At 43.8% G+C, this 57,608-nt stretch overlaps 2 protein-coding genes across 2 annotated transcripts; one reads left to right on the top strand and one right to left on the bottom strand.

The window, feature by feature from the left end:
- The first annotated feature begins 317 nt into the window (after positions 1-317).
- On the top strand, positions 318-11,502 carry NT5DC4 (5'-nucleotidase domain containing 4). Its single transcript, XM_064268306.1, has 16 exons — positions 318-400; positions 1,305-1,378; positions 1,486-1,603; positions 1,680-1,775; positions 1,943-2,049; positions 2,167-2,224; positions 2,527-2,620; positions 2,803-2,856; positions 3,122-3,205; positions 3,595-3,627; positions 4,461-4,561; positions 4,764-4,855; positions 4,968-5,138; positions 5,747-5,798; positions 6,187-6,247; positions 11,329-11,502. The coding sequence occupies exons 1-16, from the start codon at positions 318-320 to the stop codon at positions 11,500-11,502; spliced, it is 1,452 nt and encodes a 483-aa protein (XP_064124376.1).
- Positions 11,503-18,958: 7,456 nt separating this feature from the next.
- Positions 18,959-51,483, bottom strand: CKAP2L (cytoskeleton associated protein 2 like). Its single transcript, XM_003417452.4, has 9 exons — positions 51,109-51,483; positions 49,320-49,386; positions 47,516-47,567; positions 38,095-39,344; positions 31,498-31,705; positions 26,445-26,600; positions 22,166-22,229; positions 20,673-20,841; positions 18,959-20,061 (listed from the first exon to the last, which is right to left on the bottom strand). The coding sequence occupies exons 1-9, from the start codon at positions 51,143-51,145 to the stop codon at positions 19,836-19,838; spliced, it is 2,229 nt and encodes a 742-aa protein (XP_003417500.2). The 5' UTR covers positions 51,146-51,483; the 3' UTR covers positions 18,959-19,835.
- Positions 51,484-57,608: the final 6,125 nt, after the last annotated feature.

Below are 57,608 nucleotides of genomic sequence, written 5' to 3'. Positions count from 1 at the left end.
GCTTCATTCTGGGTTCTCTGCTACATTCCAGTTGATTGAGGTCCTTGGCTATGTAAGCCCTAGACATGGAGGTGGCATAGTGTAGATGAATTCCTCTCTCTCAATTGTTACTGCTTCCTCTCTTAAAGAAGGGAGGGGATATCAGAAAATGTCCTGGTTGACTCCTCCCTCAAAGTGGTGGGCAATGGGGGCTTAGGGTGGGGTCAGCTGGGTCAGTGCTGTCCGAAGTTTCTGAGGAAAGGCGTGGCTGGGCCCCACTGATAGTGTGTTGGTGGCTGGAGGAGAGACCATTGCCTCCAGCCTCACTCCTGGTGATGATGGCCAGTGTGGATGAGGGAGAGCCAAGGAAGTCTGAGGGCCTGGTCTTCTCCCACGGCCTGGAGCAGGACTGGCACCAGTGGTGAGATGGGCACTTGAGGTGGGGGCGGGAGGACCTCAGCCTGTACATACACTGTTTCATGACATGCACTACAGGACACAGCAGCACTGAGAGTGACTTCTTTAAATACACAGTGACACCCCCAGACACAGACAAACGCCTGCACTCACAGGAGACACTCGTCTATAGGTGGGCAGTGACCCGTCAGCTGGAACCACTGGCTCTGACAGGGAGACCCCCCCGCCGTAAGACCTCTCCCCTCACTCACCTACTGACACCGTGGTGTGTGCTGTCTGATTGTGACAAATGCATCACTTCTGAACTTGCACACAGTGACCCCACTTTGGAAGGTGACACCCTCCCACACCGACACGCACACATCTTTGCACACAGAGAGATGCCCATGGCATACTCCCAAGTGGCGGGACAGCAAGCTGCTGGCTCATGGCAACTCTTCACACACGCTCACATGAATGCTCACATGCACTCACACACTCATAAATGTTCACACACATGCACACACAATGCTCACACGCTCATATACTCACAAAACCCTTACACACATGGAAACAGGAAACTCACACACTCTGCATCCTTTCACATGCTCACACACTCATACACCCTCACACGTATGCACACAGGATGCTCACACACTCACACACCCTCACGTGTATGCACACGGGATGCTCACGCACACACTCACGCATACTCACACATGCTCACCCATGAACACATGCACACACGGACATATGCTGCACACACGGACACACACACACAAGCATTTAGACACACTCAGACTCAGAAATGATGGGCAGAGGTGTGCTCTGCCTGCTTTCCTGACTTTCTACCCCATCCCCTGCCCTTGGGTCTTAGATTTCGGGGGAGGGGGGGCGGAATAATTCCAACATCCCCCTCCCATTCCCAGGATTTTTGTGAACAGCAGCCTGGCGCTGGGGAAGATTCGCTGCTTCGGCTTCGACATGGACTACACTCTGGCTGGTAGAGAGAGCTGGAACCCAGGGCGTTTAGGGGCTGGGGGGGTGGGGTGGGGTGGGGTGGGAAGCCAGGCCCCAGCTGGGCCTCCATCTGCCTGGGCTTCCCCGCAGCCTACAGGTCTCCAGACTATGAGGCATTAGCCTTCCAGCTGCTCCTGGAGCGCCTGGTGTCCATCGGGTACCCACACGAGATCCTGCGCTACACCTACGACCCTACCTTCCCTACCAGGTGCAGTGCTGGGCTGGGGGCATGGGGGCTGTCACTGACCCTGAGCACACACCTACAGCCTCTGCTCCCTCCCCAGGGGGCTGGTGTTTGACGCGCTCTATGGGAACCTGCTGAAGGTGGACGCCCACGGGAACGTGCTACTGGGCACCCAGGGCTTCACCCTCCTCTCTGAGTAAGGGACACGGGTGTGGTGGAGGGAAGCAAGGAAGAGGGGCTAGGACGGACAGAGGGAGTGAGGAAGCTGGATAAAGGAGGGAAAAGGGATGGCTGGAGGCGGCAAGGAACGGCCAGGGCCTGGAGGGCCTCGGGAGGTGCTGGCGGGGGCATTGCTACACCCGGCCCACCCCTCCCCAGGGCCGAGATCTGGAGCTTCTACCCCAGCGAGTTCATTCAGAGGGATGATGTGCAGCGATTTCACATCCTCAATACGCTCTTCAACCTGCCTGGTGAGGCGCAGATGGGGCAGGGGCAGGGGAGCCTCAGGACCCCACCTCTGGCCGGGGGGTCGGGGGGGCTGCTTCCTTGCCCCCAGGGCCGGCAACTGACCGACATCTCCGCCTCAGAAACTTACCTCTATGCCTGCCTGGTGGACTTCTTTTCCAGCTGCTCCCGCTACACCAAGTACGTCCCCACTCCCGGCCAGCCCTGGGTGACCAGTAGGGGGCAGCTGTCCAGGGGCCAAACCCGGAAGTGAGGGCCCCACTCAGGGGCAGAGTTTCCTCCTGTAGGGTTGGAAGGGGCTCTGGAGTGCAGGGAAGAGTCCCCTTGACCCAGAAACCAGTGCTGCCCCCAAGGGGTGACCCTCAGCACAGTGCGGCACCCTTCCCAGTGTGGCTGGAGGGGTCACTCTGGTATAAGCCCCAGGGTTGCTGGTCACCCTGGTCCCCTCGTTGCTCTTCCTGTGCCCCCTCGGTGGGGCCCAGCTGTGACACTGGCTATCAGCACGGGAACCTCTTCATGTCCTTCCGAAACCTCTTCCAGGATGTGACCGATGCCATGAATAATGTCCATGAGTCGGTGAGTGGTCCAGGGCCCCAGGACCCTTGGCTCTCCTGGGCCATGCCACCAGCCACTTTAGCATGTTCCCTTCTCCTGAGGACTTTGATGGTCTGGGCTCCCCAGTGCCACTCCCACCATCCTGGACACAGGCATGGGGCACGGGGTCACACATACACGCACCCCTCTGCCCCCTCCTGCAGGGCTGTCTCAAGGAGAAGACCCTGGAGGACTTGGAGAAATACGTGGAGAAGGATGTGAGTGACTGTAGACCCAGGGCCATGACAGGCCCTGCCCTGCTGCTCCCTAGGGCAGTAGGGCCCTCTGCAGGCCTCTTCTCTCAAGGCTTAGACGGAGCTGTATACCCTGGCGCTGCTCCGGGCTTTCCTGGCTGGCCTGGGGCCCACCTGCTCTGAAAGACTGAGGCCTGGTTGGGCTTTTAGGAAGCTGAGAGCAGAGGATGGGTCCCCAGGGCAGCTCAGGGAGGTCCACCCTTGGATGTCACTCTGTCCTCTGTCCCAGGTGCGAATACCCATCCTGCTGGGTAAGATGAAGGAGGTTGGGAAAGTGTTTCTGGCCACCAACAGCAGCTACAGCTACACTGATGTAAGTATGTGTGGAAGGTGGGGGCCCTCAGCCTCTGAGCCCAGAGAACTCCTCCTTCCTGGCCCTAGGGGAAAGCGAAGCACTGTGGAAGGGGTGGGAAGGAGCCAAGACCCTGTACCCCTCGCCACCTGGCTGGCATCTTGGGTTCCATTTCCTGGCCTTTTTGGGTCTCAACGCATTGAGCAACTTCTCTGCCATTGTGCACCTGTTGTCCCCAGTGTGCCCTAGGGGCAATGGGGTGGGGGGGCGGAGATAGCAATATGCTCTGGGGGTAATGGGGTGAAGGGGGTGATGGGGTGAAGGGGGTGATGGGATGAGGGGCAGAGGCCTGCAGTGGTCCCTGGCCCAGCCCAAGCCTGGTGCCCTGACCCCTGCCCTGTCTTTGCCAGGCCATCATGACCCACCTGTTTGACGTTGGCGAGGTGAGTTGGGAGCCATGTGCCCGCTGGGGGTGGGGGCAGCACAGCGGCCCCAAAGGCTGTGCAAAGGGCAGGGAGGGCCAGGGCCACACCATGGTACTAAGAGTCGCAGCAGGTCAGGGGGTGGGAGTATAGAATGCCTTTCTGTTCTGGCCTCTCCCATGCCTAGCCCTCCCCTTGAGGAAGAACAAGTGGGTGAGAAGGGTCATTTCACATGTGTGGGCCTGACTGGAATCTCCCCAGATGGGTGGGGGGTCAGTGCCCTGAATGAGAGGCTTAAAGTGGCCACTCCCTCAGCCAGGGCACGGGAGGAGCCTTGAGGGACAAATGACCACTTATGGCCTCATATAAAGTCATAAAGTGGCAAGCCGGCATTTGGGGAGGAACTGGGAGAAGGTGGGAAGGGGTTGTGAAGAGGACAGAGAATGGGCAGCTGAGGCCAGGGAAGCAGAGGTTACCAGGTGTCACTGGGCATATGGCAGCCATGTTCCTGTGCATCCGGGTCCCTCTGACTATGTGCCTGTGAGTGGCCCTGGAGGCTGACAGGTACACATGGCACCCAACACAACCTCCCCAAGCAGCTTTCCAGAACCATCACGTACCTGGCTTAGCTGGGGATGCTGGGGCAGTGAGACTCCTGGTTCCTGGGCCTGGGATGGCTCAGCCGGCTGGGCTGCAGGACCTGGGCACAGGAGCTGGCAGGCTTTCACTGGGCTGCATGGAGCTTGGGCTGGTGGCTTGGCCAGGGGAGGCAGGGGGAGGCAGCTGGCTCAGATTTTTCAGGCCAAGTGTGTGTGCCCTGAGTCAGCACAAGTTCCCACAGCCCTGTCCCACAGGCGGAGGCTTCAGCCAGACCCTGGAGGTCCTACTTTGACCTTATTGTGGTAGACACACAGAAGCCCCGATTCTTTGCAGAGGGAACGGTGCTGAGGCGGGTGCTGACCCTGGGTAGCAGGGAGGGGAGCCTGCTCTGGGAGGTTGCCTGCTCTGCTGGTCTGCCTGTCCCTGGTGGCAGGGGATGAGGGGGACTTCTTCAGGGCCTCTGCCACCTCCTTCCTCCTGCCCTCCCACGGTTACCCCTGCTGCATCCAGCCCCAGCCCTCTACCAGGGATAGAAGACAAGGTTCTCCTGACTTCAGGACGCCCCTCTGCCCCCCTCCCCAGGACTTGGGGAAGCTCCGCGTGGGTACCTATACTGGGCCTCACCAACACTGTGCTGTCTACTCTGGAGGTACCCAGTCCACCCCACGCCCTGTCCCTCCATGGCGCCCCCTCCGGGTCCCTAACCTGCCCAGCCAGGACAGGGAGGGGCTGCGAGTGTCTCTCTTCCCTTGGTGAGGCAGGCTCATCTGACGTGGTGTGCGAGCTGCTCGAGGTGCGGGGGAAGGACATTCTGTACATTGGGGACCACATCTTTGGGGACATCCTCAAGTCCAAGAAGCGGCAGGGCTGGCGGACTTGCCTGGTGGTTCCTGAGCTGTCCCGGGAGCTGGGCATCTGGGTCCAGGAGAAGGGTGAGCTGTGGGGGTCAGGACAGGAGGAGGGGCACGGCCACCAGTGCAGAGTTCTGCCCCATCGTCACCGCCTCCCTTTCCTTTTGGGGTTAATAGTGGCCATGATAATCCCGCCCACTCTGGCTTATGAAGCACTGTCACCTCATGAGGGAAGATCTGTTTTATAGTTTCAGGGACTTGCCCAAAGTCACAGTGCCAGTAGGGACACAGCTGGGACTCAAATCCCAGTCTCCTGACTTCAGGGCCCTGGGGCATGCCATGCACTGGAAGATTCCAGAGGAGTCTCCTTCCTCACCCTACCCATCCCACCCACTCCGAGGTACAAAATCCCTGATCCAGCAATGACTTGAAGCAATCTTCAGGATTAGCGGTTGCTGTGAGCCCAGCCAATTCAGGGTTTGTTCTAACAGCTGGATTCGAATCATGGCTGAATGACCTTGGAAAGGTGACCTGACTCCCTGAATGGCTTCCTCCCCTGACCCACAGGGTCTAGACTGTCCCTGCTTTGCGTGGGCGCAGCTGGGTCTAGGGCTGACTAAGGAGGAGGAGGGCAGGCTATGGGTGAACCAGCAGTCCCTCACTCCTGCTGTGCCCTGTGCGTTTTCCAGAGCAGTTGGAGTTGCTGCAGAGGCTGGACATGTGCTTGGCCGACCTGCACCAGTGAGAGCCCTGGCCTGCAGCCGCTGCCTGGGGAGGGTCAGAGGGATGGAGGGGTGGGGGCCCATGTCCAGGCTTGGCATCGAGGGCCTGGCGAAGGTCATCAGGAAATCACCAGGGTCTGTTTTGGGGTGGGCTCCCCTAGTAAACTGGACTTGGGGCCCCACTGCCCCCCCGGGGACTGCTCACACTCTGTGACCTGTGGCCCCTCCTAGCCTAGCACACATGTTTTCAGGACCCTACCATCTCACACATGTGCACACACCCAGCCCGTGCAGGATCAGACCAGCACTCCCACTGGAAGCCATGAAATGCCCCCTTGCCACAAGATCCCTGGCTCTTGGAGACCTGGATCCTCTCTTCCTGGGTCCTGTGGCCCTTTTTGTACCAGGCACATGGATGGGAGTGGTTGTGGACTGCAAGTCATCAACTCCACCAAGAGGGAGAGTCGGGTAAGAGCAGACAATGAGGTGTGAGAAGGGGAAAAGATCAGGGGCGGTGGGGGTAGGGGGTGCTGCCCAGACTTGCCTTGCCCTAAGTCCTTTAACTGAGTCTCCCCAACCTGGCCTTGTCAGCCAGCGCCCCCTTCTGGCCGGAGTTCCACATGAGAGCAGTGTATTTGCGAGGAGGCTCAGCCGTGGGGTGATATGTAGGACCTGGCTCTTGCCCTGCCATCCCCACCATTAAGCCCTCTTGAGAAGTGACTGCCTGCCCAGCTGGGTCCTCACGTGACTGACGAGTCAGCCCTCTGGCTGGAGGGCGAGCCCCAGACTCTAAGAGTCCTGACAAGATGGGATTTAGAGCCAGAGGGTTCTGGAAAGAGAGGAGAAAGAAAAAAATTCCCTTGGGTGTTACTGACCAGCCACTAAATCTGGGAGATTCCTATGGAGGGGCATATTATTCAATAAGCAAGGAAAGCACAGTGGTTACCTTGCTTACCAGATCATCTGTAGTGAACAATTTCACATGGGTTTCACCACATCAAAGATGTGAAATTGTTCACTACAGATTAGTAAGCACAAGTAAGCCCATGCTTACCTCTGCTTATTGGGTCTTCTGCCACTGTCAGGGATTATAAATTTTTTTTTTTTAACTTTTATTGTGCTTTAAGTGGAAGTTTAAAAATCAAGTCAGTCTCTCATACAAAAATTTATATACACCTTGCTATATACTCCTAGTTGCTCTCCCCCTAATAAGACCGCACACTCCTTCCCTCCATTCTCTATTTTTGTGTCCATTCAGTCAGCTTCTCACCCCCTGTGCCCTCTCATCTCCCCTCCAGACAGGAGCTGCCCACATAGCCTCATGTGTCTACTTGATCCAAGAAGCTCACTCTGCACCAATATAATTTTCTATTCCATAGTGCAGTTCAATCCTTGCCTGAAGAATTGGCTTTGGGAATGGTTCTTGTCTTGGACTAACAGAAGGTCTGGGGTCCACGACCTCTGGGGTCCTTCTAGTCTCAGTCACACCATTAAGTCTGGTCTTTTAACGAGAATCTGAGGTCTGCATCCCACTGCTCTCCTGCTCCCTCAGGGATTCTCTGTTGCATTCCCTGTTAGGACAGTCATCAGTTGTAGCCAGGCACCATCTAGTTCTTCTGGTCTCAGGCTGATGTAGTCTCTGGTTTGTGTGGCCTTTTCTGTCTCTCGGGGTCATAATTACCTTGTGTCTTTGGTGTTCTTCCTTCTCCTTTGCTCCAGGTGGGTTGAGACAAATTGATGCATCTTAGATGGCTGCTTGCTAGTGTTTAAGACCCCAGATGCCACTCTCCAAAGTGGGATGTAGAATGTTTTCTTAATAGATTTTTTTTTTATGCCAATTGACCTAGATGTCCCCTGAAACCATGGTCCCCAAACCTCTGCCTCTGCTACGCTGGCTTTTGAAGAATTTGGTTTATTCAGAAAACTTCTTTACTTTTGGTTTAGTCCAGTTGTGTGGACCTCGCCTGTATTGTGTGTTGTCTTTCCTGTCACCTAAAGTAGTTCTTATCTAATATCTAATTAGTAAATACCACTCTCCCACCTCTCCTCCCTCCCCCCCTTGTAATCATCAAAGAATATTTTCTTCTCTGTTTAAACTATTTCTCGACTTCTTATAATAGTGGTCTTATACAATATTTGTCCCTTTGCAACTGACTAATTTCACTCAGCATAATGCCTTCCAGATTCCTCCATATTCTGAAATGTTTCACAGATTCATCACTGTTCTTTATCGATGTGTAGTATTCCATTGTGTGAATATACCATAATTTATTTATCCATTCATCTGTTGATGGGCACCTTGGTTGCTTCCATCTTTTTGCTATTGTAAACAGTGCTGCAATGAACATGGGTTCGTGTAAAGGCTCTTATTTCTCTAGGATATATGTGGTTTTTTTTTCTTTTTTTATATTTCAAGGAGTGGGATTGCTGGGTCGTATGGTAGTTCTATTTCTAGCTTTTTAAGGAAGCACCAAATTGATTCCCAGAGTGGTTGTACCATTTTACATTCCCACCAGCAGTGTATAAGTGTCCAGTCTCTCTATAACCTCTCCAACATTTATTATTTTGTGTTTGTTGGATTAGGGATTGTAAATTTAAAAGGAGGGTTTGCTTCTGTAGGAAGGTGCTGTGGGGCTGGGAGAGAGAGGTGCCAGCCATACCCAGTAGCAGAATCTTTGATGTGGTAAAAAACATGTGAAATTGTTCACCACAGATGATCTGGTACGCAAGGTAAGCACTGTGCTTACCTTGCCTATTGAATAATCTGCCCCTGTTCCTGCTCGGGAGTCACAGGCCCAGCTGGGGCCCGTAGTGAAGGATCTTGGCAGAGCCCTTTGCAGATTACAAGCCCCTGCGCAGCCATTTAATCCTCCTCATAGACCTGTGAGCTGGGCAGGCAGAGGTTGTTCCCTAGTATAACAGATGAGAAAACTGAGGCTCAGAGAAGGGACAGCATGCTCTCGATGACCCTGGAGTAAACGTCCTGATCAATTATCCAGGTTCTTGAAGCTGGGCCTGGTGTTGGGGTGGAGACTGCTAGACGGGAGGAGTAGGGATGGGTGTGGGCCTTTCAAACTGTCTGGGGGAGAATCAGAAGGTAAGTGCTCCCTCTCCAGGGCCTGGCAGGTAACTGGGCAGGAAGCTGGGGAGGGTCTCACGGCAAACCGAGAGCCATCCCACATCCAAAAGCACGTGTGTGCAGCAGCCTCTGTGTTTAAAGAAAACATCTCCTTCCCTACAGTCAGCGGTTGGGCAAAGGCCTCATTGTCCCCAGGTGAGAGATCCAGGGAGGGTCATTCAGGGATGGAGCAGGTGAGGGCAGAGCTGGGTGCGGTCCCAGCAGGATAAGCTGGTCCTCACGGTGGGTGGTCAGTGCTGTTAGGGGTGCAGGTCCAGGGGTGGGGTGCGGTCTCCATTCAGCATGTTCCCACCCGGCCAGAAGGTCACCCGGGAGCTGGACCTGTGCTACAGTGCCATGGGGAGCCTGTTCCGCTGTGGCTTCCGCCAGACACTCTTTGCCAGCCAGCTGATGCGCTACGCTGACCTGTACACCAGCACCTGCCTCAGCTTCCTGCATTACCCACTGAGCTCACTGTTCCGGGCGGCCCCGGAGCTGGTGCGTCCCACAGGACATCCCTCACGTCCCTATCCCCCGCCCCAGAAGGGCCCGCTGGTTCCCAGCCCTGCCAGCAGCTTTCCAGGTCACCAGACCCAATCTCCTAGACACAAGTGGGTCAAAACCTTGTAGATAGCTATCTGCACCTTAAAAAATGCATGATGTGAGCTAAGGAAGTGTGGATAAGACACCCGTGCTGGGGAAGTGCTTCCCCATGCCCAACCTTAGCTCCTGCTTTGAGCTGAGGTGAGACCACGTTATCTCGTTGTATGTCCTTGTAGAAGTGGTACTGGAGGCAGTGGTGCTTCAGTGGTAGAATTCTCACCTTCCATGTGGGAGACCCAGCTCCACTCCTGAATCAGTGCACCTCAAGCACAGCCACCACCCATTGGTCAGTGGAGGCTTGAGTGTTGCTATGATGCACAACAGGTTTCAGCAGAGCTTCCAGACTAAAATGGACTAGGAAGAAAGGCCTGGCGATCTACTTCTGAAAATCAGCCAATGAAAACCCTATGGATCACAACAGTCTGATCTGCACCTGATTATGGGGATGGTGCAGGAGGCAGCATTCTGTTCATTGTGTGTGGGGTCGCCATGAGTCGTTGATGGCAGCTAACAACAACAACATCACAAATTATACCAGTTGCAAGAAAGAAGGCTACAGTCCTCCTGCCCTCAGTGACTTCAGAGGAGGCAGAGGAAGCAGCAGATGATACAGCAAGCGCTTTGGCTGGTCTTCCTCTGAGACCCAGGGATGTCCCTTGGTTAAGAGCAGGAGCAAGGAAGTGGAGGCAGCCATGGCCGCAGGGGGAAGGTCAGCAGAGCCGTGGCCCCCAGCAGCGCAGGCCTCCCTGAGCACGCACGTGCCAGGTCTCCCAGCGAAGCATCTTCCTAATTGCCATCTTATGAGATGTCGAGACTAAGTTAAGGATCTGGACTTGAAACTAGTGCTTCGGGGCTTCTTGCCCCCTGCTTGCCCCGCCACCGTCTGCTGCCTTCTAGATGTTCCAAAGAGGAAAAACCGTTCATACGTATCTGCTATGCTTCCTGCACTGGGCTGGCCTGGGTGATTTTCACTGATTATACTTGATTCTCAAAAGAACCTAGAGACAAAACAAAACAAAAAAACCCCCAAAAACCCAAACCCAGTGCAGCTGAGTCGATTCCGACTCATAGGGACTGTAGCACTTAACCACTACGCCATCAGGGTTTCCTAACAAAACAAAACAAAAACCAAACCAGTTGCCACCAAGTTGACACTGATGCATGGTGACCCCATGTATGTCAGAGTAGAAATGTGCTCCAAAGGGTTTTTGATGGTTGATTTTTCAGACACAGACCACCAGGCCTTTCTTCTGAGGCATCTCTGGGTGGACTCGAACCTCCAACCTTTTGCTTAGCACCCAAGCAAAGTAGGCTTTATTATCCTCATTTTAACTTGCTGTCATACCGCTAGCAGGCTGAAGAGCTGGGAGTGGAGCCCAGGACTGCCCAGCTGCAGGGGAGGCTCTCTGTTCTCGGCATTGCAGCCCGCAGGCTCAGGGGAACCGAGTGCTCACCACACTGCCTCATCTCATCCCTGGGCTTTTAGACAGGCAGGGCCAAAGGCCAGGCTAGGAGCCTGAGACAGCCATTGGTGTCGTTAGACATCATGACTAAAGTAGAGACCAGTCAGGTGAAGAAAAAGTACCCATAAGCAACAAGTGAAGCCTTTAAAGAAATCTGACCTGTGCCCAACTGTGCTGGCCTGTGAGTTCTGGGGAAGAGAAGTCCATCTGCCTTCCTTCCCCTGTTGACCCTCTCGGGTGGGCTCCCTCTTCTGCAGAAGGAACCTGGAAGCTTGGGGGTGAGGCGTCCCTGCATGACTGAGGAATCCCTGAAGGTCTTACCACTGGTGGAGTGACCCTGTCTCCATCTGCCTTTGTCCCTGCAGATGCCGCATGAATCCCTCGTGGAGCAAGACCGCGCCAGTCTGAACCGCCTCCAACCTCCACTCTTGCAGCCACAGAGTGAGTTTCCGGGAGGTGGTGGTGCTGTCCCCACTGCTGAGTGGAGCCCTCATGCTGCAGCCCAGGAGCTCAGCAGCTTGGGGCTACCACTGGGCTAAGACAGAGGTTCCTAACGGGGAGGTAAAAACCCTAGGAAGCATTTTGGAAAATTGTGGGGCTTTTTTTTTTTTTTTTTGTCTTCAAGTGTGGCCATTCGAGTACTTACGTAGAAATACATACTATTACTTTTTACCTCCCCTTTATATTTGGAGTCCCTGGGTGGCGCAAATGATTAAGGACTCAACTACTAACTGAAAGGTTGGTGGTTCAAACCCACCCAGAGACACCTCAGAAGGCAGGCCTGGTGATCTGCTCCCAAAAGGTCACAGCCTTGAAAACCCTACGGGGCAGTTCTACTCTGTATACATGGGGTTGCCATGAATCAGAGTTGGCTTGAAGGCAACTGGTTATATCTAGGGCATTATATTGACTTTAAAATTACTGAGACACTTACTATATTATCTATAAATTTCAGTTCAGGATAGAAAATGAGAAATTAAATATTTGCTTTGAAAATGGGGGGATTGGGTCCTTTAGTGCCGAGAACCACTGGATATAAGATCCCAGACTCCCGGATTCTCACATCAGGGGTTGGCTAGCTGAGTCGGTGCCCTGCACGCTTACAGACCACCGTGGGCTGATCCATATCACAAGCTATCTCTACCCTGGGAGTCGCTGCAGAGCACATGTTCTCCCCAGCCGAGGCTGAGGCCTTTATGAAAATACCATGAATAGGGGCCCTACTCTAGATCTCTCTTGAGCTAACACTCCAGCTTTAATGGGTGCAGCCTCGACTCCCAGACTGGTCCTGCATCCACAAACCGTGGGTGAGGCTTCCTGTTTCTACCCTGGCTTCCCTGGGGCTGGCTTTTGGACATGTCCATTCTGTAGGTTCCCGTTACCTGGGTGGTATCAGTGTTTATAGAGTGCTTCCTACATGCCCAGCAATAAACTGAATCCTAAGCTACTTTATCCTTGCTTGGGAGAAGCTCAACATTCAAGCACATTCATTACCTTTAGTCAGTGGTTTGCAATTATCTCCCCCCACAACCTACCAGACAGACACACTTTCGTGCAATGGTGGCTCTCAGGGATGTGTGTGGTTTGATCCCCTCCCCTTTCCTTCATCCTCATCCAACCTCAGTTTAGGGCATCCTGATACATTTTCTACCCCTGGCTGAGCATCACTGTCTGAGCTTCACTCCATGAGCTTCACTGTGTGAGCCTGCGAAGAGTTTCTTCATTTCTTGGAGGCCAAGGGCCAAGGGAGAGACAAGCAGGCTACATCGAGGCCAACTGAACCAGGACATAGGCTGGCACCACGGGCCATCTTCTAGTTGAGATATACTTCAAATAACAACAAAAAAAAAAAAACACGGGGAAAAAACCCAACCATACCGAAGTCTCCTAAGTTTGGATCCCCAGAGCATTTGTTTTAGGGAGCAAGAAAGAGTATTGCTCTCACTCTAGAGGGCATCCCCCATGGCCTTTGAGGCGTTTGGAATTATTTTACCCAGTTCCCACGAGCTGCATCCTGTTGCACATCCAGTCTCATTTCTAGACTTTTTTTTTTTTTAAATAGTACTTTAGTGCATTTTTGATTCTATTACTAGTATAACAGTAATACCTGGTTGGCTATAGATGATCTCATTAGCTGTTCTTTCATTCCAGGTCGCTATGGAAGACATTAAATGAAATAGCCCAAAAGTCTTTGCATTTGATGTATAAATGCATTAAAACACGTAAAAAGTCATACTTATGATTTAAAAACTTGATTCTTCATTTTAGTAGGAGCTTCTCTGTGATGTTAAAGCCCTGGCCCTTCGTTGTTCTGATGTCACTGACTTTAATCCACTCCGACAGTTCACTTCTTGCAGGTTAGTGGAATCAGCTGGCATTATATGTAGGCTTAGAATGAATATAGGTCCCCGGGTGGCACGAATGGTTTGCACTCGACTACTAACCTAACGATTGGCGGTTCAAACCCCCCCAGCAACACCATGGAAGAAAGGCTTAGAGATCTGCTTCCATAAAGATTACAGCCCTATGGAGCAGTTCCACTCTGTAACGCATGATGTCGCCATGAGTCAGAAGCCACTCGATGGTAATGTTTTTGGTTTAGAATGTATATATTTACACGTCTGAAATGATGAAGCAAAACCTTGAAAGAATATGCCTGGCAATGCAATTAACTTTGTTTTCTGTGTCTGAACAATTGAAACGTTTGAGATATCTGAGGATAACTAAGGGATAACAGGCTGCCTGTTCAGAGAGTGCACGGTCATCTTTTACGCCCCTGTACGTTTCAGAAACTTCCAAGCCCCAGAGTCTGCAAGGGCAGGTTCTCCAGGCAAAGAACAGGTAGTCCTCGTGTCTTTAAACACTAGATTCTTATTCAAGGGCTCGTTGTTAGTTGCTCCGACTTGTGGTGACCTTATATATAACAGAATGAAATGCTGTCCGGTCCGGCACCATCTTCATGGTCGTTGATATTTTGGGGTAATCTTTCAGCACTATATTGTATAATGTTCTGTTGTGATTCAGAAGGGTTTCTTGTGTATGTGTGTGCGTGTGTGTTTTAATCAAAAAAAGTTTTTATTGGTAATACACTAAAAATTAGGTATCTGCAAAATAATTTGGGTTCACTTGGGCAAACATGTTCAACTGCAATTGGGGATGTGTCCATTTTTGGGGTTCAAGTTTCTATTTCCCAACATGTGTGATTGAGACTCCAAATTATGTTAAAGTATCTTTTTCATTCAAGCACAAAGGTAAGTTTTAAAATAAAGCTGTTTTTGTTAGGTGCCCTTGAATTGATTCCAACTCATAGCAACGCTATGAACAACAGAATGAAATGCTGCCTGGTCCTGTGCCATCTTCACAATCGTTATGTTTCAGCCCATTGTTGCAGCCACTATGTCGATCCATCTCACTGAGGCTCTTCCTATTTTTCGCTGACCCTCTACCAAACATGATGTCTTTCTACAGGGACTGGTCCCTCCTGATAACATGCCCAAAGAACATGAGTTGAAGTCTCACCATCCTTGCTTCTAAGGAGCATTCTGGCTGTACTTCTTCCAAGACAAGTTTGTTCGTTCTTCTGACAGTCCATGATATATTCAATAGTCTTTGCCAACACCATAATTCAAAGGCATCAATTCTTCTTTAATCTTCCTTATTCACTGTCCAGCTTTTGCATGTGTGTGAGGCTATTGAAAACACCATGCCTTGGATCAGTCCTCAAAGTGATTTCCTTGCTTTTTTATTTATTTTTATTGCACTTCAGGTGAAGACTTATGGAACAAACTAGCTTCTCATCAAATGGTTAGTACACATATTGCTTTATGACATTGGTTAACAACCCCACAACCTTGGATTCCTTATTACCAGCTTTCCTGTCCCCTCCTGCCTTCTAGTCCTTGCCCCTGGGCTGGTGTGCCCCTTTAGCCTCGTTTTGTTTTATGAGCCTGTCTAATCTTTGGATGAAGAGTGAACCTCAGGAGTGACTTCATTCCTGAGCTAAAAGGGTGTCCGGAGGCCATACTCTTGGGGTTTCTCCAGTCTCTATCAGGCCAGTAAGTCTGATCTTGTTCTGTGAGCTAAAATTTTGTTCTACGTTTTTCTCCAGCTCTGTCTGGGACCCTCTATTGTGATCCCTGTGATCCATAAGGTTTTTATTGGATATTTTTCAGAAGTAGATCATCAGGCCTTTCTTCCTAGTCTGTCTTAGTCTGGAAACTCTGCTGAAACTTGTCCAACATGAATGACCCTGCTGGTATTTGAAAAACCTGTAGCATAGCGTCCAGCATCACAGCAACACGTAAGCCATCGCAAGGGCTAGATGATAGTATTTTATCAGGAAAACTGCTCAAACCCTAGGGCCCATGCATTTCTGGAGAGGTCCTGAATTATGGCATAGTAGCCAATACTATAATAATCATCCCTTAAAATTCCTACCTAGGGTACAGCAAATGTAGAAAGGGACTGAGTGATAAACAGCCCAAGGGGTCAGAGAAGATAAAAAATATCAAGAGCGATGCTGAAGGAGAGAGAAAGCATGCACACACTAAAGGGAGGAAGAAGGTGACCAAAGGGCCTCTTCCACGCTTTCCTTCTGCCTAGAACATTCCCCTGCGCCTTCTCCCCTTTACTTCTGCTCTTCCCTCAGATTCTTGGGGTCCTCTTCATCTTCCTGGCTATGTGAGTTCCTTCTCTTAGTCCCTCTCCTATGAGCCTCTGTTTCTCTTAAATTTGTGATTCTTTGATTAAATATCTCCCCACTAGACTCTCAGCTCTGTGGGGTCAGGGCCCAGGTCCTTTTGGCCCGCTGCTGTATCTCTGACATCTACATGTCCTCCATGTTATTTTGAATGAGCCATGTCAGCCAGTTGATTGTTACCCTGGGCCTGCTTGTAGGACTGAAAAGGAAGGAGCGGGGCACAGGGTACACTGTGAGAAGAGGAAATGGAGAAAATAAAGCTTTGAACTAGAACTGTCCTAAACCCTATGGGACTTGGGTGAGGCAAGGGTATGGTGGGACAGATACTTCTACTTGGGGGTTCTTCATCTGGTGCAGTCTTGTTTTTAAACCTGGAGGCAGGCAGCCTTAGAGCCCAGCTCTTTTAAGGGACGCCTCCTCTGGCTTTTCCTCCTACACCAAGCAAAATAAGCTGCCTTTTCTTCTGAAATTGTCCTTGAAAGGATAGCCACAGGATGGGCCACAGCTGGGTTCTACTTGCCTCTGGGTGGAGACTTAACATACTAAAAAAAAAAGAAAAAAAAATCAACTTTTTCTTCCATCCTGAGGGATGGAACCCTTGTTTAAAGAAAATTCATAGTCACTCCCAAGCTCTGAGCATCTGCATAATGGTCAATCCTAAATATTCATGATGAATTTGCATTTCCTTGTCTGCTCTCTGCAAAAGTCCACCTCTCCAAACTGCCTGCGAGCAGCCTTAAAGGCAACAGCCCTGATTGCTCCTTTCCTTGTAAAAAAAGAAAAAAATGAAATAAAGGTGTCTGTCTGGTCTCCCACCTCCGCCTCTTGTTTATTGGCTATAATGAGTCACTCCAAGCAAAACCTGGGGTTCCACCCAGCAACAACCTCTGCACTCCAGTTTATTTACATCTTGGTTAGAGATGTACTCCACTTTTCCTGAGACCATGACACTGACTATCATCCTCCATTTCTGGTGGAATTTTTAGTTGGGTATGTGGCCACCCAAAAGACATTTCCTAGCCTTTGAAGATGCATAGAGATATGTGACCAAGTTCTGGCTTCTCCTTCCCAAGCAGAAGTAGTGTGTCCAACTTCCAAGTTGTGACCTTAAAAGGAGAGGGTATGCCTTCCCCTTCCCTCTGGGTGGAATGTGAAGTTGGCTGGGAGCTATCTTTGGTCATGCGGACGAGGCTGCATCCCAGGAATGGCAGAGCCACAAGATAGACGGGGCCTGGGCCTGACACCATATTAGCACTCAAATGTTTCACTTAAACCGTTCATGCACGAGAGAGACATATTCCCATTTGGGTCTAGTTGAAGCAGCTGAATCAATATCCTAATTCTGGCACCTAGTCCTGAGTGGTGAGGAAATGAAGAAGAGGAACATAAGCAGTACTCCTGGGGTAGTGATCTTGTGGTAAAAACGTGATCTAGCCACCTCTTTTGTAGAATGAATGGCAGTAGTTCAGCTATCACAGTAATTCCTGTTTGGCAAATTGGGAACAGTTTGAGTTTCCTATACGATTAAAACAGTTTGTGTGTGTATACTAGTCAGGATTGCTAATGAGCAGCTGACAGAAATCCAAATGAAACTGGCTTAAGATAAAAGGGAATGTATTGTCTCATGTAACAGAAAAGTCCAGCCAGAGCTTTCGCCAGGGAATCAAATGATGTCACAGATGGAACCTCGCTGTCTGCAGCTCACGGAGCTTACACTGTGTTGGTGCCATTGTTGGGCAGGTCGTTTCACACAGTGATGAGATTTCCATCCTATCTTTCCAACAACTCTACTAGGAAGAGTCTCTTTCCAACAAAAGTTCTGCAAGTGAGTCTCACTGGTTCCGACTGAGACATGACCCCTTCCTCCTTTCAGCTCCACTTGACCAGCTCTAGTTTAAATGCTCACCCCAGGTGAAGTCTGTTCTGCTTAAGCCATGTAGACTGTGAGTGGGAAGGGGGTGGTCTTAACGAAACTGGCGTGCTCTTACCAAGATGCCCAGCAGGCAAAAACACATGTCCTTTATAGTATGGAAAAGACAGAGCCGAGTGTAGGTACGTAATAAACATTAAAAAATGTGAACTATCGCTCCTCTCCCCCGTCTGCTGGTTTCTGGCCATTCCGCACAATGCCAATAAAATCCTCCTTGTGTATCTTCCTTTAAAACTCGCTTTTTATACTTAGCTCCTCTAAGAAGGCTTCCCTAAACATTAGACTTGATTTCTGCAAAGGCCCGTATCTCCATTACAATTTCCTATAAATCTTCCTCCCTTCTGCCTCTGCTTCCAGGAGCAGCTACTTACTAACAAGAGGGTTATCGAGTGCTATGAAGAGCCCCGGAACTGGGTACAGCTTTCTGCAGTGCTATAGCACCCACAATCATTTCCACATCTGTTTGTATCCTGAAGCCTCTCTCTCGTCTGGTACGGTTGTTCAAAGCCTCCAGTTTGTCACTTTGAAAACGATACATTATTAAACTCCAGTAGTTCAACCTAGGCTGCTGTTGTTAGTACTCAGGGTGGTAGAGGGAGATATCCCGCAAGGAACTGGTGAGAGATAGCAAAGCAAACATAGAGACAGCTGGTTCCCAGGCCTGGGCTGGGGGTGGGAGGTTGGGTGAAAGGATGAATGACTCTGGAAGCCTAGAAAAGGTGAATGGACAAGCAAAGGATGGCAGGGTAGGACCAGCCCTCAGGACCCTGTCAGTGGATTTCAGACAACCTGAGTAAGGACATTTCTAATATGGAGGGGCTTGTTTCAGACTTAATTTGGTGGTTTTGAATATTTGATTCCTCTAAGTTCCCAGGACCTGACTGTGGCCTTTAAGCAGCTGCTCTCTGGCCTCACAGGCAAGGTTGTCTCAGGGAGGAGGCTGGCTGTGCAGGTTCCTATCATTTTGGAGGCAGTGACCATTGTTTCTTATTGAAAGTAAGTTTACCGGCATTATCATTTTATACCTCAGTTTTATGAACCTCACTACTGTAAATCTGATCCTGAAAAAGGGATCTGTTTCCCTCACATTCACAAATCCAGTGCCCGGGTAAGGCTGCTGGTTAGATCTTTGATCAAGATAAATTCTTCAGGGTAATGAGTGCTCCCTGTCAGGCCTCTTGGGAAATAATCTTGGTGTTTCCCCAGACAAGCTCCTAATTCTCTGGGCCAAGCCATTGTTACTTTTCTACAAAAGATAAGAAAAAAATGAATAAGCAGAAACTTTTAAAGACTAACAAAAATTTATTTATGTTTATTTTTTTTAGATAATATTTAAGAAAGCTAAAAAAAAAAAAAAAAAGCTATGTTTTTCTATACATTATATTTACATAATGATTCTGACTTTACCTTTCCGAGGACAGCTGCCCAGGAGGAAGGAAAAGCAACCTGTATAGTGGTCTCAGGAGCTTGCCTTTCCTTCTCGGGACAGGTCTCCCCAGGCAGACAAGGAATTGAAAGAAGCAAGCACTCCCTCTGCATCTTTCTCTCCTGCCCCTTGTTATATCTGAATAACAAATGCAAAATTAGATGGTCACCCTGTCCACCCTAACCAGTAGGTTTGTGGGGACCACATCTGCCTTAGGATTTTGTGTCATTAGAAGATACCTGACACAGAAAGGAGGAGAACTGTCCCTCATCTGCAAGCATACTGCTAGGGCAAGTCAAAGCACACACATAAAGGCATCTGCAACCTCTGAGCAAAGCTATAGCTCGGATAGTGGCATCTATAAGATGAGAGGATTCGACCCGACGGTCTGCCGAGGCCGTCAAGCCTGGCAGATAAGTGTAAGCTAGTTTCAAAGCTCGTATTTTCCATACTATAAGAACTTGCTCTCTTTGCTAAGGTGAATACAGAAACAAAACCCTATCATATTGTGGCATCAACTGTCTGATACAAAAATTAGTTATGTTGGGATTAAAGTAGATGAATAAAGCCCAAATTTTACCATCCTTGTGGAGTAAATTAGTTAAGAACTACAGTATTAAATAAGTCAGATATTCCTGTTGGGATATAACATTTCAGAGTTAAGGCCGGTGAATCACTTTGTAAGTCCCAAGATTCCGTAATGTGCATCCATGACGCCTCTCCATTATCCATGTTTTTCCAGGTAACTCAGACGAGGGTGGTTCTTGTCTCCTGGAGGCTCTGAGACACCAGAGACTTTTTTTTAAGCATCAAGAAATTATGATTCAAGGATCTGAAACCCTAGGGTTACAGGCAAAGCCTCATTTTTGCGGAACAGAAAACACTCTGTTTCTTCCACTTCTAATAGTTCGTCAAGGGAAGCCACTACTAAATCATGCTCCTGTAGCATTTCCGGATAACGGGACACGGCCCGTTCGATCCTCACTGAACGCCGTACGGGAGTGATGAGCTTCATGTCTGGCACTTCGGGCATCCCAATTAGTCTGAAAGATGAGAGAGAGAGAGAGGACAGCAAGAGACTCATTCAGAACCAGGGCTTTGAACCAGTTCCTTACCGTTTGACCCCCTGCTGAGAATTCCCATTTCTACCCCAGATATACTGAGTCAGATTCTGTAATTCAACAAGATTCCCAGGTGATTCTTACGTCAGAATCTACATTTTAACAAGATCTCCAGGGTATCTTGTTAAACTCTAAATTCTGATTCAGTATTTCTGGGGTGGAAAGGCAAATTCTCAGCAGAGGTTCCAACAGAATGAACCAGTCTGAAGACTTGTTCAGAACCCTGTAACTTCTTTGGAAATTCTATACATTATTTTTGTTTCCTGTTCTGAAATAAAGCATGACAGCCATGTTACATAACATGACAGACAGGTCAGCGTAGGTGGTACAGTGTAGGGCAGCACACATCCTGAGACGGCTTTTCCCTCATTCCAGAATGAACTGGGTAATGTCCACCTGATTAGACTGCTTGGCCCTCAGATTAGGCAGAAGATATCTGTAACTGCTGTCACTCTGGGTCTGTGGAGGAGAAACTGAGAGCTGGACTTGAATTAGACCCATGAACACAAAAGCGGGCTTTAGAGTTTGCTTACCGAGGAATTGGGGCGATCTGTAATTTGATGCCTGGATGATTATCCTGGCTTGCTTTGGTTACTTGGGGTGTTGCTGTAACCTGTTCCCTCTCTTTTGGAGAAAGATGAGACTTCTCAGATTCCACCTTCTTGATCAGCTCTTCAGCAACTAAAGAGTCAGAAGTAATTCCTGTCAAGAAAATGTCAAGAGGAAAGTCAGGCTTAACAATTCAATGTTTAAGCTAAAAATCAATAAAATGAAAGAGTAACACATACAGATAATGATTTCTAGCGATCCTCATGGACTCTGTACACCAAATAAGTGGGACTCATAACTAGCTTTTCCTTCTAAGCACTGTAGCAGCACCGTGCTGGGCAAGGCTAGCCCTTCTAACCAGTACTCAAGACAGCTTTAGGCCTCCTTGCCACTTGAGGGGGGATCTTTGATATCCGTGCAACACTCTGAATACATCTCCAAACTCTTCGAGAGAGCTCCCTTAGCTAGTCACTGGCCTTCTGTCCTTCACACCATACCTTGGACTCTTGGGGTTAACTCACTTGACCTCCTGATCCCCTCTCTTCCCAGGGACAAACACATGGCCATCACCTTGGACAGTGGATGAAAAAAATGTCTTGTACTAACACAATGTTCAAAGTGAAAGGAAGGAAATTAGACAGACATTGTGGCTAGAGGCTGAGACCAAAAGAGAGGTCAGTAGGGCCAATAAGTGGTAAAGGCATGAATTCTGACTCTTCCTTTTTTCATCCTTTGAAGAACACCGCTATCTATTATAACCACATATTTGAACTGTAGCACCATTTCCAGCAAAAGTCTACTATTGACCCTATTCCCAAAAGTCACAGGTTACTAATTTGTAATTCCAAATGACATGATTGTTCCCCAGAGTTAAGTATACTCTTAAAGGAAAGAGATTTGTCACATTCTAAGATAATAAAAAGAATCCATTTTATCTTCTAATGGTAGCTTGTTTTTTGTCTTTTGATTCATATAATAAATATAAACAATTACAGCGTGCCATTCACTGTGTTGGGCACAATATTGATCAAAGCAGAGTCCTCTGAAGACAGGAATGGGTAACTAAGTGAAGAGCCTCCAGATGGCTGTTCTTAACAAGAAGCATGAGTTTAGATGTATAAGTGTTGGTGAGTCTGTTATGATTAAACTTCATGTAACTTAAACCGAGGCACTTCTCCATTCTGTCTCAGTCTCTTCTGAGAAAGCCATTTGTCTTTTCCCACCTAGGACTCCAAGGAAGCAGAACACTTGAGTCTAGGCTGTTCTAGTGCAAACAGCATTTTGCTCAACATTGAGCACTATATTTGCTTGTAATAATAGAAATAAATCAGCTGATGACAATGGCTGTAAGCATTAGGCCACAGAAATCAAGAAGTGAGAGGTATTTCAGGGGACTTATAAATCTTTCCATTTTTCCTTGGATGAATTTTCCTTACACAGCTAGAGGGAACAAATTTAAATACAAAAATAGCAGTACCTTCTGTGGTTCTGTTTGGGTCTTGCAAAATATTAAGAATAACTTCCCGCAACTCTAGTATTGGCTGGAAGGAAGGAAGAATATACATAAACAATATTAAAAACATTCACGGAAAAAATGAGCTAAGGGACTTTGTTTAACATCAAAGGAACTTTTTCTAACAAAAATGTTTCCTTTTTTACCTCTTGCCTATAGCTATAAATTACATTTAAAACGTTTCAGATTGATAGGTTCATGGGAAAAATGAAGGAACAGAGAAAATATTGGTTAAATGTAGGCACATGACTTTAATGACAAGATGTGTTTGTGGAAAGTTGTCAATAAAACTCTGTAAATCAAATTCTATTTTCTTAGTGATTTGCATGATCACACTGGAGATGTGCTCCCACAGAAAGATCTGACCCAAAAATATAAAGCTAGCCACATAGAAAATACACTTGTAGTTTTGTCTTAGTTTAATTTTTGTTTTTATTATAGAAATCACATACCTCATTACTGAGAAATTGAGAAACAGATTAAACTTAGAAGAAAAGAAACTATCCGTAATTTCATTACCCAAACCTTTGTTAGCATTTTGGGCATTTTCCCCCCAGTCTTTCCTTTCCTTTCTTCTATTATTTAGTAACATAACCACATACCTTAAAACAAACTGACAAACAAAACCCCAAAAAAATCTTTATAGAAAAGTAATTTTCTTATGAAATTATCTGAGATAGCTTCTGTTTTGGATTGAATTGTGTTCCCCAAAAATGTGTGTCAACTTGGCTAGGCCATGATTCCTAGTCTTGTGTGATTGTCCACCATTTTGTCACCTGATGTGATTTTCCTATGTGTTGTAAATCCTACCTCTATGATGTTAATGAGGCAGAATTAGAGGCAGTTGTGTTAATGAGGTAGGACTCAATCTACAAGATTAGGTTGTATTTTGAGTCAATCTCTTTTGAGATATCAAAGAGGGAAGCAAGCAGAGAGACAGAGGGACCTCATACCACCAAGAACAGAGTGTGTCCTTTGGACCCTGGGGTCCGTATGCTGAGCTGCTCTTAGACCAGGAGAAGATTGATGACAAGGACCTTCCTCCAGAGCCAACAAAGAGAGAAAGCCTTCGCCTGAAGCTGGCACCCTGAATTCAGACTTCTAACCTACTAGACTGTGAAAGAATAAACTTCTGTTTGTTAAAGCCATTCACTTGTGGTATTTCTGTTACAGCAGCACTAAATAACTAAGATAGCCTCCCTCTTAGAAATTATGTGACCCATACCATGAATCACAGTAATTTGGAGGTTGATCTTCCTGACCTGGGATTCTATAGCAAATACATAGTGGATATAAATTGACAATATAGCAGAAAAGCAAAGCTAGCCATACTTTTTTATTTAAAAAAAAAAAAAAAATGCTTTAAGCTTAATCCAATGGGAATAAATGTATAGAATGCACTGCAAAGAGTCCTAATTATATACGACATTTATCAAGTGTATTTTACACTTTTACAGACTTCTGGACAAAGAGTATTGAATACCAACTTATTTCTAATCCCTCTTGAAACTCTACTGAAATGACAATAAAGGGATTTTTAAAAAGGCAATAATCCACAAAGCATAGAGAGAAGAAATAGCAGTAAGATTTTGGAAGTTGGAATGTAGAAGGAAGAGAGATAACCAGCCTGACAGGGTCAAATTTTAAGCTGGCATTGTGGCTGAGAAACAACCTGATTCACACTATAGGGCTCCAGAAAGGCTCAGAAATGAGTGGTGGGGCGAATATCAGGAGGACTCTTGAGCATCTGATCGAGTCCACCCTCCATACCTGAACTTCACGCAGCCAGGTGACTGTGTGCCAGCTCCCCTTCCCCCAACTTCATTCTAACAGTAAACTGGGAATGTATTCTCCAAGTCAGTCTCTGGTGGACATCATTCAAGGTTGAGGGTCCCTAGTCTTTGCCCACTGAAAAGGGAATAAATTAAAGTTTCCATGCTGAAGGTTGAGACTCCCAGCTCTCTTTTCTCCCACAACACTGGCAGCATGGTTTATAGTTCCCAGAAAGGAGACTAGAAGAGCCTTCTCTAGAAAATCTGACTTGTCTAAGTTCACCCTATGGTAAAGATCCATTGATGTGTCCAGAGCCTTTAATAAGCTTTTTCAAAACCATCTCTTAAATACATGCAAACAGCCCAGTTTCATTAACATCTGAATAAAGCTGTTAATGAATGACACAAAACAAAATAAAACAACAATAACGAAAAAGAGAGAGAGAGAGAATATGAACAAAAGCATTGAAGAAACAGACAATGCAGGAAGGAAAAAGCTTAAAAAAACTATCATTAATATTTTAAGAGAGGTAAGAGAAGATACCGCAACTAACAACAGAATATTATATACATATATATATAAGCAATCAGAAAATAGGAGTCTTGGAAATAAAAAAATAAGATAGTAGAAAGCAAAAGCTCAATAGAAAGGTTAGAAGACACATTTTAGGAAATCATTTAGAAAGCAGAGCAAAAGACAGATGAAATATAGAAGAAAAAAAGTAAGAAAATTAGAGAGTAGGTCTAAGAGATCCAATGTCAAAATGATGGAAATTTCAGAAAGAGACCAGAGAAACTGCAGGGAAGGAAATCATTGACGATATCACGCAAGAAAATGTTCCAGAGCTGAAGCGCCCAGCATGAGAGGTGCCTACGTACATTTTAGTGAAAATTCAGAACAGTTGGTGTGGAGGTGGGGGAAGGTCCTTCCAATCACCACAGAGAAAACAACCAAATACAAAGGATCAAGAATTGGAGCGACTTCAGTCTTTCCAACAGTGGAGCAACACTCTAAAATTCTAAATGATTTCTAACCTAGAATTCTTTACCCAGCCCAGGTATCAAATTTATCTCCCAAATGTTTGTCTCTGAAGCTACTGGAGAATGTGCTCTGCCAAAATGAGGGAATAACACAAGAATGAAGATATTCAGGAAACAGGGGATCTACCCAACTCAAGAACGATGTGAAGGGGATCCGAGGTGATGATGAAGGGAGATCCCAGGATGACAGCTGGAAAAACAGTGGGTAAAGAGCAACCTGGAACTGACAGAAAGGTTCTGAGAGAAAGTTCTCCAACAAAAAAGGGATCAGTAGAATATCTGCTGTTTTAAAAATATTGAGAAATTTAGACAATTAGAGAAGGGTTTGGGTATTAATTATATTAAATACTCAGATAACTAAACAAAAGAAAAACAAGACAATAATTCATTTCAGAGAAGGAGAAAGTTGTACGTGAAAGGCAAAGCAATCTTAGTATATATTACATGGCTCAATGTATTGATATATTTCTTATACATATAGTATGACTGAATAGTGACCAGGCTTTCCATATGATTCTAATGGCAGTATGGAGGATGGCAAAGGTATTCAAAGGCGGTAGAGGTATGTATGCTTGTGTGCTGGGGATCCGTGCAGGTGTATGTAAAAGAAGGCTAAGTCCTGTCTTCCAGGGATGTAAGCCCACAATTCGTGTCTAAAACTGAAAACCTAAGCAATAGCAACATAAGTATATTATCTGAAACTACAGTGTTAAATATAAAAATACTCGGTTTGCCCTGGGAAGTGGGAAATGACAGGGGAGAGGAGGAAAGCAGAGGATTGATGTTTTTCCTAAAACATCTCCTTGAACTATTTAAACTATCTGCAGGTATAACTCTAATTTTAACTATCACGGAAAAAGGTACTGCAGAGTATGCAATGACACGGAAAGCGACATTTAAATGAAAAGAGTTATACAGCTATTTGATGCAGTCTGTAAAACAAACAAACAAACATATACGTATATATATACAGAGAGAAAGAGAGAGAGAGACAGGTTTGAGAACTACAAGTTATTTCTCATGATGGCTCTGAATTATTGGCTTATGGATACGGATGTGTTGGGTTAAATATATTTCTAGGTTCTTTATAGTAAGGCCTGTCTTTATAAGCACCGGATATTGACATTACAACGCTCTATGCTATTATTCTCCATAGTGCACATTTCTACAGTGATTAGTAAGTGAGACACACTCACTTGACAAAGAAAACCAGCTCTGTTGGTTTACATGTAATACAATTTTCTACAAAATAAGTATTTTCATCTAAAATTTTCACAAAGGACATACTGCACTTCATATTATGTATATAACTTTATGAAATGATACTTAGGAGCTTAACACCACATGATGTAACTGCCATATTACACATAATAGAGAACCCACATGAAAGAGAATTTTCAAGAAGACACCCACCCAAGACAGATACTCACACTTGCCCCATTTCTAATGGCTTCTTCGTACAGCCCAATAACATCAAAGGTGCCTTTACTTGCCAACAGCTTTGCTTTGCAGATCCAGAATTTAGCAAATTTTTCAGCCTCAGGAATACTGGACAATATGGTAAATACTTCATTAGAAAATACGCCCTGGAAAAATAAAATGCCCAGAGGACATCATTACCATCTCACATCTCCTAATATTTATCATAGCAAGTATGCAGAAATCAGTCTGATCATTAAGTTTTTGAACTTTAAAAAATTTCAACTCTACTGATGTACAGTTTGCATGCAATAAAATACAACCATTTTAATTGTACATTTCAATGAGTTTTGACAACGATCATTAAATTTACATGAGACCGAACATACAGAAAAATGTGAAGGTAAGGAAGGTAAGGGAGTATGCTCTTCATTTTTATTTGTGGAAAAACAAACAAGCAAAAAAAGAAACTCCCTAGTGTAATCATTTACGCACAAAAAGGAATTTGGAAATGGTTTCATTGGTTTGGTCCCCTTCTGGCTGGTGCCCAGAGCAGGACAGTGACATGGACCAGGAGGAATGAAGAACTACCACACCCAGGAGCTGAGGTACAGGCACACTCACGCAAGCACCAACTGCTACTCCTCCTCAGATGGAAGAGATAGAAGATAACTCACCAATATTTGAGAAAACCAACACCACATGGAAGAGGCACAAAACCCAACAAACACAAGAATGAACACTGGAGTAAAAGTTGAGGAAGCAAAGAGGAATAAATTTTAAGAGTACTACAGTCAGTATCTTCAGAGTGGTAAGAGAAAACAGCCACCAGAAGACTAGAATGGACTACTATGCAGCAGAACCAAGAAAAGGGCTGAATGGTGCATGGATCCCCCTAAAGAATAAGGCAGTGCGCTGAAGATCCAGTGGAGGAATCCTCCCAGAACCCAGCACCAAAGAACAGAGAAATGAAGAGAAACGTTAAGAGTTCTGGAGGATACCCCTACTACTCAGGAATTTCAATACCCATCTAAGATAATTTCTCAGAGAAATATCAAGAGAACAAAGAACATACACTCAAAGCAGTTGTAGAAGAAAATTTATAGGAACTGAACAAAGATATAAGTGTTCAGATTGAAAAGGCCCTCGGAGAGCCAAGCAGGATGAATGAAACAAGAACCATACTCAGAAAAACCAAGGGTACAAAGAAAATCTTAAAAGTTTCAGATAAGAGGAAAAAAAAAAAAAAAAGATTCCCATAGAAGAATGAAAATCATACTGACATGAGGTTTTAAACCAAGAGCTCCAAACGCAAGAAAGAAAATGAAGCAATTAACTTAATATTTCCCAGGGAAAATAATGTACAATTAGAAAATTTTCCCAGTCAAACAATGATTCCAGCATGAAGGCAAAATAATAACATTTTCACAATCATAAGGACACAGAAAGTTTATCATTGAAAAACTATAAGGTTACTAGTGAATGAACTTTAGAATCCAAGTGGAAGTCTCAAAACAAAAAAAAAAGAGTTGTGAGAAAGGAAACCAGTAAAACTTTTAAAAAGTAACATCAATCTGGAACTAAAATCCAAATGATCTCAGCACGTAAGGAGGAGCTGAAAGAGGGGTAAGGAAGACAATAAAAGCTTGCTAAGTTTCCTTTCTGTTTGGTGAGAAAAAGGGAGGTGGAAACGGGAATATATATGCTGATCAATCCTAAATATATTTCAAACATTTACCAGTAACTAACAGAAGACTAGCATATATAACTTGCAAACCATGTTTGAACTTACACCTACCATTGTATTTTGAAATATCTATTTATTTATATGCTTTTTTTTTATGAAATAAAGAAAACTGGATCAAATACAGAAATCAGGGAAAATAAACAAAAAGGAATTCATGTAAATTGAATTACAAAATAAAATGGTGCACGTTAAGTGTAAACATATGAATAGTCACAATAAATACGTATGGGTTAAATTCATTAAAAAAAATTTAAGTTTACAATTAAAGAAAGCAGATTTTCAGATTTGGTTAAAAAAAATTCAACTCTATGCATTCACAAGAGACATACCTAAAATAAAGCAACACAGGAAAGTTTGAAAATAAAGGGATAGAAAAAGATTTATCAGACAAATATTAACAACAGCAACAAAATGCAGGTGTGGCAAGATGAATACCAGACAAAACAGAAATCAAAGCAAGTGATGAATCTTTATGTACCTAACAACATACCTATGAAAAATGTAAGGTAAAAGTTGACAGAAATACAAAGAATATAATTAAAAATAACAAAGAGAGCCAGAAAACAAAACAAAAAACAACGACACATCTGGAAATTAAATCATATTCTTCTAAAATAACTTTTGGATTAAAGAACTCAAAATCTCGAACTATTTAGGAGTGAACAATAATGAGAGCATATATCAGTTAAAAAAAAAAAATTTTTTTTTTTTAAGTTCTTAGCTCTTCTGCTGGTGCCAGAGCTCTGCAAACCACATTCCAGAGGCTGGCTGTTGGGCTGTTGCCAAAAGAGGGCAGTAGAGGGAGAGTGCAGAGATGGAGAAGGAACGTCCTCCTTCCCGTCTGTGTTGTCATCCCAGCAGTGGCCCTGTGCCCTGGCAGCAGCGGTTGGCGCCAGCCTCCACCTTTTCTCTGGCATCCCTGGAACCTGCCTCACCGTGTCCTGTCAGAGGATGCACACCACTTGGGCAGCGTTCTCTCCTCAAGGTCTGAGTCCCAGCCCTACAGCCCTTCCTTCAGCTCCTGGGGTACCAGCATTTGCCGAGTAGTAAGCCTTCCTCAGAAGTGGAGTCCCACTTCACAGGACTTCGTGTCTCCTAGTTTTTAGTTTCTGATACCCCTAGCCTGTCTTTGTTCCCCTAAACTCAGCAGGTGCTAGCTGCTTGCTGCAGTTATTGCCACTGTTACCTGAGGTCCCCACTGCTTTTGTTACCCTGTGTGTAGCAACCATATTGCCTCTGTCCCTTTATCATTTTTGTGCACACAGGGTCACAATGTGCTTTTATTTCTGATGGCCTCCTTGTATGTGTCCAGAGAGCCAGAAGACAAGTGCCTGGGGATTTATAAATTTTTTTTTTCTTTAGGGGCAGCCATTCACCACCGACTGTGGCAGTATTAATACCCCAGCTCCCTTCCCCTGATCAGTAGATTCTGAGGGGTGTTACCACCGCTGTCTCCAGAGCTCCCTGTGAGATTGTGCCAAGTCACCCTCCATGGGACTTTGCTTGACACCGTACCCTGCTGACCCCATATCCCAGCACTCCCCTACCAGTTGTCCGTGGGAACCTCTTCCTAACAACTTACTTTCACACAAACCCCAGTCTCTGCATGAGACATCATGTAACCAATTTCCGCATTACATTCCTTTTATTGAAATGCCAGGTGTGGTTTGTTTTTTTAGTTGAGCTTGACTGATAAAAAAACATTATTTAAATCTGAGGCATATGACCAAGTAAAAGTTAGAAGCAAATTTATAGCATTAAATACATTTATTAAAAAAAAATAAGATTGACATAAATGATACAAGCTTTCAATGAAAAAAGCTAGAAAAAGAATAATAAATATGAAGATAAAAAATATAGGTACTGATATTAATGCAAGAGAAAAAATAATCAATAAAAACCAAAGCATGAGCCTTTTAAAAGAAAAATAAACAGAAATTTTTGGCAAGTCTGATTAAAAAAAAAAAGACACAAAAATAAATGACCTAAATTGGCTCAAGAAGAAATATAAAAATAGACCAATGACCATAGAAGAGATTGAAAAGATATACATAAAACTATCCCCAAAGAAGCATGGTTCAGGTAATTTTATGGGAAAGTTCTACCAAACTTCCAAGACCTAAACGATTCTCAAGTTGTATAACCTATTTTCAGCGTACGGGAAAAGAAAACTACCAAACTCGTTGATAAAACTCATAGGAACGCACAAAAGACAACCTAAGAACATGTGTAAAAATCTGCAACAAAATAATTGCAACTCACAAAATGGGAGTACTTCACCTCTCTACGGACCTACACTGTGCGCACATGCATAAAAACCGCCTGGAAGAATAAATGGTCGCCTCCAGGGAGAAGCGTGGGATGTGTAAGTGTGTGTGTGTGGGTGGGGGGGTAGGGTTATGGGAGGGAGGAAGGGACAATGGTCATTTATCTACATTGTTTGAAATGTTTTAATACTACAAATGTATTCTTTTTTTTTTTTTTAATTTAAGCATAAAAAGAACCAAAAAAAAAAAGAGTTTGAAAAGGGAAAGGAATGAAATCAAAACAAAAAAAGCTGAAGTTTAATTTCACAAAGGAGAAATAGTTAATGTTTAATTGAATGCTGTGGAATCAAAACAAAAAACAACAACAAAAAAAACTGCCTGGGGCTGACCTAGACTGAAGGTTTCCTTCTTTTGCTGATGGTCTTTCCCAATACTACCAGTCAAAGGACAGGATGGGGCTTGTTTCAGGCAAAGGCCTTCCTACAGAAGTCTGTCTGTTCCATCACTTTAAACTGTGTTTCCTTCAGGGAATACTCCTGAGGGTCATACCCTTTTCCTGTCATCTACTTTATTCTTATCTGCAGAATCCAAGACATCATTTAACACTGTTTATAGCTACCAGAGAATTTAGAACAACATGTATTTACACATGATCTTGCTTTTGACTTCAGCTTCATGCCCAAAGGTTAAAGGTGGACTGTTTGGACCTTGATACACACAGAAGACAAAGTTCCTTTTGGATCTTTGGATCTGGAGCCAGACTGCTTGGGTTACTTTCCTAGCTTCTCTGTGCTTCCACTTCCTTTCTAAAATGAGGACAGCAACATTTGTGATGATGGTTATGAGGTAATACAGGCTGAGTGCTTACGGCAGTGCCTGGGAGACAAGAGCTACTATCTAAAACCCATCAGGATTATTAGTGTTCTTCTTCTGTATTAAAAAGAGCAGCTAAATTTCTACTGAGACATCTGGAATAGTTAACTCCCCTACACTATATTTACGAAACAGGACTCTGGGGCAAAGCTCTGGGAGCTTATCCTCCTCACTCACCCCTTCGATGAGTTGCAGACATTCTGCCAAAGTGTTGTTAATTCTATTGGACAGTTCAAGTTGGGCTTTCTTTTCTTCCTCTTCTTTTTCAATGCTCTTCCAGAATGAAACATTCATTTTCTCTATTACTTTTCTTTTTGTTTTAAGTTCCATAGGAGGCCGTTTATAAATTTTGCCCTTAGACTTCTGCCATTCTTCCAGCTGTTTCCTGTAATGCAATTAAAGTGGTGGGGTTGGGGGTTAGTTTTTACATAGTCAAGCTTCTCAGGTATATGGTATGCATAGACTGAGTATAACTAAAGACCTTCAACTGCAGGCAAAGTCAGTAGAATGAAAAAACAACTTACAAATGGATCATGGCAGCACTGGGTCGCCCCACCCTTCAGAAGACAGGTGCCATTAGGGATCACTGGGATCGCAGGTGAGCAGCACCTCAGTCTTCAAATTCTTTAACTGTGATTATTCTTTATTCTTTTTCCCTGGAAATTGTCATTTCACCTACATGCTAGCTCTGACGTTTCCTAAGACATTCTATATCTGAGACCACTCGGCACCCCATCTTTCTCACGATAAACTTGTTATCAGTCACTCACCCAGACCCACCAAATCTGTGTTCTGCCCCCGAGTTTACCCAGTTCCTTGGCCTTCTCTTGGCCATACGTGAGTCCTTTTCTTCCTGAAGTGATGGACAATTTTAGGGCTCTTTTCTTAGGTAGCTGGTCTCTGGGCTACCAAATCCTAACCCTAGACCTCCTCTATGTTCAGATTCTCCTCTCCTGCTTCCGAGCGGCCTACCCACTGCTCCAGGGAGGGAGGCACCAAGATATGCAGACCCAAGTCTGCAGATGTGGGTTTTCTGGCTTCTTAAAATGACAACTACATACTGATGACTCACAAATGTACATCCTCAGCCTGGATCTCTCCCTGGAGCCCCAAGCTTCACAAAATGCAGTGCCTAGTCGATATCTCCCATTTGATATCTGCTATGCATCTCAAATTTAATATTGTACAAAAAACAAACTCTTGATTTTCATCTCCAAATCTGTTCAAGTCTTCCCTACCTTGGTAAACAGCACCCAATCCACCCTGTTGCTAGGGTCCAAAACTAGAAGTTGTCTTTGAGTAGTCCCTTCCTGTCCCCATACCTGACACATGACGGTGCAGAACTAGTATTACTTCTGTCTCCAAGGCCAGCACCCTAGTCCAAGTCACTGTCTTCTTCTGTCTGAAATGCCACACAGCCTCTTAACTCATCTCCTTGCTTCCACTCTAACCTTGATCAAATTTGTTCTTTGCACAGTAGCTAGAGTGATCTTTAAAATGTAAACCAGTTCATAAACCACCAGGGTCTTCCCATTGCTCTGGGAATAAAACTCAAGATGTTTTCTGTGGCTGAAAGGACTGGTGTTACTTGGCTCCTGCTCACCTCTCCAACATCACGCCATACCCCTCTCCCTCCCTGCCTCTCACTGCTCCTCAGAAACTCTGGCATCCTTTTAGTTTCCTGACCCAAGTTCATTCCTGCCTCAGGGACTTCCATTTTCAGTCTTCAGTCCTTTGTTCAAACGTCAACTCTTTGAAGAGATAATCTGTAATTATCCTGTCTTACTTAATTACATGTTGATTTTTCTGTCTTCTCCAGTTAATGCAAGCTCTGCGAAGTCACTGGATGCCGTGTGCCTAGGACAGTGTCGGGTACACACAGGTATTCAATAACATGCAGTAAAGCTCACCCTTTAGTGTGCAGTCCTGTAAGTTCTGACAAGTGCATGAAGTCACATAACCACCAATACAAGCAAGATATAAAACAATTCCAGCATCCTCAAAAAAATTTCTCACCCTCCTTGTTATTCAACCCAGCCCCACCTCCAGCTCCTGGCAACCACTGATCTGTTTTCTGTCTTTATAGTTTTGCTTTTCAACATTAAAATGCCAATACTGTTTTTTTTTTTGAATGAACGAATGTTCCTATTAACCCTCTTGTTTCTTTCCTTGACTCCAGAGCACAATCCATACAGTGGCTATTTCAGCCCCAACTGCTCCGCACTCACCTTCACCCTAAGTACTTATTTAATGATAAAGTTGAGACAACAGGCACCCACTTCCTCTGTTCCTGGTTCAATTCCTGTCCCCTCAGCCTTCCTTTGAATCACAGGTAAAAGGGAGCTTTCCTTCTGTGAAGCCAACTTATTACCAGGACCTCGCTGGCAAGCCATGCCACTGGTATTCAGATATTGGCAGGGTCACCCAAGGAGGACAGGTTTCAGCTGAGCTTTCAGACTAAGACAGACTAGGAAGAAGGACCCGGCAGTCTACTTCTGAAACTAATTAGCCAGTGAAAACCTTATGAATAGCAGTGGAACATTGTCTGATATAGTGCTGGAAGATGAGCCCCCCAGGTTGGAAGGCACTCAAAAGATGACTGGGGAAGAGCTGCCAACTCAAAGTAGAGCCAACCTTAATAAAGTGGATGGAGTAAAGCGTTTGGGACCTTCATTTGCTGATGTGGCATGACTCAAAATGAGAAGAAACAGCTGCAAACATCCATTAATAATCAGAACTTGGAATGTACAAAGTATGAATCTAGGAACATTGGAAAATGTCAAAAATGAAATGGATGCATAAACATCGATATCCTAGGCATTAGTGAGCTGAAACGGACTGGTATTGGCCATTTTGAATTGGACAATCATTTAGTCTACTATGCTCGGAAGGACAACTTGAAGAGGAATGGTGTTGTGTTCATCGTGAAAAAGAACATTTCAAGATCTATCCTGAAGTACAACGCTATCAGCAATAGGATAATATCCATAGGCCTACAAGGAAAACCAGTTAATATAACTGTTATTCAAATTTACGCATCAACCACTAAGGCCAAAGATGAAGAAATTGAAGATTTTTATCAGCGTCTGCCGTCCGAAATTGATCAAACATGCAATCAGGAGAGGCACTGATAATTACTGGTGATTGGAATGCTAAAGTTGGAAACAAAGGGGAATGATTGGTAGTTGGAACATATAGCCTTGGTGACAGAAACAATGCCAGAGATGTAATGATAGAATTTTGCAAGACCAACGACTTCTTTACTGCAAATACCTTTTTTCTCCAACATAAACGGCAACTATACACATGGACCTTGCCAGACAGCACACACAGGAATCAAATTGACTACATCTGTGGAAAGAGATGATGGAAAAGCTCAATATCATCAGTCAGAACAAGGCCAGGGGCCGACTGTGGAACAGACCATCACTTGCTCATATGCAAGTTCAAGCTGAAACTGAAGAAAATCAGAACAAGTCTATGAGAGCCAATATATCCCACCTGAATTTAGAGACCATCTCAAGAATAGATTTGACATGTCGAACACTCATGACAGAAGTCCAGACAAGTTGTGGAATGACATCAAGGACATCATACATGAAGAAAGCAAGAGGCCAGTGACAAGACAGGAAAGAAAGAAAAGACCAAGATGGATGTCAGAGGAGACTCTGAAACTTGCTCTCAAACATCGAGCAGCTAAAGAAAAAGGAAGAAATGATGAAGTAAAAGAACTGAACAGAAGATTTCAAAGGTTGGCTTAAGAAGACAAAGTGAAGTATTATAATGACAGGTGCAAAGAGCTAGAGATAGAAAACCAGAAAGGAAAAACACGCTCATCATTTCTCAAGCTGAAAGAACTGAAGAAAAAAATCAAGCCTTGAGTTGCAATAGTGAAGGATTCTATGGGGGAAAATATTAAATGATTCAGGAAGCACCAAAAGAAGATGGAAGGAATACACAGAGTCATTATACCAAAAAGAATTAGTAGCATATGATCAGGAGCTGATGATACTGAAGGAAGAAGTCCAAGCTGCTCTGAAGGCATCGGTGAAAAAAAAGGCTCCAGGAATTGATGGAATATCAGTTGAGATGTTTCAACAAATGGATGCAGCACTGGACGTGCTCACTCATCAATGCCAAGAAATATGGAAGACAGCTTCCTGGCCAACCGACTGGAAGAGATCCATATTTATGCCTATTCCCAAGAAAGGTGATCCAACCGAATGCAGAAATTACAGAACAATATTATTAATATCACATGCAAGGAAAATTTAGCTGAAGATCATTCAAAAGCAGCAGCAGCAGCAGTATATCAACAGGTAACTGCCAGAAATTCAGGATGGATTCAGAAGAGGACGTGGAACAAGGGATATCACTGCTGATGTCAGATGGATCCTGGCTGAAAGCAGAAGGATGTTTACCTGTGTTTTATTGACTATGCAAAGGCATTCGACTGTGTGGATCCTAACAAATTATGGGTAACACTGCGAAGAATGGGATTCCAGAACACTTAATCATGCTCATGAGGAACTTGTACATAGATCAAGAGGCAGTTGAAGAACAAGTAAAACAAGGGGATACTGAGTGGTTTAAAGTCAGGAAAGGTGTGCGTCAGGGTTGTATTCTTTCACCATACCTATTCAATCTGTATGCTGAGCAAATAATCTGAGAAGCTGGACTACATGAAGAAGAACAGGGCATCAGGATTGGAGGAAGACTCACTAACAACCTGCATTATGCAGATGACACAACCTTGCTTGCTGAAAGTGAACAGGACCTGAAGTACAGCCTTCAGTATGGATTACACCTCAACATAAAGAAAACAAAAATCCTCACAACTGGACCAATGAGCAACATCATGATAAACGGAGAAAAAATAGAAGTTGTCAAGGATTTCCTTTTACTTGGATCCACAATCAACACCCATGGAAGCAGCGGTCAAGAAATCAAAAGACGCATTGCATTGGGCAGATCTGCTGCAAAGGACCTCTTTAAAGTGTTGAAAAGCCAAGATGTCACCTTGAAGGCTAAAGTACGCCTGACCCAAGCCATAGTATTTTCAATCGTGTCATGTGCTTGTGGAAGCTGGACAATGAATAAAGAAGACTGAAGAAGAATTGATGCCTTTGAATTGTGGTGTTGATGAAGAATATTGAATATACCATGAACTGCCGAAAGAAAGAACAAATCTGTCTTGGAAGAAGTACAACCAGAATGCTCCTTAGAAGCAAGGTTGGCGAGACTGTGTCTTACATACTTTGGACATGCTGTCAGGAGGGATCAGTCCCTGGAGAAGGATATCATGCTTGGTAAAGTACAGGGTCAGCGGGAAAGAGGAAGACCCTCAATGAGGTAGACTGACACAGTGGCTGCAACAATGGGCTCAAGCGTAACAACAATTGTAAGGATGGCTCAGGACCAGGCAGTGTTTTGTTCTGTTGTGCAGGGGTCGCTATGAGTTGGAACTGACTGGACGGCACCTAACAACAACATTGGCATAACTTTATTTGTCTAGATTTTGACACACAGACAATAAGCTCCCTTTGGGGAGAGACTGACCGTGTGCTCACCACCATACCCACCTGTGCCCAACACTTTGTTGGTGAAGGAACACTCCAGGAAGGAGCGAACAAAGTTAACCTTCTCCATTGTCCCTTCCCTTTTGTAATCAGGCATGTTCTGCATTCAACACACTGTTTTGTGATGGATTGTTGCCTAATCTAGACTGTGAGCTTCAGGGCTGAGACCCTGACTTTCTTATTCCCCAGCTCAGGGTCTTTACACTCAGTTTTCTTCATGTGCAGAAGGTTGGTCCTTCTTGTCACTAGCCTTTTCTCAACCTTAGGTCTCAGCTGTTACTGTCACTACCTGACAGAGTATCTCCTGTGATCCTTCTATTTAAAGAAGCCACCCCAGCCCTCTCTATCAGATTACCCTGAATTAAGTTGTTTATTTTCTGTCTCTTGAGGTGAGCAGAGAGCTTATTGGTCAGGGCTGTACCTGTTCCTTTCATTCTTGCCAGGAATCTCCTTATTTTCTTCTTCAACCAGGAGTACATAGGTGCTTCCACCGAGAGGTTTACAATTATGAGACTAGGTCTGGCCCTATGCCAAAATTGTACACAATCCTTTGGCTCAGTTTCAAGAGTCATGTCTATTAATACTAACCCCCAGAAAACTGAGATCCTGATTTCTATCATCCGACCCTTTGAACTCTGATTTTGAACTGACTGCTTGTCTGCCTTAGCTTACTTCCCCAAACTTGGCCCACTCAGACTCACAGAACCTTTTTGTTCCTTCTTCCCTGATAACATTTCTGAACTTAACCACTGGTTTGCTTGACAAGCGGCCACCAACTCCCCACTTTCTAGCTCTGTGAACTCACTACTCTGGCTCCTCTTAACCTGCCTATTGCTCAGTCCCTGCGTGGTACTTCCTGAATAGGGAGTCTACACCTACAACCTCTATTTTATACTCATCCATTCTGTTTCAGTTTCATTTCTTTTTTTTTTTTTAAATGAACTACTTCAAGCATATGGAAAATTACATAGAATGATTTATAACACATGTATATACCACTAAGCTTTGTCAAATCTTAGTATTTTGTTATATTTGCTTCCAATCTTTTTTTTTTTCTTTCCTTTTTTTCAGGGCTACACCTAAAAATTACTTAGGAACCACTATTTATGGCCTATTTCCTGATCAAGTATTCTCCATCAGGAAATTTGCCTAACCATTTAAGTTCCAAAATAATTTTAGAATCAAAGCAAAGTACCTTCGATCCTCTGTTGCCTTCTTTTTAATATTTGGGTTAGTTTGCGACCCTTTTGGGACCTCTCTTCTATTCATGGTTGTGTCACCAGCCTGAATTTTGGGAGCTGTCTTATTCAGAAAATAGTTCTGGGAAAGAGCCCTTTTCAACTTGGAGTCCAAAGTTTGTGCTTTTTGTTGAAAGTCATCGTTGCATTTATTCCCATTTGTCCCATTTGCTCTTATGCTAGGGGTGCTTGGCATTACTGAAGTAGAGCTGCCAACGGTCAAACCAGGCCTCTGGCTTACGGCTTTTGAATTTTGCAGTACACATGATGCCCGGGGTCTAAAACAAGTCTGACTAGACTTCTGACCTTGCTTAATGTTTGGATGTCTGTTGTTAATTCCTCCCTGAAGCAAACTGGCATAGGTCTGGGATACCAAACGTTTTGTTTTTTGTTCCTTAACAGGATATGACTGTAACTTAGCTTCACTGCGTCTTTCGTGTTTAACCCTGCTAACCTTTATATCCTGTTCCTTGGCCACAGGTTTCTTTGGTGCTGGAGTCCTACTAGGGGTCTTAACAAAGTGACAGGGAACCGTTCTTAGAGGTTTTTCTCTTGGTCTTGTAAGATCTGCTCCTCTAGACAGTTGTTGTGATTTTACTGGTAGAATTCTGATTTGTGTTTTTCCAACAAATTGCTTATTAACTCTGTCTTTCAGAGCAGCACTATTCATCAAACTTTTGCCCAAGGCTTGTTTAGGAGCCAACCTGCTCTTGGTTGGATCATGAGAGTTAGTCTTTGGCTTACTTATAGTACAAAATCCAGGATCTGGCTTCCTCTCAGAGTCCGATAAGGTTTGGGGCAGGTTCTCTTTATTTATCTCCTTTAGAAAGTGATCCAATGATCCATTTTCAACCTGGGTTTTGTCCACAGAATCCATACATTTAACCTTTCCTTGATCTGTTACCTGCTGCTTTGTAGTTTTCAATTCCTGTCTGTAAAGTGAACCCATGGGTTTTCTTGATGGTTCTCTTGTAGCAGATGATCCAGTTTTGAGCTGCTGTTGACTACTGCTGGAGGGCTTACAGTTTAGGTGAGAAGAAACACATCCTGAAGTTAGCCTTTTGCCCAGAAGTTTTGGTGGATCCACCTTCAGCTTCTGGGTCTCTGTGATATTGGTGGGTCTAGGCTGGAGTTTAAGGTTAATGGGCCTTGTAGTTTTGACCGGCAAAGCAGCGTGGTTGGTAACATCCTTTTTGGGTCTAGTAGTCTGTAAAGACAAAGAAAAACATCCAAAAAATAAATTCGTAACAGGTCATTATTTTTTAAATAATAAAAAATCCTGTTTAAACATATGCTAGAAAAAAATTAAGTATTTTAGTTAGAATCTAATTTAAGAAAGTTCAATCCTGAGACAGTAACAAAAGTTGATTTTTTTAAACTATTTTTTAAATTGTGGTATATATATATATAACAAATCATTTGACTTTTGAGAGCTATATATGAAACAAATAGTTGATTTTAATAACTTGAGTTCCTGTCAGAAATACATCAGAATCTTTTAGCGTGATAGAATTAAGCAGAAATGCAGAGAATACACAAAAACTGCTGTTTAAAAACAGAATTTACCTCACTTAACCAAATACTTGCTGAATGCCCATTATGTCCCAATGATTGTCCTTCTAGGGACACTGGAGAGATAACTGCATACTAAGCTTGTGTTAGGGCACCTCCCAACAAATTTCTCCTACTACTTTGTACTGCTGCCCTATTAAAAAAAAAAAGATGAAACACTCTTTTGTAAGGTCGCAGTATCACTCAAGAACTTCTGCCTCGTCCCTAGAGATAGGGAGTAAGAAGACCTACAGGTGGTAGGTACTGTGAGGCCTGAGATACTTGGGAAAAGCTCTCAGTAAACATCTCAGTAGAAAGTAAGTCCTATTTGTGAAGTCAGACAAGACAGGGTTGTGAGATTAGATTTCAGGCCATTAACAAGCAAATGGTTGTCATGTGATGTAATTTTGGATAAGAAAGGTAGGATTAGGTTACAGAGGGCATGGGAAGCTAGGGAAGGGAGTTAAAATTGATGTGGTAAATATTAAGAGTGAGCCACCGTGGATTATAGGGCATCCACAGTGAAAGCAATCACTCAGAAAGGAGAATTTGGCAGAGATTTGTAGGACATATGACTCTAGAGGAAGACCTGGGAGTGCCAGAGTTACCACTCCCTCTTTTTTTTTTTTGTTATTGTTTTAAAGGTATATAGAAGCACAATTGCCCGTTCAATATATTTCACATGGACAATTTAATGACAGTAATTAATCATGTTTTTCAACCATCACCAATATCCTTTGCCAAATTTTCCATCACCATAAACAGAAACTTAACGCTCCCTAAACAGTGCTTTCTCCTTTCCTTCCTACCCCTGGAGCCACTGATAAGCTTTATACTCTATTTACCTACCTATTCTAGGTATTTCATATATATGACCACTCTCATTTTTGATTTGATGATATTGTTAGGAATCACTGTGCAAACCTGGGTAGTGTGTAAAAGAAATCAGCAACCAGAACCTCTGGGCACTGAAGGTAAAGTGATGTCCACCCTGGAATGGTATGGGAACCAATAATTGACTTTCTGTTTCTGTGAATTTGCCAATTGTGAGCCTTTCATATGAATGGAATCATATAACATGTGGCCTTCTGTGTCTGGCATCTTTTACTTGGCATAATGTTTTCAAAGCTCATCCATGTTGTAGCATGTACAACTTCATTCCTCTTTATGACTGAATAATATTCCATTGTATGGATATATTAAAGTTTGGTTGCCCATTCATCAGTTGATGGACATTTGAATTGTTTCCACTCTTTGGCTATTAAGAATAATGCTGCCCTGAACATTTGTGTGAATACATGTTTTCAGTTCTCTTGGGTATATACCTAGGAGTGGAATGGCTGGGTCATGTAGTAGGTGTATATTTATCTTGAGAAACTGCCAGAGTGTTATCCAAAACAGCTGCACCATTCTACATTCTCAACAGCAGAGTATGAGGATTCAAATTTTCCACATCCTTTCTAATACTCGTTATTGTCTGTCTTTTTGATTATAGCCATCCTAGTTGGTGTGAAGGTCCCTGGGTGGTGCAAGGTCGGTAGTTTGAAGCCACCCATCAGTGCTGTGGAAGAAAGGCCCGGCAATCTGCTTTGATGAAGATTACAGCCAAGAAAATCCTGTGGAGCAGTTCTACTCTAACGTGGAGTCGCCATGAGTCAGCAATGAGTTTTAGTGGGTATGACAGTTAAGGTTGTGTGTCACCTTGGCTGGGCCATGGATTATGTGGTGGCCTACACTAAATCAAGTTGAAGTACCACACCTGCCTTGGTATACTGTAGAAGAAAGTATTCAAAGGCTGAGGGAAACTGGCACGCTAGAGTGGGTTTATCAGGTTAGTTCCACAGACCCACATGTGGAGTGCCCAGAAGACACACCTCTTACTACAATGGTAAGGAACAAATTTGTGAAGGCTGCCCCAGCATCCTTGGAGACTGTTGTCATTGCTATTTTATATGTCAGATTTGACACTGAGAACTGCCCTAATTAGACACCTAACTACAATGGGGCTGATTGGACACTGTGGTTGCGGGGGCCAACTGGTGGCACTTAATCAACAAAGACAAGGTGGGTGTGGTTACAGTAATGGACAGCGAAGTCAAAGCAATAATCAGAACAGTCTGACTCGTATGGACTTACGGCGTTGGTTACTTAGTCATGGTGTCCCTGGGAATGAACTAGATAGGAAATCTACTAAATATTTACTTAATCTATACAAATGGATGAATTCTAGATCAGGTGAAGAGCAGTCTAACTTGGATTGCCAGTATACAGTCACGACTACTCAAAGACCCACAACCATTTGAATGAAGGGGAGGCCAGATCCCCTCGAGGAAGGACTCCAGTACAATGCCAAAAACATCTGTTTATCTTTCTCCTAGCCTTCCACAAAGGGATCTACAGCCTTTTATGACAGTGACTGCTCACTGGGGAAAAGAAAATAATCAGACTTTTTGGGAATTACTGGATACTGGCTCTGAACTAATGCCAGATGACATTCATCCATTAATCAGCACCCAGATCAAATTCTTGTACTCAACATGATTTTGTTTATTTCTGCTTAGTGCCCAGTCTCCCTTGCCAGTTCTTCCAGGTGAACTGTAAAAATCTTCTGTCAAGTTATTCTCCAGAAATCAATTGTTTTTAAAAGTACACATCTAAGGCAAGCATGTGGAAGACTAAAAATGCTTATGGAATTCACTGGTCTTACAGTGTTCCCCATCATCCTGATGTGGCTAGCTTGATAGAAGGATGGAATGGCCTTCTAAAGACACAATTATGTTGCCAACCAGGTGGCCATACCTTGCAGGGTTGGGCCAGTGTTCTCCAGGAAGCTGTATATGCTCTAAACCAGTGTCCAATATACAGTGCTATTTCTCCCGCAGCCAGGATTCATGGGTTCAGATATCAAGGGGTGGAAATGAGAGTGGCATCGCTCACTATTAGCCCTACTGACCCACTCATAAGATTTTTGCTTTTTGTCCCCATGACCTTATGCTCTGGAACTAAGAATGCCACCTGGCCATTTTGGGTTCCTGAGACAACAGGCAAAGAAAGAAGTTACCCTACTGGCTGGTGTGATTGATTCTGATTACCAAGAGGAAATCTGATCAATATCACATAATAGAGGTAAAAAGGAGTATGTCTGGAATACAAGACATCCCTTAGGTTGTCTCTTAGTATTACCATACCCCATGATTACAGTCAATGGAAAACTATAGCAACGCAATTCTGACATGGCTACTAATGACCCAGACCCTTCAGGAATGAAGGTTTTGGTCACCCCACGTGGCAAAGAACCATGACCAAGTGAGGAGCTTGCTGAGGGCAAAGGAATATGGAACGGGTGGTGGAAGAAGGTAGTTCTAAATACCAGTTACGGTCATGTGACCAGTTGCAGAAACGAGAACTATAATTGCTATGAGTATTTCTGCTTTGTGCATGAAATATTCTTGTTTTCTTCACTTATAAAATATAAGATGTGATCAGTGCTAGTGCATTTTTGGTTTTATGTGTGTTTGTTGTATCATGTCAGGTGCAAGTATGACTTTATAATTGTCTTTCTTTAGAGATTACGTATATTTTAAGGAGATGTGTACAGGTGCCAAGTTGACAAGGGGTGGGCTATGATGGTTAAGGTTGTGTGCCAATTTGGCTGGGCCATGATTGTCAGTGGTTTAGCAGACGTATGATGTTGTGATCACTTCCGTGATGAGATTTGATATAATGCGATCACCTCCATGGGATCTGTGAGTAGGCAATCAGTTGAAAGAGAGTTTCTCTGGGTGTGTGGCCTGCATCAAATATAAGTGGACATTCTGGCAAGGCTCGTGAGCTTTTGCTTGCTCTGGATCCTGCAGCTGGCTCCTGTTCCTCTGACCTCTGGTTCCTGGGACTTGAGCTAGTAGCTTACCTGTAGCATTTCCTGCTGATCTTGTTTTTTTTTTTTTTTGACCTTCGCAGCCTGTGAGCAAGAGCCCTGGCTCTCTGACCTGCCAATCTTGGGTTCACCACCCCCTGCAGCTATGTGAATCAGGAGAAGCCTCTATCCTGACCCATGGACTTGGGATGTTCCAGCCTCTACAACTGCGTGAGCCATTTCCTTGATATAAATTTCTCTCTATAAATATTTATGTGCTTTACTGGTTTTGCTTCTCTAGAGAACCCAGCCTAAGATAGTGGGTATGGAGTGGTATCTCACTGTGGCTTTGATCTGCATTTCTCTGATGGCTAATGATGTTGAACATCTTTTCACATGCTTATTGGTCATTTGCTTATCTTTGGAGAAATGTCCATTCACATCCTTTGACCATTTTTAAATTGGGCTGTCTTTTAATTATTGAGTTGTGAGAGTTTTTAAAAAATATATTCTGGATACTAGACCCTTATCAGATACATGATTTGCAAACATTTTCTTTTATATATCTTTTTAAATATCTTTCATTTAGGTCAGTTTGACCTTGCTAACTCACTGGTGGCAAAACTGGTTATGCAGTTTCAGTCCATTGAGAGATAAAAGCAGTGCTTAGAAGAGTCAGCAGGCTAGCAGAATCAACATTCAATCAATAGGCAAATATAAAACATTAGAGCTAGAAGAGATTTTGGAGATCACTAAATTTATCCTCTTCATTTGAGAGGGAAACTGAGTTGCCCAAGGCTGGGCAGGGCGTTAGAGGCAGGATTGGAGCTAGATTTGACTCCTGGTCTTTTTCAACCCACCTGAGAATTGATGGATCAATTTAATAAAAAACAAAGATTGAATGTACAAGAAGAAACAGTTGAGATTAAACTGAATTTGGTTTCTTCATTCTGGACACATGAAACTGGAGAAGAGATAAAATTTACAAAGGGCATGACTAGAGTTTAGTCATTCAAGAGAGATTTACTAAATGTCAACTATGTGCTATGCACTGTGCTAGACTCTAAAGGAGATGACACCTGCCTCTCAGAAGCTCTAGTAGAAAGATATATACACAAAAAATATGATACAATGCAATAAGGGCTATCATAGGTCTGTAAAGGGTTGTAGAGGTCACCTAGTCAGAGGTTTTGAAGTGTTTTTGTTCATATAATTCGACAAATTCTACCCTTCCAAACTTGTAAAAGTTAACATCTAATACTTTTTCATTGTTAGTCAGTAGTTGCAAAAGGTGCAATTTCAGGCTCATTGCAAATATTGGCATTTTAAGATAAAGTGAAATTTGATATTCAACATAATCCATTAAAAAAAAAAAAACTGTACAACATGCTTTTCTTTAAAATTGAAAATATAACACCATTCCCTTTTTTCGTTGATCTATTTTTATTCCAGTTCAACCACATAATTTTGATGGTAGATTTTTATGCTTATAACTTTATTATTCATTACCCTACCAAACTGCTCCACAAATATATGTAAATTTATCTTCTGTGACTAAAATAATTCAGTAACAAGATAAATATCCTTCTTACAGTACTGTTTTGAGTATTAATTGAGATATTGTATGTAAACTTCTTGCCCAGTATCTGAATGAAAACAAGCACTCGAATGTTAGCTATTATTTTTATGTATCGCGTTTTGTAAATTATAAAACATTATACAATTGTAGTGATAAGCATTATTTGCATAGTGCTTTTAACTTCTCCTAAGTTCCATAATTGCTTTCCCTGCTTCATTTTTATCTTTACAACTATGTAAAGTAGATGAAGTAGGTATCATCCCTATTTAAGAGATGGTTTACTGAAGTCAGTAGTGTCAGCTTCTAGAGAAGCCTAGTAGCTTCAATAGTACTCTGATCTGAATGAGGGCATTTCCCAGCAGAGTTTTCCATTAAGACTTATACCCTGCACTGGTTCAATCTGCATAAAGCAAAAATCGAACTCAGTGCTTTCCAACCAGCTGTTCACACTGTAGGCCAATTTTGTCTTATGTACAGTTTTCTATCCTCCACAGTGTCTAGTGATGTCATCAGTTTGGAAAAGGAAACATACACGTTGTTTGCTGTCAAGTTGATATAAATGAAGACAGAGTCATGAAAATTTATTAAAATTTGTACAAATGTCTCATTTTGGGGAACACTATTTCGGTTATATTTTAGAACTTAGATAAAACTATCTTTTTAAAAATTAAAAGTGGGACTTTTTAAAACTGATTATTTTATTGTAGATGAAGAATTTGTGCCCCTTTCTGAGAGCTTATTTCTGCAACTTAAACCTTAAATATCTTAGGATGCTTTACTATTCTACCCACAATCTAGCTGAATTGAACCCATCAGAAGGCATATTCTTGTTTAGAAGTTTAGAAGATCCAACATAGCTGTTCTCTTTTAATGGCTACTGAGCTACTTCATGGCAGAATAACAAAGTGGTTAAGAGCACAGGCTCTCAGCTGTGTCACTTAACAGCTATGTGACCTTGGGGAACTTTCTGTGACTCAGTTCCCTCATCTGTAAAATGGGAACACTAATAGTACCTATTATTGACTATGCCAAGGCATTTGACTGTGTGGATCATAACACATTATGGATAACACTGCAAAGAATGGCACTACAGAACACTTAATTGTGCTCATGCGGAACCTATATGTAGACCAAGAGGCAGTCGTTTGAACAGAACAAGGGGATACTGCGTGGTTTAAAATCAGGGAAGAGGTGCGTCAGGTTGTATCCTTTCACCACACTTATTCAATCTGTATGCTGAGCAAACAGTCTGAGAAGGTGGGCTATATGAAGAACGCAGCATCAGGATTGAGGGAAGACTCATAACAACCTGTGATATGCAAATGACATAACCTTGATTGCTGAAAGCAAAGAGGACTTACTGATGGAGATGAAATACAACAGCCTTCAGTATAGATTACATCTCAACATTAAGAAAATAAAAATCTTCAGGACTGGACCAATAAGGAACATCATGATAAATGGAGAAAATATAGAAGCTGTCATAGATTTCACTTTACTTGGATCCACAATCAACGCCCACGGAAGCTGCAGTCAAGAAATCAAATGACGCATTGTATTGGGCAAATCTGCTGCAAAAGACCTCTTTAAAGTGTTAAAATGCAAAAATATCACTTTGAGAACTAAAGTGCACCTGACTCAAGCCATGGTATTTTCAATTGCCTCATATCCATATAAAAGCTGGACAATGAATAAGGAAGACCAAAGAATTGATGCCTTTGAAATATGTTGTTGGCAAATAATATTGAATATACCATGGACTGCTAGGAGAACAAACAAATCTGTCTTGGAAGAAGTACTGCCAGAATGTGCCTCAGAAGTGAGGATGGCGAGACTTCATCTCACATACTTTGGACATGTTATCAGGAGGGATAAGTCCCTGGAGAAGGACATCATGCTCAGGAAAGTAGAGGGTCAGCGAGAAAGAGGAAGACCCTCAACGAGATGGATTGACACAGTGGCTGCAACAATGGGTTTAAACATAGCAACGATTCTGAGGATGGTGTAGGACCAGGCAGTGTTTCGTTCCGTTGCACATAGTGTCGCTATGAGTCAGAACCAACTCGATGGCACCTAACAACAACAATAGTAGCTATCTCACAAGGTTGTTTGAAGGCTCAATAAGCTAATGCAAGTCAAAAAAGTGTCAGGCATATAGTTTAGTATCCAATAAATGTTAGCTGTTAACAGGAGCGAAGTCTACTCAAGGTTGTTTTTGGTTAATAAAACTAAACTATAATATGCTGTACTTTAAAAAAAAAAATGATTCCGTCATTAAACAAAGCTGCTCTTACGTTTATGAAAAACATCTTTGCAATACATGTTCTTTAGGTTGCTAACATCTTTACTTTTTCCAAAATGGATATTTCTTAAAAGATTAGTTTCTACTCACGGATTTAGAAGGTGCAGGATGTGGGCAAATATTCTTGGCTTTTAGATAAGGCCTACAAAAGACAAAATGAAATTAATCCTCAGTACAAAGAATCTGCAAGGCTTGGGAAGTATAGTGATTAAAATGATTATAAGTTAGAATTTTAAATTATTAGAATTTCCGTAGATGATAAAAGAATTCAAAATTATATTCAATAAAAAGTCTCCTTATCATCCTTCCCTTAGTATCATTATTTCCTTTCTCAGAGACCACAACTGCTATTACCCATTTCTGTGTGTTTGTGTGATCCCGTTATTTCCTTCCTCAGAGACCACGACTGCTATAACCCATTTTTGTGTGTGATCCCGTTATTTCCTTCCTCAGAGACCACAACTGCTATTACTCATTTCTGTTTGTGTGTGTGATCCTTTCAGACATATCCTATGCATAAATATAGCATTCTAACGATATTTATGAAATGTGTCTCCTTCATATTTGCATAGTATCATTCATTCAGTTGTCATTCCCTGGACATAGCAATGTGCCAGGGACTGGAGATACAGTGCCAAATAAGATAATTCACTGCTTATCTTTAAAAATTTCTTGGTTTAATATCTCCAGCTACAGAATTTTCAGGGAAAAAAAAGTGATATAATTGAAAAGCCAGGGACACTTATGAAATCCAGTTAGTGAGACAGAAAATACAAAAAAGGATAAAAAAAGACTAGAGAAAAATTTAGAAGGATTCTATCCCTATGGACCAAAAACAACTGCCAGACTAATAGGGACTTTGGTTATCACCTGTTGAATGTTTGTCTATCCCATCTAGAACATAGGTGCTGGAAGGGCAGGGACCTTTTTGTCATGTTAGTCATCATATCTCTACCATCAAGAGTGACTGATACATTGTAGGTTGTTGTTGTGTGCCCTTGAGTAGATTCCGATCCATAGCAACCATCAACCATCAGCTATAAATGCCCCATAGAGTTTCCAAGGCTGTAAATCTTTACAAAACAGACTGCAACATCTTTCTTCTGTGGAGTGGCTAGGCGGTTCAAATCTCCGACCTTTTGGTTAGCAGCCCAGTGCTTAACCATTGTGCCACCAGGGATCCTCCTGTAGTTACTAAATAAATATTTGTTGAATAAATGAATTGTCTTAATTTAATGAAGGAAACAGAGTTGAGTAAAGCCCAGGATAAAAATAAAATAAAGATTAAAAGCTAATGTTGTACAAAAATAATTTTCAAATAAAAATTTAGCAACCCAAATGGGGAGAAAATTCATCAATGCTAAGTAAGAAAGATAAGTAATACCACTAAGATGGCAAAATGTTAACAAAAGATAAAGGAAGTGGTCACATTCTGTCCACCTCAAGGGTAAGTGCTAATAGAATGACCAAAGAGCACTGTCAGGTTGGAGTACGTTGGCATATTGCTGCTGAGGACTGATGGTAACTGGCTCTCCTCTCCGAGGAAGAAACAGCAGAACCAGGGACATTCAACTCCTTGACCAAAATTGCCTTCATGAGAATCACTTTCCCAGGAAAAAAAGGAGGAACAGGAAAAGCTTCCAACATGGGTAAGTAATATTGTAGACTCATTCCTCCTTCCTTTGGAGTGTATCACAATGTTTAGGTCTTTGTCAATGGACTAGGCACAGTCCAGGGGTTTTTGCCATGTCTAGACTGAAATACCCTTTTTTATCACAAAATCCCAATGTAGTTTGGGTGGACTGAAAGCAAAAGAGCTATGTTTTGAAAAGCTTTAAGATGTTATTAGTAACCAGGGCAACAAAACTTGCATAACCGAGGTAGACAAACTCACTTGGTGTTTTGGCACTTCAGCTTTCCTTTGGCTGCTAGGTACTCCTGGAGCTTTCTCTGACGCTCTTCTGCAATACAGGCAAGCAAACAGAACTTGAGCTTGGGATTTTAACCAGTTCATTTATATTCCTAAAGATGACACTTTTGTATAATTTTGGTTTTGGACCATGATGTTATAAAGTTCCCTAATCCTTTAAGTTTGCCTTCAAATTAATACCAACATCAACAATATTATTTATTGAGCACTTATGCACCAGGCACTATACTAAACACTCTACGCTTTATTACCTGGGTGAACCCTCACAACAATTCTATCAGATATTTTACAATCTGAAACTTAGTGAGGGTAAATAACTTGCCCAACTCTGCCCAGCTCACATGTGGCAAAGCCAGGATTTGAAGCTGGTTTTATCCAACCCGAGAGAGCTTGCTAACAGCTGCTGTTCTCAGCTATTAACACACTCTGCTTTGCTTTACTGTCCGCCTGGAAAGGGAGCCAGGCCTGGTCTTTTTTTTTTTTTTTTTTCTGACAGAAATGATGAGGTTTATACACGAACTTTTACACAGTTTCCTTTGGGACTAAGGACAAAACAGACCAGGTTAGAGGGCTCACGGGAAACATTTATATACAAGGCATTTGTGAGGGGTTGGGAAGTCAAAATTTCTGCCTCCAAGAAGTTTCAAGCTAGCAGAGATAAAATCAACATAACAGTAATTATAAGGCAAAACCCAGGTACCATAAGAGAGGAGCAAAGAAAGCATTATGGGAGTTCAGAAGTAGGGGCTGGTGAGAAAAACAGGTGGTTGGAAGAGGTTAAAACTAAATAATGGTCAAAACAAAACCCAAAAACTACAGGGGTGCAAAACTACTCTTGATGAGGCCTGAACTGAGTTGGCCTGTATTTTGGTATCTGATGCATCCACAGGAGGTAGGAAGAAAGGCAACATTTTAGGTCCAGGCAAGGCAGTGCAGAGCGCAGGAGCCAGCAGGCTGCCAAGCTGGGGTAGGAATCTCAGCTTTGTGGCTTCCAGCCGAACCTGCAATGGGGACAGAAACGCCTGCTTTGGGGACCGTCCCGATCGTGCCTGGCACCTAACAGGCAAACACCGTGTGTGTCGCGGAGAGGACGGCATCGGCAGGAGGATTTTGAAGGGCTCCTCTATGAGGCCAGGGAACCTCAGCTGTTGGTGCAGATGTCACCTGTCACAGGAGGATTTTGAAGGGCTCCTCTAAGAGAGCAGGGAACCTCAGCTGTCAGTGCAGATGTCGCCTGTCACAGGAGAATTTTGAAGGGCTCCTCTAAGGACAGGGAACCTCAGCTGTCGGTGCAGATGTTACCTGTCACTCGCAGTCGGCAGCAGCCTGGAGGGGCGGGAACCAGGCTCAGTCAAAGCCCCGGGCGCGGCGCGGGGGAGGTGGTCCCCCGGCTCGGCCTGCGACCAGCCTGGCCCCAACGGCCTGGGTGTCTTTGTCTAAAGGCACTGACAGTGAGGCTGCTGCGGGACCTACCGGGAAGGGGCCCGAGAGACAGCTGATGGCTCACGGCCTCGGCCACCCCACGGTCAGCGCTCGGGGAAACGCTGTCTCCGCCCGCGGCTCAGGCGCTGTCAGGGCTGGGGCCGCAGGGCCGGGGCTGTGCTGTGGGCTAGGAACCCGGACCGGAATCTCCGAGGGGAGGCTGAGACCCGCCGGCGAGGGAGCGAGCGGACGGCTTCCGTGGAGAGGACGCACTCAGGGTCCTCTTTTCCTCCCCCCGTTTCCAACGCCTGCAAGAGACGATAGTACTCACCGACAGAGGCGGCGGCGGCGGGTCCGGGCCCCACCATGGCTCCTCCGCGACAGTTTTCGTTCAAAGGCCGCGCCGGGACAAAGCAAGGCGCGCCGCTAATCCGTACGCTCTCATTGGCTCCCGCGGGTTTGAAACCCACCAATTAGCGGCAGGGCGTGGGGGGGCGGGACAACAGCAAAATAAACGCTTGGCAGTTGGCTTTGGCCTTTTGAGCCCTCCCCTGTGACCTCTGATTGGACCGCGGTGCGGCGTTTAAGTCAGCTTTAAAGGCTGTAGGGGTGGCGGTGGTGTAGCCAGCGGGGACTCCACAGGGGCACCTACGGTGCTGTCCCGGCAGGCGCTGCAGGAGCTCCTGAGGACCTGGGCGGCTGCCTTCGCGGACCGCTGGGGCCGCCTCGCTGCCTCCTCCTTCTCAGACCTTCGGCTGCACCCGAGCTGTGAAAAATACGCTAAAATCAAAACCTGATGAGTTAGGTGCCTCTGCAAAAGAATATATCCCATTGAAGGTCTGATGAATCTCAAAGGTTCTTTAACAAATTTTTTATTTTCGTTTTTGTTGAAAACATATACAGCAGAACATACACCAGTACAGCAATTTCCACATGTATAATTCAGCATATACCATGGACTGCCAAAAGAACAAACAAATCTGTCTTGGAAGAAGTACCAGAATGCCCCTCAGAAGCATGGATGGCGAGACTTCGTCTTACATACTTCGGACATGTTGTCAGGAGGGGTCAGTCCCTGGAGGAGGACATCATGCTTGGCAAAGGAGAGGGTCAGCGAAAAAGAGGAAGACCCTCAACGAGGTGGATTGACACAGTAGGGCCAACAGTGGGCTCAAGCATAACAAAAATTGTGGGGACGGCGCAGGACCAGGCAGTGTTTCATTCTGTGGTGCCTGGGGTCTCTATAAGTTGGAGCCAACTCCAGGGCACCTAACAACAGCAAAAATAACAACACAATTCAGCGACTTTGATTACATTCCTCAAATTGTGCAGCCACTCTCACCTCCTCTTACTCATTGTTCTTCACAGCTGACATAAACTCGCTGCCCCGCTAAACTTCCTAGCCAACCTTTGGAGTTGCTGTTGTCAATCTGATCCTCTATATAATTTGTTAAAAGAGTGCCCTGCTTGAGGCAGACCTGCTTTTTTTTTAAAAAAAAAAAAAACTAAGTTTTAAGAATTCTTTATATATTCTAGAAACAAGTCCTTTATCAGATATGATTTACAAATATTTTTCTCCCGTTCCATGGGCTATCTTTTCACTTTTATTTTTGTTAATATTGTACTTTAGAGGAAGGTTTACAGAATGAATTAGTTTCTCATTAAACAGTTAGTGCACACACTGTTTTATCACATTGCTTAACAACCCCACGACATGTCAACACTCTCCCTTCTCAACCTTGGGCTCCTTATTACCAGCTTTCCTGTCCCCTCCTGCCTTCTAGTCCTTGCCCCTGGGCTGTTGTGCCCCTTTAGTCTCATTTTGTTGTATGGGCCTGTCTTATCTTTGAATGAAGGGTGAACCTCAGGAGTGACTCCATTACTGAGCTAAAAGGGTGTCCAGGGCCATATTCTTGGGGTTTCTCTAATCTCTGTCAGGCCAGTAAGTCTGATCTTTTTTTGTTAGTTAGAATTTTGTTCTACATTTTTCTCCATCTCTATCCAGGACCCTCTATTGTGATCCCTGTCAGAGCAGTCAGTGGTGGTGGCCGGGCACCATCTAGTTGTACTGGAGTCAGTCTGGTGGAGGATGTGGTAGATGTGGTCCATTAGGCATTATTTACTAATTAAACTAAACTATTGGTTTATTGGTTAGTTTAAAGATTTCAGGGGATACTTTTGGTTTAAGGTTTAAAGATTATCTCAGGGCATAGTTTTGGGGGTTGATTCAGCCTCCATGGCTCCAGGAAATCGGATTCCATGAGAATTTGAAATCTGTTCCCATTTTCCCTCCTTTTGATCAGGATTCTTCTACAGACTCTTTGATCAAAATGTTCAGTAAAGAACATGCTTCTTAGTTCAATCAAGTATACAAGACCAAATGGACAACACCTGCCCAAAAGCAAAAAATGAGAAGGCACAAAGGGACAGGAAACCTGGATGAATGGACATGGGGAACCCTGGGTAAAGGGAAAGGGGAGAATGCTGACATATTTTGGGGATTGCAACCAATCTCATGAAACAATTTATGTATAAATTTTTGAATGAGAAACTAATTTGTGCTGTAAACTTTCACCTAAAGCACAATAATATTAAAAACAAAAACCAAAAAACAAAGTAAACAGACAAGAACATAGGCAAACTCTCTCCTCCAGGAAAATGTTAGTAAAACTTTCTGCTCTCAGTAGCTCCTGTTGGAGATGTTGTTTTTGTTAGGCGCCATCGAGTCAGCTCCAACTCATAGCAACCTATGCACAACAGAACAAAACATTGCCCAGTCCTGTGCCATTCTCACAATCATTGTTATGCTTGAGCCCATTGTTGCAGCCACTGTGTCAGTCCATCTTATTTAGGGTCTTCCTCTTTTTCACTGACCCTCTACTTTATCAAGAATGATCGCCTTTTCCTCTAGGGATTGGTCCCTCCTGATAACATGTCCAAAGTATGTGAGATGAAGTCTCTCTATCCTTTCTTCTAATGAGCATTCTGATTGTACTTCTTCCAAGCCAGATTTATTTATTCTTCTGGCAGTTCATGGTTTATTCAATATTCTTTGCCAAGACCGTAAATCAAAGGGATTGATTCTTCTTTGGTCTTCCTTATTCACTGTCCAGTTTCACATGAATATGAGGCAACTGAAAACACCATAGCTTGGATCAGGCACACCTTATCCTTAAAGTGACATCTTGGCTTTTTAATACTTTAAAGAGGTCTTTTGCAGCAGATTCACCCAATGCAATGTGTCGTTTGATTTCTTGACTGCTGCTTCCACAGACATTGATTGTGGATCCAAGAAAAATGAAATCCTTTAAATTTCAATCTTTTCTCCATTTATCATGATGTTGCTTATTCGTTCAGTTGTGAGGATTTTTGTTTTCTTTATGTTGAGGTGTAATTCACACTGAAGGCAGTGGTCTTTGATCATCAGTAAATGCTTCACGTTCTCGTCATTTTCAGCAATAAAGCTTGTGTCATCTGCATATCGCAGATTGTTAATGAGTCTTCCTCCAGTCCTGATGCCCCATTCTTCTTCATCTAGTCCCCCTTCTCAGATTCTTTTCTCAGATCGGATAAGTATGGTGAAAGGAATAAGTATGGTGCATAAACGTGATGGATTGACTGGGTTAGTAAATTCAGACCCTAGACTTAAAGACAATGGGGGATATAGGTTGGGAAAATTCGGGTGCAAGATTCCTGAAGTGACAAGCTGCCAAACAGGATAATGGAGGCGTCTGCCTTATGCAATTGAGAGAGTGGAGGAGGAAACACTGGGAGTCTTTCAAAGGAAATGGGGGAGTAGTCTGGACAGAACTGCTCTATTCCTGGATGCCTCCAGCAGCCCAGCAGCCAGAATTTCTATGATTATTGCTTTTTTCTTCTTTTGCTCCCAGTTATATAATCCTGTTCTTTGTAAATGCAAAAAAAAAAAAAAAAAAGTTCAGTTCTGGTTTCATGGCAAAGGAGGTAATTGTTTATAGAGGCAATTAGCCACACATTCCATTTCCTACTCCTTTTCCTGCTCCAGGCAAATAGAGACCAATTGTTGTACCATGGATGGATGCTTGCAAGCTTTTAAGAACAGGGTGGGTTGCCGTTGAGTCGATTCTGACTCCTAGCAACACTACAGGACACAGTAGAACTGTCCTGTAGGATTTGGAGCAGTCTCTTAGGGATGTATTTACTAAGTAAAAGTGGTAACAGCTACTCTTAAGCGAGTGAATGGATTGAACACTGTAAATCTCTGGTACCGTGCTAAACTCCTTTTGTATTTTATGTCCTTAATCCAACAACACTTTTATGAAGTTATTACTGTCTCTATTTTCACAGATAAGGAAATTGAGGACGAGAGATTAAGAGTCTAGCCTAAAGTAACAGTCAATTAGATTTGTGTCCTCTTTATCTCTACAATTAAGTTCATAAGAGTTCAACTTATAATATGCAGAGCCAATTTCACTTTTCAGTGGGCCTAGGACTGCAGAAGAGACTTGACACTCACATCCTCTAGCTAGCACCTTCTCTTTCTGGATGCAAACATGTAGGAAACCAGGTTATAATCAGCAATTTCTTTGGAAAGCATAGATCAGAACAAGAGAAGTTATATGTTTTTTGCTTAATGACATGAAGGCACAATAAACCTATTTCCACAACAGAGATATACCTGCCAAATAGACACCAAACAGATTTGGTCTTTGGCCAAGACATCCTCTTTCCTGGACAATGTTTTCATGGGTCCTGCAAGCCTTCATTTTTATTTTTGCCATTTTTTTTTCTCTGTATAAGTTATTTGCTTACTAACACACACTCTCTCACAGTTTTTTATTACATGTGTAAATACTAAGTGAAATATTACCCCTGGCCCAGGAGCCATCCTGTGTCTTTATATTGACTTCAGTACATCTATTAAAAAATTACAATCTCTTATATTGATCCTGTAGCTTACACTTTCAGGAGTTAGTTTCTTCCTTTTTAACAAGCTCTCTGTGTCACACCTTAATATGATCCTCTGTGTTTCGCCTTTAGATTGTATGCTGATTGGCAAGCCCAGCAAACATAGAAAGGGGATCAGTGTGGCATGGCTTGTTCTCAGTAAGCTCAGGCTGATGCCTTGTGATTGTGGCATTCTATTCTATATACTCACAAAACATGTTGAATAATCTTTTCTAAATATTTGCAAGACATTCATGTCAAGAACTCCTATCTGTAATCTCCACAAATCTTCTCTTTTCCCTCTTTAAAAAAATCAGTAGCAGCATTTCTCTCAAGAGATGAAGAAATGGCTTCATTTCTACCAAGTAGTGACTAGGATCCGTGTGGAAAAAAATGAGCCCTATTTCTTGGCGCTGGTGGGTATGGAGTGTTCCTCTGGAAATCAAAGCCTCTTGTGATTTTTGGGGTGCTGAGAGATGAGAGGACAATTTAGGGACAATTCACTCATGTTTTTCCTTGTTCTGTAGACCTCTTCAGTTGGGCAGAACACCACAGATCTTTGGAAGAGTAAATCAAGGGTAAGAACCTCCGGGCAGGTCCTCAGCTTCTCTAAGTATGCATAAGTGGGCTACTTCTGCTGTTCAGTACCATATTTCCAGTTGGGGCCCATTAATTTTCTTGCAGCTGTTAGAAGACCTCTGCTAAAGTGATGGGACTGGTGTGTTCTCACCTCTTCTAACCGTGGATGGCACTTCCCAAAGAGGAGCTATTGTTAACCCTATGATCAAACCATCTTTGACTCCAGGAATGCCTTAATTCAGTGGTTCTTAACCACGAATACACATGAGAATTACCTTTGGAGCTTTAAACCACCACTATAATCAAGGAAGGAGCTCTGGTGGTGCAGTGGTTAAGAGCTCGGCTGCAAACCAAAAGGTAGGCAATTCGAATACATCAGCCTCCTTGGAATCCCTGTGAGGCAGTTCTACTCTGTCCTATGGGGTTGCTATGAGTCAGAATTGACTTGATGGTTGTTTTTTTACACCCAAGGAATAGATCCAGATATGCAAACACATTTTACATCTGCCACAATAATTATTGCTATCCTGTTTCTGTCACCCCAAAAGTTTGAGTGTAGGTAATTTTAAAAGTCAGGGGAGGCAACTCAATGGGAAATCTCATTTGGATTTTTGCTTCTGTATCTTGTGGATTTAAAGGCAAAGATGAGGCTTTACTCTCATCAGCTTGGAAGCTGAGGTATAAGACCATCATTAAAGAAATACCCATTATACCCATTGCTGTTGAGTCAATTCTGACTCATAGTGAGCCTATCGGACAGAGCAGAACTGCCCCATAGTGTTTCAAGATTGTAATCTTTATGAAGGCAGACTGCCACGTCTTTCTCCCACACAAAGATGTTTCTTTGTATTTCTTAAAACAAAAGGACAGCCCAGAAGGAGACATCTAGTCCTACTATAGACAGTCTTCGAGGAAGAAAACCTTAAGCAAGTAGTGCAGCTAGAAAGAACACGGTGGAACAAGCAAGACAGCACGTTCCCTCCTTTTCTCACTGTTCTGTGTTGGTGTTGTCTCTCAGTTAGGCTGCAAGTAAGAGCAAACCAAACGAAAATGCCTTAAACCACAATGAGGTTTCTTGTTTTCTTAAAAAGTCAGAGGTGGTTTCTGTAGTGCAACAATGTCATTAGGGCTGCTAGTTCTTTTTCTCTTTCCACTCTGCCTTCCTCAGTGTGTGGTTCTATCTTCCTAAGGCTTGCAAGCTGGTTACTACAGCTCCAAGGTTCACATCCTTACAGAACATGTCTCATGCAGGAAGGAAGGAGGAAAGAGGACATTTTTTACTCACATGGCTTTCTCTCTTGTCCAGGTAGAAAAAATTTCCACAGA

This window comes from Loxodonta africana, chromosome 15 (assembly GCF_030014295.1).
Source record: "Loxodonta africana isolate mLoxAfr1 chromosome 15, mLoxAfr1.hap2, whole genome shotgun sequence".
In the NCBI taxonomy this organism is placed as follows: Eukaryota; Metazoa; Chordata; class Mammalia; order Proboscidea; family Elephantidae; genus Loxodonta; species Loxodonta africana.
The sequence above is the reverse complement of the archived record's forward strand: the minus strand, read 5'-3'. Positions and strand labels throughout refer to the sequence as shown.

Coding starts and splice junctions, on each gene's coding strand:
- CKAP2L (XM_003417452.4), bottom strand. CDS start 51,145: ATGGTGGGGCCCGGACCCGCCGCCGCCGCCTCTGTCG. Junction 31,706..38,094: donor AAGGCAACAGAGGATCGAAG/GTACTTTGCTTT, acceptor ATTGCATTACAG/GAAACAGCTGGAAGAATGGC. Junction 20,842..22,165: donor CCCAAACAGAACCACAGAAG/GTACTGCTATTT, acceptor TTTTCTTGACAG/GAATTACTTCTGACTCTTTA.
- NT5DC4 (XM_064268306.1), top strand. CDS start 318: ATGGCCAGTGTGGATGAGGGAGAGCCAAGGAAGTCTGAGGGCCTGGTC. Junction 401..1,304: donor GAGCAGGACTGGCACCAGTG/GTGAGATGGGCA, acceptor TCCCATTCCCAG/GATTTTTGTGAACAGCAGCC. Junction 6,248..11,328: donor CCACCAAGAGGGAGAGTCGG/GTAAGAGCAGAC, acceptor TTGTCCCTGCAG/ATGCCGCATGAATCCCTCGT.